General features: G+C 45.3%; 4 protein-coding genes across 5 annotated transcripts; 2 read left to right on the top strand and 2 right to left on the bottom strand.

Annotated features, from left to right (window-relative positions):
- The first annotated feature begins 36,800 nt into the window (after positions 1-36,800).
- Positions 36,801-40,450, top strand: LOC125538766 (serine/threonine protein phosphatase 2A 57 kDa regulatory subunit B' theta isoform-like). The gene is made up of 2 exons (XM_048702058.2): positions 36,801-38,662; positions 39,800-40,450. The coding sequence occupies exons 1-2, from the start codon at positions 37,487-37,489 to the stop codon at positions 40,133-40,135; spliced, it is 1,512 nt and encodes a 503-aa protein (XP_048558015.1). The 5' UTR covers positions 36,801-37,486; the 3' UTR covers positions 40,136-40,450.
- A 1,032-nt stretch (positions 40,451-41,482) lies between these two features.
- Positions 41,483-44,479, bottom strand: LOC125538769 (26S proteasome non-ATPase regulatory subunit 6). The gene is made up of 8 exons (XM_048702061.2): positions 44,203-44,479; positions 43,995-44,109; positions 43,081-43,171; positions 42,844-42,989; positions 42,531-42,750; positions 42,338-42,446; positions 42,042-42,210; positions 41,483-41,924 (listed from the first exon to the last, which is right to left on the bottom strand). The coding sequence occupies exons 1-8, from the start codon at positions 44,342-44,344 to the stop codon at positions 41,750-41,752; spliced, it is 1,167 nt and encodes a 388-aa protein (XP_048558018.2). The 5' UTR covers positions 44,345-44,479; the 3' UTR covers positions 41,483-41,749.
- Positions 44,480-44,598: 119 nt separating this feature from the next.
- Positions 44,599-50,965, top strand: ELO3 (radical SAM domain-containing protein / GCN5-related N-acetyltransferase (GNAT) family protein). Its single transcript, XM_048702057.2, has 9 exons — positions 44,599-45,148; positions 45,437-45,506; positions 45,620-45,792; positions 45,895-46,069; positions 46,220-46,386; positions 49,564-49,783; positions 49,874-49,978; positions 50,275-50,427; positions 50,704-50,965. The coding sequence occupies exons 1-9, from the start codon at positions 44,661-44,663 to the stop codon at positions 50,860-50,862; spliced, it is 1,710 nt and encodes a 569-aa protein (XP_048558014.2). The 5' UTR covers positions 44,599-44,660; the 3' UTR covers positions 50,863-50,965.
- Positions 50,966-51,290: 325 nt separating this feature from the next.
- APC2 (anaphase-promoting complex/cyclosome 2) lies at positions 51,291-59,612 on the bottom strand. Of its 2 annotated transcripts, XM_087544374.1 has the most exons (17): positions 59,298-59,425; positions 58,129-58,194; positions 57,800-57,889; positions 56,749-56,980; positions 56,181-56,458; positions 56,005-56,076; positions 55,196-55,437; positions 54,259-54,672; positions 53,955-54,156; positions 53,715-53,829; positions 53,548-53,630; positions 52,828-52,947; positions 52,649-52,737; positions 52,499-52,580; positions 51,879-52,070; positions 51,688-51,756; positions 51,291-51,549 (listed from the first exon to the last, which is right to left on the bottom strand). In XM_087544374.1, the coding sequence occupies exons 3-17, from the start codon at positions 57,860-57,862 to the stop codon at positions 51,430-51,432; spliced, it is 2,373 nt and encodes a 790-aa protein (XP_087400500.1). In that variant the 5' UTR covers positions 57,863-57,889; positions 58,129-58,194; positions 59,298-59,425; the 3' UTR covers positions 51,291-51,429. The 2 variants fall into 2 exon arrangements, with proteins under 2 accessions (XP_087400500.1, XP_048558013.1); XM_048702056.2 differs by lacking the exon at positions 58,129-58,194 and having other exon boundaries at positions 59,298-59,612.
- Between the last annotated feature and the right edge of the window lie 11,866 nt (positions 59,613-71,478).

Here is a 71,478-nt window from a genome sequence, read left to right as displayed (position 1 = left end):
GCAAGGAAAAAATCACTTTCACGGTTATTTAACTTGACCCCAACAGACCCCCATGAGTAAGTTGTTGGATCCAACTCTCCTCTATGAAAGGCTTGGAAAAGATCTAAGAGATAATTTTTCACCAAGTCCCAAAAATGCTGGTAAAATAAGAAGGGAATCCCATCAGGACCAGGAGCCCCATCAGGATAAGAGCTAAAAATGGCTTCCTTCACCTCTGTCTCTGAAAAAGGGGCTTCTAGCAGCTCATTTTCAGCAGGAGAGACTTTTTCAGAAGCAGAGAAAAAATTGTTTTGTAGAGAGAACCCAGAAGGGTTTTCTTTCTTAAACAGGTCTTTGTATAAGTCACTAGCCACTTTCAGCATCTCATATACCTCAGTAACAGGGCCATTAGGGCCATCAAGGGAGTGAATGAGGGTTTTCCTCCTCCTCTGGTTAGCTACTGCATGGAAGTAAGCAGTATTTCTATCACCCTCCGTAATGTTCCTATCTCTAGACCTTTGTTTGTCTTTGATTTCTTCTTGAAGCCAAATTTTCTTGAGCTCTCCATGGACAGAGTTTAATCTATTAGTCTCAGCCTCAGAGAGGTCAGTGGTTTCTACCTTAATATCTAGAGAATCAAACTCAAGGAGGAGAAGCCTTTTGTATCTTCTAAGATTAGCTTCCTCATTGGAGTTCCACCCTTTGGTAGTTCTTCTAAATCTCCTGATTTTGATCTACCAATTTTCTAGGGGGCAGCTGCTCCCAGTAGGCTCATTCCAGATTTTCCTGACTAGCTCAGTAAAATCTTCTCTAAGCAACCACCACTTTTCAAATTTAAAACTATTGCTCTTTGGAGTTTGGTTAAGACCAGAGTCCCAGAGCAAAGGAGTGTGATCACTACCACATCTGGGCAGAGCTCTACAACTAGAAAGGGGGGAAACTATCTAATTATGTGTCACAGAAAATTCTGTCAATGGTGGACATAATCCTGGAGCAGCACTTCCAACATATCCAGTAGAACTGTGGGTTTTCCTTCTGAAAGGGCAATTCTCAACTTTATGGGTAACCATTTTGCAGATAAAACAACTCTTGGGCTTGACACATTTATCCAAATGATGCCCTGGTTCCCCACAGTTGTAGCAGATCACCTCAGAGTATGCCATAAGGCCCGAAGCAGGGGCAGGAGCAGTTTTCTGGATGTCCTGTCTCTTCTTTTGTTGATTCTTGCCTTGAGATTTCCCACTGATCTGAGAGTCAGAACCACCAGCAGATTGATCTTGGGCAATTACAGGAGCCTGCCTAGATTGTGCCCCCATTTGGGGCGGAGGTGGGCGGTACCACTACCCAACCGGCGCTCCCCCCATTGTGATAGAGGAAATTCATCGGAGTTCCTGGTTCCTTCTCATCCTCCAGCCAGATGTTGTCTCTCAGGAAGCAGAAATAACCACCAGACAGCTCAATTGAAGCAGATTGCAAGCCTAATTTTAATCTTCTACAGGTTTGGGGGAGAGGTAAGGTAGGGGATCCACCTGCTCCGGCTTCGGTGGCATGCTGGTGGGTAGGAGTCCAGTCAAGCATTCCCATCTCACAGCACGGCGTGGATCTCCTGAATTCACTTCTCCTTTCACCCATCGAATGAACGCAATCGGCAGCTCACTGGGGTGGGGCATCCTGTGCTTCTCCGAGAAATCTCCTTCGAAGTAGATCCGCAGGGCTAGATTCAACAGCTCCCAATCCACATGATCCTTGCACATCCGAGCATACCTGCGCGAGTGAAAGAACAGATTCGGTCCCTCCTTGGCTTCCTCCCTCGCAGCTTCCTCCTCTGCTTCCCTCCATTCGCGTGTGCACTGGGTCCAGGAGAGAGCGTCGTCACGGATCCGCATCGCCCGCTCCCTCCATCTCCTCCCTCGAGTCTCCCGCAGCACCGCCGGCGTGACAGAGTCGAGCGGCTGGAGCATCCGCGGGAAGGCTTTGTAGACATGTGGGAGATGCATCTTGTACATCTACCTGTCTTCCAGCCATTCCCCCGTGGATATGGCCGGCGACTCCATGGGGTGCGCGAGCGGACTTGCTGAGGAGGGCAGGCACGCCCGGAGTCAGGAGGCGGGGGGTGGCGGCGAGATCTATGGTGGCGGCGAGGGTGGAGGTAGTGACGGGGGCGGCGGCGAGGGTGGAGGTGGTGGCGGGGGCGAAGGGGATCGCGAGAGCGGTCATCTATTTGCCAATTATGTGAACTAAACAGTCAACATATAAAATAATTTAAATATATACGATATAGTTAGAAGGGAAACATAAGTTGGACCTAGCGTTCCTATTCTTATATAAAAATAGAACAGACCTCTGCGTTTTCTTCAAAAAAATACATAAATTGGGCTGCCAAAAATAAAACCTCGGATGGGAGGTCCATAGGCCGGTCGATACATGACGGCCCTAAGAAAATACAAACATGCCTATGGACCTCCCATCCGAGGACGTGGGCTACGCATGTTAAAAATGAAAGCCTAGACGGGGCAGCCCAAAACCACGTCCAACACTTGCCAAAACTTCGTCCCTCGTTTTCTCTGTGTTTCGCACACTCAACATTGTGTGGGCATTTTGACTGTGCATCATATGAAGATGTGCTATGCATGAATGTTGATCAGCATGATGTTAACTGGCTGGTAGTTCCATTTTCGACCATGAATAAAACTTCCAACATGATGTTAACCATGTTTGAAAAGGCCGTGTTAATATAAATGCTCTGCCTCTGAAAGTTGCAGTTTCTTATCTGAAACTAAACTTGCAGTTTCTTATTTGAAACTGAAACTTGCAGTTTCTTCTCTGAGAATCACATTGTCTGCACTTTTATACTCCTATGAAACTACATTTTTAAGTGCTAAAAATAGATATCTAGAATTCATAAAATACTTCATATGCTCAATACTGTAAATCTGAAATTCAAAAGACATTCATATATGAAAGTACTCTCAAAATACACAACACAAAACACAATTCACAACCTGCAAATACTGACAACCCTAAGCTCCTCCTGACAATTCACAACATGCCCGACTATTGGGCTGGGGGGGCAGCCCCCTCCTATTCCTCGGCGGTAGACAGCCGCCCCGTGAGACGATGTGAACGGCGAGGGAGACGATGGCAGGGAAGCGTCATCGGGGCAACTGCTTTTCTCCTCTTGCAGTTGGGTTCAGTCGACGAAGACTCCACTGGCTCGCTCTGGCAGGACACCCTCACAAACGGAACCCTGTAGATGCTCGATCCTTCAATCTCTGGTGGATGCTCCATCTGGGATCGATACTCCCACCACCGCTCACTCACGATCGGATTCGGTGAATCTGTTTGCTCCATGGCCCAGAGGAGCAGCTCTATGTACTCCGGCGTGACTCCCTCCGGGGGTATCGCCGCCTTTTCTCTCTGTTGCGGATATTTGTCCATGGATGTCGCCGTCGCCACTAGTTGGTCCTTGTTGTCAAACCAAGACTGTATCTCCAACATCCTAGCTAGCTTCACAGGGTCGCCATCTGCGATCCTCATGTATCGGTTGTACTCCTCCATCGATCTACTTCTCCACAGCACCTTCACTCGCCGGCGGTGGTTTTTGAATGGAAGAGGAGAGGAGCAGCGCTGGTTTTGGATTAGAACGGGAGAGGAGCGACGCTGGTTTTGGACTGCAACAGGAGAGGAGGGGCGGTGGTTTTGAAATGGAAGAGGAGAGGAGTGGCGCTGCATTTAGATTGGAACAGGAGAAGAGCGGCGGTGGTTTAAGAGGAGAAGAGCGGAAGAGCGGCGCTGGTCTTGGAAGTATTTTTTTGTTGTTTCGCGTATTTTGGGTCAAAGTTTGACCACGTACTGTATTTGACAAGCAAAATGTGAATGCATGCCACCAAATTGATTTTGATTTTGATCCAGTCAGAGCACGCCGGCCCTCTCGTCCAATCCTAAATCGCTGCCGCACGCTCCTCTCCCTCTTCTCCATTGCAAAACCACCTCCTCTCCTCTCCATCATCTCCATTCCAAAACCACCGTCTCGCCTCTCCCTCTTCTCTATTGCAAGACCACCGTATCTCCTCCGTTTTCTAGACGCTTTGCTCCATGGCACGGGCGCAATCCATGGATACAAAATTAGTATACTATATACTATTTAAAAGTCGAGGGCGGGGCTTTTCCTGCGCGGCAGGCGGCGGGGCAGTTTCGCCTAGTCGGTTCGACAGAGACGCGAGAAGACGAGGGAGTAGGCTGCTACAAATGTAGGGCTGTGTGATTTGACAGCGAGTTACTGCTGGATAGGTGGGGCCCCGTGATTTGACTTGCCATTATCATTTTAACTACGGCGCTACGACCGGTGTGAGTCTCCCAGATTCCTGACCACCTCCATACATGTGCCTCTTCCAATGCTCCACCATGTAGTAGAGGCTGGCTCTTGCATGAGAGCCCACTTCTCCACTTTTTCCTTCCCTCTCTTTCCTCCACATATGCAAAAATGCCATGTAAAGCGCACTATTGTACTTACTTTTACTTGCTCCTACAGGTGCTTAAGCTTGCCACATAAGCATAAAGTCTGATATGGCAAGTTAATCAAGAAGAGAGAGACTAGTTTGGTGACCCAAGGAAGAAACGGTGCTAAGCGCGTGTACCTAGGTGAAAATACAATTTTGAGTCTATAGCTAATTAAATGAAGCAAACTTAGCAACACCATTTCATTGGAAGAGGTCACTCCTTGGCAAGTGCAATAAATACACGCGCTTAGCACTGTTTCTTCCTTGAGTACGAAGAAAGAGATAGAGAGGAGTAAAAAATACACTTATAGCCAACCTTGTTGTAGTATGAGTGACTAAGTGATGACTATGTATGACATGCCAACATCAGATAGCCTAACGCACCGTGTTAAATCTCCAAGGGCGCGACCGCGCGAGCGACGTGACGGTCGTGGTAGGCGCGACCATGATATGGGCTGCTGTTGGATCTGAGATCAAACGGTCGCATGCTAAGTTGCTGAAAATTTGCAGAATAACCCTCTAGGATAGGATATTCACCCATAGGTCTAGAATCACGCCATGCAACCGTTCGATCTCAGATCCAAGGGCTCTCGAAATCTCGTATCATGGGAGAATGGAAAGCCACTACCCTGCCGTTCGCACGCTGGCAGTTCGCTCCTACTCGTCCCCGCACGTCCTTCAATACTACGGCAGTTCACTCCTAGTCGTCCCGTCCATTCACATTACGGCAGTTCCACTAATCCTAACCCTCCTCCCAAATCCATGGCGTCCCAAATCTCCACGATCGGCGGTGAGTACAAGGTTAGAACCATCACCGGCGATGAGTTCGACGTCATCTACACCCGTTCTTCCGCAGCAGTGAAAGGATGCCTTTATCGCTTTAGACGCATGTTCGAAGACTCAGATGATGAGTGGGTCGCTGGGCTAGATGTTGAGTACACCACAGTCCTGGGACGAGAGAAGGATCTAAAGGACGAAGAGAGGAAGAAGCCCGCCATGATCTAGGTTTGCGTGCATGACTTATGCTTGGTCTACCACATATGCCATGCCGACGTTGAGTGCCAGGATTTTAAGGACTTCCTCGAGAGCAGCCTAGTCAAATTCGTTACTGTAGACTTTGGTAACGACAAAGACGTCCTGCATCGGATAGGCCTCGTTGTAGGCAACACCTTCGACCTCCAGAAGAACCGGCTGGTGTCCGCTCGTCAGCCTTCAGTGCTGACCCTGGCAGGAGCCATGGTTCATCCTTCGTACGGTAAACTGGAGAAACCTCCATACACGTTTCATCGTCATGCATGGCAGCGGAATGTACTAGATATAGACCACATCCACTACGCTGCAATGGATGGCTACCTTTGCTTCAATATCTACAAGGGTTGGATGAAGAGCAACAGCCAAGTGTGTGGTTCAAGCAAAGAAGTATCGGCCAAGAGGAAGAGGGACAAGGACGAAATCGAGGACGTGGACGAGGACTCCAAGTAAGGTGGCAGTGTCGTTGCTCATGGTGGTTCTAATGCAGTGTCTACCGGAATAGTTGCAAAGTTTAATTTCAGGTGTGCTTAATTTAATTTGAGGGGTGTGTTGTGTTGAGTCCCCAGCAGAACTATGTTATGTTTCTTCTCGTTACTTTAACTCTTCAGTACGTACATACTAGTATTTCTTACATTTCATCTTTTAGTTGGTATAGTACTACCACTCGTTTCTTCACATTATATACGTACAATATATATGGCCAACATCATATAGCCAGCAGTTTAGTTGTCAAAGAATTTCAGGGTGCTTAGTTTTGCCAAAGAATTCTAGGATGCTTAGAGGGTGCTTGGATCCAAGGGACTTATTTTAGTCTGACTAAAAATAGTCTCTTTAAGAGGCTAAAGTTCCAAGCACCCCTGACTAAAGAGGGGCTAAAACTAGTCTTGAGACTAAAAAATTTTAGTCAGGGGTACCCCTACTAAAATGTGGATTAGTCCTCTCTCTACTCATTTAACTCCTCTCCTTTAACACAGGCGAGTTCTAGATTAGAGGGTTTGGAGGATAATAAATGCTCATTAACTTGATTTTAGACTTTTTAGTATTTGGATCCAAGCATGGGTGAGGCTAGCATGTTTTAGTCCCACTACTTTTAGTCATGGGACTAAAACGTATCCAAGCACACTCTTAGTTTTATTTGAGGGGTGGGTTGTGCTGGACACCATTATTGTGACTAGCCTTTTTAATAGTACTATATGCATAATTTGGCGACGAGCGCTCTCTATATGTACCACCTTTTTTAATTTAAAGTTTTGCTCCATGGCGCAATCCATCGATACTACTGTTGTACAAAAGTATACATTTTTTAAAAGGCTAGAGGGCGGGGCAGTCTAGCTTGGTCGGTTTCACGAGAGGCGAGGGCCTTTGTGATTTGACGGCTCATTACTGCTGGAAGGCGGGGCCTTGTGATTTGACTGCTCGTATAAATGCGCGGACGACCTGATCGAGGAGAGGCAAAGAATCATGCGGTATACTCAAGTTTTCCACTGGAGTAGTACTGCGACGGAGGACCACGAAACACGGCAACCCAGTGCCATATGGCAATAAAAAATGATATAATTTGCTAGTCATCTCATTGTTAGCATTGTTCTATTCATTCCCTCAGAAAAAACATTGTTCTATTCATGCCTCGCAGAGAACGTGACACGTGCGGTGAAACACCCGAAGCAAAAGATGAAACACAGGAGCAAAATAAGAAGGAAGATTATCACCCCAAATGATCTAATTCGCCGCGGAGTCGTAACTGCTTCTTCATCGCCTCCACGACCTCCATCTCCTTGCGCGTCTCCTCCGCCATCTTCATCATTGTGTCCATGACGCGGCATTTCTCGACGCGAGCCTTCATCATCTGTTCCACGGCCATATTACGTACCTTGACAGCAGCCGGGTGCTCGATGCGGAGCTTCACCAACTCTTCCTTCTGTTCCATGGCGAGGGCCTGCAGCATCTTCATCGAGGAACTACTATTCTCATGCAGCTTCTTCTAGCCAGCGTTCTTCTCCTTCAACAGGTCGATCTCGTGGCAGAGCTTCGCATTGTCCTCCCGAAGTCGCAGGATTTCGCCGGTCGCCTTCTTCTCCGAGGCAATGCTCTTCTTCAGCAGCATCACCAAGCCGGCGGTCAACTCCCCCTGCTGATTGAGCTCAGCGGGCATGTCATTGAGGCTCTCCTTCGGCAACTCCATCATGCCTTGGATGAACTCCTTCTGCTTATTGAGCTGATCGGGCATGCCGTCGAGGGATAACGACTCCAGCTCCGCCGGCTCGGCATGTTCGCCTCCGCGGCTAGGGCGCTCCTGGGAGCCATCGCCTGCCCGTGAGAGATCTTTCGAGGTCTCTGCGTGGCGGCGAGCCCTCTCTTTTTTTCGCAGCCTTGGTTGCCGCTCCCTTGTTATGAGTAGTTCTCGACCTAGAGCTCTGCTCACCAGCCATGGCAACGATGGACGAAGAAGAAGCACTTATGAGGAGGAAAGGTAGAGTGATTTTCGATTAGGTAGTTCCCCTTTTTATAACCTAAGTACTAGCACTACTACTAATACCTGCATAGTGGGAACACGTTCAGGTTTGGTACGTACTACTATTAGGTGTGAGCAGGCTTTCGAATGTGATGGGAACAAGGTAAAGATTAATTGATGGCTTTGGTTTCGAGGCCCGAAACGGCTCCCGATGAGTTTACCGGAACATAAATTTCAAGTACTACTACACTGCACAAATGCATAAATATTATGTTACTATCAAAAATTGGCACAAAATACTAAGGACACTAATGGAAGTACTACTAGCAACCCACGATTTAACTACTCGCATGCGCGCAGTGGAGTAATAATGTCTTTCTTTCGCTCTCACGTCCACTCAATTTGCATGCGCTGTATTAATTGACCATCAATGAAGTGAATGACTTTACACGCGTCAAATTATCACATGGGGTGGATCTTGGTACAAAATTGCATCCGCCCGTGTACCCGTGTGTGCGTGCGAGGAATGAGTGTGTGCATGGCGTGCGTGCACATCTTCGCTTCATGCATGTACCGCCAGTATGGCTCGGGGAGGACGAGTACATTCTTCTGGAACCAGCAGCACGTCACTGTGATCAATCCACGCAAGGAGGTCGCGACACCGCCTATACATGTGCCACGTGGCTTCATGAACTGTAAGAGAGACACTGTGTAGCGTGCCATTGGTATTCTAATTTACATGTTTTGCACATACTCGAAGTACTAGTAAGGTACACGTGCATTGCACGCATCAGATTTTGCAACCAAATTATGAATAAATACCACACTATAGCATGTAAGCTCTGAGTCATATATGCCTGATGTAGCCCTTCATTTAATTCTTATAGTTCATCTCATTCAAAAACAATTAGTTTTTATAAAAAAACTAAGAACGCGGGAATAGGAAAAACATGGGATTATAGTGCAATGTCGTCTTGAATCCTACAGGATTGTACGAGTGTTTGATTGTGCATAGAAAAAACGCAGAATTCTTTCAAAGAGGTTTGAGTGGATGGGATGTTTCCTATGAAATCTAGTGCAAATGAATCATATGGAAAAATTCCTATGGTTTACAATCCTACGAATCAAACAACCAAGATAGGAAAAATTCCTAATGATTAGAATCCTCCAAAATTCTTTTGAGAATCCTTTGAATCAAAGAAGCCCTTAATCTATTTTATGATTCATGGAATTGTGCATTGTAAAGCATAAAGTAAAAACAAATAATGGCAATTCAACTAGAAAAAAGTTTGGGGCAGTTATGATACAGAAGATTCTAGAACAAAAGAGAACCACTGTTGTTTTGAGGTTTGTGCATTATGCTTAAGTTCAACCATGGAGTCTGCTAGATTGTACATGTGGCAAAATCTGGTGGGGGGCTAGAAGATGGTGCGAGGGGCCGAGTGGAGGGAGACTATGAAGGAATGCACAAGTGCGAGATCGATATTTAGAGAGAGAGGGCGAACACGTGCGCTGATGCGCGCAGTGGCGGAGCCATGAAAAATAAATGAGCTAGGGGGCCAAGCATTGCTAATCCTTTACGAGGAGGGTCAATTCATGAACTTAAACCATTTTTAGCAGCAATTGTCTAATGATCACATTCATATTAGCCTTGATATATAGTGATGTTAGGGGGGAGGGGGCAGAGGCCTTATTGCCCCTGTCTTCGCCATTGTGCACGCGTTTGAGAGATGAAGCGGAAGGCATGGATGATGAGAGGGGGACGTTGGATACATAATTAATGTGGGTGTATTAGCTATATATGTTAATCCTATATAGAGAGGTATAGATTGATCGATGTGGACGTGGGAAAGAGGGTGAGACCTCACTAGATATATCGATTGATCGGTTTGTGTGGAAAACTATGAAAGACCTAGCTATATACACACATACATAGAGGAACATCGATCGTTGCGCATGCACGCATGAGAGATAAAGAATGTCCGATATGATGGAGAGGGGGATGTGTGTTGGTGTGTGCCTTCATGGGAGACTGACCTGAAGAAAAAGATTGCATGCGTGCGATGGATAATGCCGACTGGTAGTGTGTGTGCATGCATGCATGAGAGAAGGTTAGTGGTACAATTATAAAGAGAAGACTACTGTGTGGGTGTAAAAGAATAGCTGAATAGGTGAGGTCACAATCAATGTAAAGTTGAATTCAAATATTTGAATAAGAGATCCTGATGTTTGAAACCCATGCATGCATGAATATAACGGAGATCTACGCGGTGTGGTTTGGAAACGAGCATGTTGTAATGTATACACATTGAACAAGGTCAGACTGATTTGAATTTGAGATACCGATGGCAGACATCATTTGGCCACGTCGCATCCGTGCATGGACACACTATTCTAATTGGAGATGATGGGCGGCTTTTGCATCACATATCTATATCTATACCCCTATATATATTATATTTTATATATTTTTTATATTGTGTGCGGGTAACTTTAACTTTGAAAGATGGTCATTGAATGAGGCGAATCCGATGGTCCAAAGATGGCAAATTTGAGCACTACTGGCCGTTGGATATCATCTAGATTCCACCAGATTTCGCCACATGTATAATCTAGAAGACTCCATGGTTGAACTTAAGCATAATGCACAAACATCAAAACACAAGCACTTCTTATTTGTTCTAGAATCTTCCGTATCAGAATTGCCCAAATGTTTTTCTACATGATTTGCCATTATTTGATTTTACTTTATGTCTTACGACGCACAATTCCATGAATCTTAAAATAGATTAGCTTTCTTATAAAAACTAGATGATTTTGAATGAAATGAACTATAAGAATTAAACGAACATCTACATCATGCATATATGACTCAAATCTTGCGTGCTATAATGTGGTATTTATTCATAATTTGGTTGCCAAATCTCATGCGTGCAATGCACGTGTACCTTACTCTAGTCTAAATGGTGTTTGTGTGTGTGTTGTGCGTGTTGAGGTGCAAATTGTCTTTTTTGGGGTACACGTTAAGCTTATTCTTCCAAAATTTCAAGCCGCGCCTTGTTATGCTGAAAATTCAAGCTAGCGTCTCTGTCTATCGTGCTGGGAAACTCCCGCCTCTTCAACCCGCACCTTCTTAGCCCGAAATATTTAAGATATATCTTTGTCTCATTGTGCTCCGACAACTCCCTCCATCTCAACCCGCGCCTTGCTATTCCGAAATTACAACGCGCGCGAAAACTCCCACCTCCTGTGAAATCCCGACACTGAAATGCCCGTGGTACCCCTGAACCGAAAGAACCGCCTCAAATCGGTGGGGGTACTTTCGTAACTTACCCCACATTTCGGACAAGCGCGTCTCTAAGTCATGGTTCCCCACTACCATCCCATCCGCCCACCCATTCGTACACCGAGGCCGCGAAAACCCGCGACGAAACCCCACACCCTGCTCCGTCCGCCACCCAGCCGAAGCCTCTTCCCCGACGACGTCGTCCATAGCAACACCTCTACGTCCCTCATCCACCGTACCGAATGAGGATCCGTCGTCGATCTCATCGTCCCGCCAGTTCAGCCACACCGTCCTCCACCTCCAAGGAGCTGCCCCGACGTTCCCCTCGTCTTTCGTGCCACCTCCATTCCCACACCGCCATCTTCACCTGCACCACCGGAAGAGCATCATCATCACCGTTTCCTCGGATGAAGTTGCGGCCTAATCGGCACCACCAAAGAGGTTGTACACTAATCGCCGCATTTTCTTCTTGATTCGATCTCACGGTGCTGCTGGCGCTCGGTCCCGAACTGACACGGCGCGGCTCCATCCACGGCGGCGTTGCCGGCCACTTCCTCCACGGTGTCGCTCCCTCGGCGGCAACGTCCACATCAGTAGGACCTACTGCTGCTTTAGCTCTCGCTCGCGCTGCTGCTCTGCTCTTGCTCTCGGTCCCCTGCCTGGTCTGCTCTTGCTATTGCTCTTGCTCGCGCTGCTGCTCTCGCTCTTGCTCTTGCTTGCGATGCTACTCCGATTTAGCTACACTTCACTCCGATGCCGCCGGGGTGAAGGAAGAACCAGCCGCAGCGGGGAGGGGGGCTCGCCGGAGAGGTACCCCACTATCTATCTTAGGGTTCAGGATGGGGGCGGTGGTCGCCGGCGGTGGCGGGGCGGTGGCGTGGGGATCACAGGAGAAAAAGCTCGGCACGGGGGGGGGGGGCTAGAGGGATGGTCGGGGCGGCGACGGACCGGCAGTGGGGAGTGTTTTCGGGCCGGGCCGGGCGGCGGGGGGCTGCTGTTTGGCCGGCTCAGGGCGTGGAGGTTGAAGATGAACCGCATGCCCTTGATTTCGTATCCAATGGCTGCAAAATCGACTGACCAGAGATGAAAAAGTCAGTCGACCGACGTGTAGCCTCACCTTGCTAGTGCGTTCAGATTCGACAGCAAAATTCAGTTTTGACAGTTAAGTTCAGTTTTGACAGTTAAGTTCAGTTTTGACAGTTAAATTCAGTTTCGACAGTTAAGTTCAGAGATGAGCGGTTGATGTATTTTACATCTAGCACTTTATGTTTATGTATTTTACGTCATGTATTGGAGATGCTATTAGAATTCCACTCAGGTTAACGTTGTTCGTTGTCTCTCTTGTCCTGCTTCAGCCTCGGCGTCGTACAACTCACCAGAGCTGCTCCAACAATGAAACCCTCCATCACAGCGGAGCAGTACCTCGGGCTCCATCTCCAGACGCCTAAGATCTTCTTCCCCTCCTCCGATAGCCAAGTCAGCCAGAGCATCCTCACCGGCCAACCCAATCACGCTGAGATCGACATGGCTTCGCCAAAGAGGTTGTACACTTGTTGCATCTCTTTTTTACTCTACATGTTATATATATTGTCCACTGAGCACTCGTAGTAATGGGAAATACGATTATTTTATCCTACTATATGACAAGCAGTGAGGTACCAGGAAACTTAGCTATCCGTGATGGACTCTCTTGAACGCCATCATTATTTATCTCTGCGCGTTTGAGCTGTGCATTTGTCGATGGGCCTGGGAGTTGAGCTAGTATGGCAGTGGCCTGGGTCCAAAGTAATAGAAGTAGCACAAAAACATTTTTTTAGTCTAGGACTTTCCTTGCTCAAGCCTGCCTACTAGAATTGCCAGCGCTTGAAAGGAAAAGTGAATGAAAAACATCGGAATTGGAAAGTTTCCTATGGTACTACTTTTCATGAATTTGGTGCAAAGGAATGGAGCAAAGGAAAACTATAGGATTTGTTCCTTTAGTGTCTCCTTGAAAGAAAAACCGTAGGAATTCTAATTTCCACTTCTCCTCCTTTTCATATTCCTATTCATCAAGCACAAGACTAAGAGATAGTAGCATAATAGCATTATAACCGTACATTTTCTTGTGGTTTGACTTAATCTCACCATGCTTTTTTGCATCCTGTGATCTTCCAATTGTTGTGAATCAAACACCCAGATTGGCAGAAATCATGTGTTTTTAAATTCTCTGTTTTGCACGTGCATTCATATCCTATTCCTGTCTATTTCCTATCCCTGCATTGTTAGAATCCTCAAATTCAAACAAGCCCTTACTCAATTACTTCTGTTACAGATATGTGTCAAAGAAAACCTTGTGTGGTTTGTCCTGCTCCTGCGGCGTTGTGTTCCACCCCATCTCAGCTGCTCCAACGACGGAAGGGTTCACCACAGCAGGGATCCGCTCTCCAGACTGTCTTTCGCCGCCTCAGATCTTCTTCCCCGCTGCCGGCAGCCACGGCAACTGCATTACCATCATCAACTGAGCAGATGACCTTGAGGACTACACGGGTCCGCAAGAGAGGTCGCACTCTTCCGTGTCTACTTACATTATGCGTCGCTTAATATGATGACATGCTACATTATCGTCGTGTTCACCTATTAGACTCCGAGTCAAGTCCAAACTAATGCTGAAACTTGAGTTTTTAAATGGTTGTGGGGTACATATTGGGGCAGCAATCAGTACTATATGTCTACTATCTGGTTAATCTCCGGTGTCTACTATGAGTTTCATGTTGGGTGCAAACAAACATTAAAGGAGCCATTATCTGTATTTTTTAACTAAAGCTATTATCTGCCTGCTATCATTGGTTTTGGGTCTATCCACAGTTTGCTACCATCACTCTGGATTTGTGCATACACTCCTTACATAATCTCACTATGTTTTATTCCTATGCATGCCAGTTATTGTACACAATGGAACTGATCATGTAGAGCAAAAGAGATGAGCCTTGCGTGGCAATAAAATTTCATGCAAACGTCGTTCCATGGTGGGCGCAAAGGCAGCCCCCCCTCCACCCATTTCGGATCGTAATCAAGAGGAAGATAACTGTTATGAGGGGGATTCAGAAGGAGAAGACCACTCCTATTTACCCCATGAGGTCTTTGCTCTAACTTGGCATGCTAATGTTGGTAATATCATGCATATGGTGCCTTGCATTGCTTACTGTATACATTAAAGATGTCATCTGCTTAGTTTAGACATGCTTTGTGTCAATGCCATCTGTTTAGTTTCTTTATCGTATATGTGAATCATGCAATGTCATCTTGTCTAGCCAGGCATCATATATGTGAATTTTGCAATGCCACCCTGGTTAGCCAGTCATCTTATATGTGAATTATATCATGCCATTATTTTTTTATTACGTGTTAAATTTGTCAACAATTTTAGTACATTCAATTACTCGTCATGTGCATCAGCCATTTGGCACGGTCATGGAAAAATCTGGAGTGGAAACAAGGCCTTCAGAGCAAACAATGATATCTGACGAAGCGCATGTCTTGCTGGTTACTGATAGCTCCTCAGAGGAGGATTCAAAGACAGATGACCAGTCATATTTCCCCCCCGAGGTGCATGCCCTAACTTGGCAGGGTTATGTTGCTCATATCGTGCGTATGGTATCTTGCATTGCTATGTCATTTGCTTAGTTTAGACATGCTTTGTGTGAATGCCACCTGTTTAGTGTCTAATTACCATATATGTGAATTATGCAATGCCATCTTGTTGCAAGACATTATATATGTGAATTATGCAATGTTATCTTGTTGCAAGGCATTATGTATGTGAATTATGCAATGACATGCTGTTTAGGAAAGCGTCATATATGTGAATTATATCATGCCGTCCTTTTTTGTATTTCTCATTGCTTTTGTCGACAATGTTTGTATATTCAACTGCTCTTCCTATGCATCAGCCATTTGAATTGGTGATGGAGAAATCTGGAGTGAAAACAAGGTCTTCAGAGCAGACAATGCTACCTGCTGAAGCAGATATCTTGCTGGTTACAGATAGCTCTTCAGAGGAGGATTCAGAGGTAGATGACTAGTCCTATTATCCCCCTGAGGTGTATGCTCAAACTTGACAGGGTTATATTACTCATATAATGCATATGTTGTATTGCAATGCTTAGTTTTTACATCATATACACAATATTGAATGCCATCTCCTTAGTTGACACATCATATATGCGATTGCCCTCTGCTCACTTCTTAGTATATAAATCATATATTTGAATTATGTCATGCCATGATGTTTACATAGACAACATGTATCTGAATTATGGCATGCTAACCCATTTTCTAAAGACATAATATAGTTATATCATCTCATCCTGTTTACATAGTCATCATATTTAAATTATGTCATTCTATCCGTGAATTATATCATGCTATCATGTTTCCATCGACGACATGTTTGTGATTTATGGCATGCCAACCACTTTAATAGACACATCGTATAGTTATATCATGTCATCATGTTTACATAGTCATCATATTTTGAAGTATGTCATTCTATCCTGTTTAGTTAGCCATCATACATGTGAAATCGTGTCATGCTATCCTGTTTAATTAGTCATCATATATGTGAAATTATGTCCTGCTATTCTGTTTGCTTAGACAACATAAATGTGAATTATTTCATGCCCTGTTTTCTTCCCTACTATTCATTGCACCTGTCTATCTTATAATGTCTGTACATTCAATTACTTTTCTTGTTTATCAGCCATTTCAATTGGAGGGAGTGATGGCAGTATCTGTGGGAGTAAAAACACGGTCTTCAGAAAAGATCGTGCTACCTATTGATGCAGATAGAACCACGATTGTACTTGCCCAAGAACCAGCCCCACCACACATAACCCACACTCATGCAGATTGTGCCCCTACCCAGTTGGACAGAGAACCAGCTACACCCCTTCTAACCCCAACCCCAGCAGATAGACACCCAGTTCCCGTTGACACAGCACCGTCTCCACCACAGAGCACCCAAACATGAGCAGTTAGTAAGGCAACTGCAGTGCCCAAATCACGAGGACCACCACTCCCAACCCGAAGTCAACGCTTAAAGCAAAAGAAGAATTGTTCTCAGGTCAGGTTCCGTAGCTATGATTCATACTACTTTGCTCTTGCATCACTGTATTTACTGATACCAACTAATTTCAAATTTGAAGGATGCAATTGAAACTCCAATGGCGCAACAGGTATGTTTTAAACCTGTTTCTTCAACGTGTTTGGCTGTTTGCTGTTGTAACTTGCTCTATGTTGATTTTAGTTTCAATTGAATAAACAGTTATGTTCTCATGCCATGCACATTACAAGTGTTGTTATTGCTGTGTAGTTTCCCACACTTATATTCTGTCTATGCTGCTTTGTCTTAAATAGATATGATTCGAACTGTATCTTGATTTGGCAACATAAACTAGAATGATATAGACCATACAGTGACCATACTACATAGATATATGTTTGTTTCATGATGTTATCCTGTCCACCTTACTACTGAACTGGTTTACCAAAATGAGTTTCATATACTACATTATAAACCTGAGATGTGTTTGTTTGTTTCTCTTTTAGAACGCGGATAAAATATTGGAGAAGAGTACCCTGTTATGCAATGGTAAAGGAAGTAATGCAGATAAGGTTCAAGATAGTGAGACATCCCTGTTGGTCTCCAAGAAAGCTGATAAAAACTATATTGAAGACACTAAGACAACCCCAAAGTCCTGTCTTGATGTAGTGTTCGAGTTACTGGATACCACTGCTGGCACCAGCTCTTCGAACTCATTGCCTGAATCAGTTCGGCTTCTTGAGTCTCAACTTCAAGTTGAAAGACATCGATCAGATGTTATGCGACGGGAAGCCGAAGGACTGAGGAAGTCCCTGCAGAATTCAGATGCATACTTTCTGGTGCAACAGCAAGCGCTGGAGGACTTAAGCGCCAAACAAGAGAAACTTAATAAGCTTGCTAAGCATCTTGCCAGCATTATGGGTACCCAGGATATTGTTTCTTGAGCTCTTCTGAAGTGGTTTCAGTTCTGGACTTGTTTTGCTGCGGCGTTTATATGCTGCTGTGTTTCCTATATTTGCACTGGTGGCGAACTTTGATACCCAGTGGATGTAATATGTGTAATAGCCGTGATAGCCTAGTGTAAGTTGTTTGCTTATTTATTTCCTTGTTGTCTTGTTTATTTGTTTGCTTGTAGTCAGTGCAGTTCTTTTTCTGCGGTTTGCTAGTGGCTGCAATAACCTATTTTTTAAAACTAGGCCACAATAATCATGGGTTAATATTTACTGTAGTGACACTAGGCCTCCTACTGGCCGTAGAAATAGTGGGCCTTCTACGGGCCGTAGAAACAGTGGGCCTTCTACGGGCCGTAGAAACAATGGGCCTTCTATGGGCTGTATCATCAATGGGCCTTCTACGGGCCGTATCATCAATGGGCCTTATACGGGCCGTATGATCGATTGGCCAAACATGGGCCAAACAGACCGCATTCTGGCCGTAAACGGGCTAGAGTTGGAATCGTCCATTCATGGGCCGACCATAATGGTCCATCGTTAATAGGTCGTATTTGATGACGCTATGAAAACGGTCCAACGTATTAATGGACCACAAACGGGCCGACTGTAACCACTGGCTGAATTTGGCCCACAAGCAGAAAATGATAGTAACGGGCCGTAAGTAAACGAATGCTGGAAATGAGCCCAAGAATAAATGGGCTCTGAGAAGGCCGAAAGATAACATGGGCTGGAAACGGCCCAACGGAATAACGGGCCGTTAATGGGTATAAAGTGATACACTATTCATTACGGGCCAGTTTCACCACGGGCCGTTAATGGGTGTAAAGTGATACACTATTCATTACGGGCCAGTTTCAGCATGGGTCTCTAATGGGCCAAGAGTTACAAAGGGCCTCATATGGGCCGAAAGACGTCATGGGCTATACATAGGCCAGAAGTGAAAACGGGCTGGAATCTATTGGACGGCCCAGATGACGCTACTGGGCCTAATTTGGATAGGGCGTAACGGGCCTTGGGTTAGCGGGCTGTAAATGGGCTATATGCGAACATGCCGTTAACAGGCTTTCCATGGGCCGGCCCGCTAGCTTTTGACCAAGTCAAATGGGCCGGCCTTTTCACAGGAATGGGCCACTGTTGGGCCGTGCCACGTGTCAACATATCATAGGCGCCTTCTGTCCAGTGAGTGGATGACATTGTTGGAAATATGCCCTAGAGGAAATAATAAATTAGTTATTATTATATTTCCTTGTTCATGATAATCATTTATTATCCATGCTAGAATTGTATTGATAGGAAACTCAGATACATGTGTGGATACATAGACAACACCATGTCCCTAGTAAGCCTCTAGTTGACTAGCTCGTTGATCAATAGATGGTTACGGTTTCCTGACCATGGACATTGGATGTCATTGATAACGGGATCACATCATTATGAGAATGATGTGATGGACAAAGACCCAATCCTAAGCCTAGCACAAGATCATGTAGTTCGTATGCTAAAGCTTTTCTAATGTCAAGTATCATTTCCTTAGACCATGAGATTGTGCAACTCCCGGATACCGTAGGAGTGCTTTGGGTGTGCCAAACGTCACAACGTAACTGGGTGGCTATAAAGGTACACTACAGGTATCTCCGAAAGTGTCTGTTGGGTTGGCACGAATCGAGACTGGGATTTGTCACTCCGTGTGACGGAGAGGTATCTCTGGGCACACTCGGTAGGACATCATCATAATGTGCACAATGTGATCAAGGAGTTGATTACGGGATGATGTGTTACGAAACGAGTAAAGAGACTTGCCGGTAACGAGATTGAACAAGGTATCGGGATACCGACGATCGAATCTCGGGCAAGTATCGTACCGCTAGACAAAGGGAATTGTATACGGGATTGATTAAGTCCTTGACATCGTGGTTCATCCGATGAGATCATCGTGGAACATGTGGGAGCCAACATGGGTATCCAGATCCCGCTGTTGGTTATTGACCGGAGAGTCATCTCGGTCATGTCTGCATGTCTCCCGAACCCGTAGGGTCTACACACTTAAGGTTCGGTGATGCTAGGGTTATAGAGATATTAGTATGCGGTAACCCGAAAGTTGTTCGGAGTCCCGGATGAGATCCTGGACGTCACGAGGAGTTCCGGAATGGTCCGGAGGTAAAGATATATATATGGGAAGTCTTGTTTTGGTCGCCGGAAAAGTTTCGCGCATTATCGGTATTGTACCGGGAGTGCCGAAAGGGGTCCGGGGGTCCACCAAGGGGGTCCACCTGCCCCGGGGGGGCACATGGGCTGTAGGGGTGTGCGCCTTGGCCTATATGGGCCAAGGGCACCAGCCCCAAGAGGCCCATGCGCCAAGAGATAAGGGAAAGAAAGAGTCCTAAAGGGGGAAGGCACCTCCTAGGTGCCTTGGGGAGGATGGACTCCTCCCTGGCCGCACCCTTCCTTGGAGGAAGGGCCAAGGCTGCGCCCCCCCCCCCCTCTCCCTTGGCCCTATATATAGTGGGGGGAAGGGAGGGCAGCCGCACCTAAGCCCTGGCGCCTCCCTCTCCCTCCCATGACACATCTCCCTCCTCCCGCAGCGCTTGGCGAAGCCCTGTTGGAATCCCGCTACTTCCACCACCACGCCGTCGTGCTGCTGGATCTCCATCAACCTCTCCTTCCCCCTTGCTGGATCAAGAAGGAGGAGACATCGCTGCTCCGTACGTGTGTTGAACACGGAGGTGTCGTCCGTTCGGCGCTAGGATCATCGGTGATTTGGATCACGACGAGTACGACTCCATCAACCCCGTTCTCTTGAACGCTTCCGCGCGCGATCTACAAGGGTATGTAGATCCATTCCTCCCTCGTTGCTAGATGACTCCATAGATAGATCTTGGTGACACGTAGGAAATTTTTGAATTTGTGCTACGTTCCCCAACAGTGGCATCATGAGCTAGGTCTATGCGTAGTTTCTATGCACGAGTAGAACACAAAGTAGTTGTGGGCGTTGATTTTGTTCAATATGCTTACTGTTACTAGTCCAATCTTGATTCGGCAGCATTGTGGGATGATGCGGCCCGGACCGACCTTACAGGTACTCTTACGTGAGACTGGTTCCACCGACTGACATGCACTAGTTGCATAAGGTGGCTAGCGGGTGTCTGTCTCTCCCACTTTAGTCAGATCGGATTCGATGAAAAGGATCCTTATGAAGGGTAAATAGCAATTGGCATATCACGTTGTGGTTTTTGCGTAGGTAAGAAACGTTCTTGCTAGAAACCCATAGCAGCCACGTAAAACATGCAAACAACAATTAGAGGACGTCTAACTTGTTTTTGCAGGGTATGCTATGTGATGTGATATGGCCAAAGGATGTGATGAATGATATATGTGATGTATGAGATGATCATGTTCTTGTAATAGGAATCACGACTTGCATGTCGATGAGTATGACAACCGGCAGGAGCCATAGGAGTTGTCTTAATTTATTTATGACCTGCGTATCAACATAAACGTCATGTAATTACTTTACTTTATTGCTAACCATTAGCCATAGTAGTAGAAGTAATAGTTGGCGAGACAACTTCATGAAGACACGATGATGGAGATCATGATGATGGAGATCATGGTGTCATGCCGGTGACGATGATGATCATGGAGCCCCGAAGATGGAGATCAAAAGGAGCAATATGATATTGGCCATATCATGTCACTATTTGATTGCATGTGATGTTTATCATGTTTATACATCTTATTTGCTTAGAACGACGGTAGTAAATAAGATGATCCCTCATTAAATTTCAAGAAAGTGTTCCCCCTAACTGTGCTCCGTTGCGAAAGTTCGTCGTTTCGAAGCACCATGTGATGATCGGGTGTGATAGATTCTTACATTCGAATACAACGGGTGTTGACGAGCCTAGCATGTACAGACATGGCCTCAGAACACATGCGAAACACTTAGGTTGACTTGACGAGCCTAGCATGTACAGACATGGCCTCGGAACACAAGAGACCGAAAGGTCGAGCATGAGTCGTATGGTAGATACGATCAACATGAAGATGTTCACCGATGATGACTAGTCAGTCTCACGTGATGATCGGACACGGCCTAGTTGACTCGGATCATGTAATCACTTAGATGACTAGAGGGATGTCTATCTGAGTGGGAGTTCATAAGATGAACTTAATTATCCTGAACATAGTCAAAAGGTCTTCGCAAATTATGTCGTGGCTCACGTTTCTGTTCTACTGTTTAGATATGTTCCTAGAGAAAATTTAGTTGAAAGTTGATAGTAGCAATTATGCGGACTAGGTCCGTAAACTGAGGATTGTCCTCATTGCTTCATAGAAGGCTTATGTCCTTAATGCACCGCTCAGTGTGCTGAACCTCGAACGTCGTCTGTGGATGTTGCGAACATCTGACATACACGTTTTGATGACTACATGATAGTTCAGTGTGTAATGCTAAATGGTTTAGGATTGAGGCACCAAAGACGTTTTTGAAACATCGCAGAACATACGAGATGTTCCAAGGACTGAAATTGGGATTTCAGGCTCGTGCCCACGTCAAGAGGTATAAGACCTCCGACGATTTTCTTAGCCTGCAAACTAAGGGAGAAAAGCTCAATTATTGAGCTTGTGCTCAGATTGTCCGAGTACAACAATCATTTCAATCGAGTGGGAGTTGATCTTCCAAATGAGATAGTGATGTTTCTCCGAAGTCATTACCACCAAGCTGCTAGATCTTCGTGATGAACTATAATATATCAGGGACATATATGATGATCCTTGAGATATTCGCGATGTTTGACACCACAAAAGTAGAAATCAAGAAGGAGCATCAATTGTTGATGGTTTGTGAAACCACTAGTTTCAAGGAGGGCAAGGGCAAAAGGGATGCTTCATGAAACGGCAAATCAGCTGCTGCTCTAGTGAAGAAACCCAAGGTTGAATCCAAACCCGAGACTAAGTGCTTCTGTAATAAGGGGAACAACCACTGGAGCAGAATTACCCTAGATACTTGGTAGATGAGAAGGCTGTCGATAGAAGTATATTGGATATACATTGTGTTGATGTGTACTTTACTAGTACTCCTAGTAGCACCAGGGTATTAGATACCGGTTCGGTTGCTAAGTGTTAGTAACTCGAAATAAAAGCTACGGAATAAACGGAGACTAGCTAAAGGTGAGATGACGATATGTGTTGGAAGTATTTCCAAGGTTGATCAAATATCGTATGCTCCCTCTACCATCGAGATTTGTGTTTGCGTTGAGCATAGACATGATTGGATTATGTCTATCGCAATACGGTTATTCATTTAAAGAGAATAATGGTTACTCTGTTTATTTGAATAATACCTTCAATGGTCTTACACCTGAAATGAATGGTTTATTGAATCTCGATTGTAGTGATACACATGTTCATGCCAAAAGATAGTAATGATAGTACCACCTACTTGTGGCACTGCCACGTAAGTCATATCGGTATAAAACACATGAAGAAGCTCCATGTTGATGGATCTTTGGGCTCACTTGTTTTGAAAGGTTTGAGACATGCGAACCATGTCTATTGGTGTATATGCATGAAGAAACTCCATGCAAATGGACCGTTTGGACTCACTTGATTTTGAATCACTTGAGACATGCAAATCATACCACATGGGCAAGATGACTGAAAGCCTCGTTTTCAGTAAAATGGAACTAGAAAGCAACTTGTTGGAAGTAATACATTTTGATGTGTGCAATCCAATGAGTGCTGAGGCATGTAGTGGATATCGTTATGTTATTACTTCACAGATGATTTGAGTAGATGTTGAGTATATTTACTTGATGAATCACGAGTCTGAATTATTGAAAGGTTCAAGTAATTTCAGGGTGAAGTTGAAAGATCGTCGTGACAAGAGGATAAAATATCTATGATATGATCATAGAGATGAATATCTAAATTACGAGTTTGGCACAGAATTAAGACATTGTGGAAATTGTTTCACAACTAATACAGCCTGGAACACCATAGTGTGATGGTGTGTCCGAACATCATAACTGCACCCTATTGGATATGATGCATACCATGATGTCTCTTATCGAATTACCACGATAGTTTATGGGTTAGGCATTAAAGACAACCACATTCACTTTAAATAGGGCACCACATAATTCCGATGAGATGACACCATATGAACTATGGTTTAGAGAAACCTAACCTGTCATTTCTTAGAAGTTTGGGGCTGCGACGCTTATGTGAAAAAGTTTCAGGCTGATAAGCTCGAACCCAAAGCGGATAAATGCATCTTCATAGGACACCCAAAACAGTTGGGTATACCTCCTGTCTCAGATCCGAAAGCAATAAGGGATTGTTTCTAGAATCGGGTCCTTTCTCGAGGAAAAGTTTCTCTCGAAAGAATTGAGTGGGAGGATGGTGGAGACTTGATGAGGTTATTGAACCGTCTCTTCAACTAGTGTGTGGCAGGGCACAGGAGTTGTTCCTGTGGCACCTACACCATTTGAAGTGGAAGCTTATGATAATGATCATGAAACTTCAGATCAAGTCACTACCAAACCTCGTGGGATGACAAGGATGCGTACTACTTCAGAGTGGTACATAATCCTGTCTTGGAAGTCATGTTGCTAGACAACAATGAACCTACGAGCTATGGAGAAGCGATGGTGGGCCTGGATTCCAAAATGGCTCGAGGCCATAAAATCCGAGATAGGATCCATGTATGAAAACAAAGTGTAGACTTTGGAAGAACTACTTGATGGTCGTAAGGCTGTTAGGTACATATGGATTTTGAAAGGAAGACGGACAATGATGGTAAGTATCACCATTAAGAAAGCTCGACTTGTCGTTAAGATGTTTTCCGACAAGTTCAAGGAGTTGACTACGATGAGACTTTCTCACTCGTAGCAATGCTAAGAGTCTATTGGAATTATATTAGCGATTACTGCATTATTTATGAAATCTTGCAGATAGGATGTCAAAACATTGTTTCCTCGATGATTTTCTTGAGGAAAGGTTGTATGTGACACAACCGGAAGGTTTTGTCAATCCTGAAAGATGCTAATAAGTATGCAAAGCTCCAGCAATCCTTCTAAGGACTAGAGTAAGCATCTCGGAGTTGGAATGTACGCTTTGATGAGATGATCACAAATTTTGGGTTTATACAAAGTTTATGAGAAACTTGTATTTTCCAAGAAGTGAGTGGGAGCACTATAGAATTTCTGATGAGTATATGTTGTTGACATATTATGGATCAGAAATGATGTAGAATTTCTGGAAAGCATATAGGGTTATTTGGAAAGTGTTTTTCAATGGAAAGCCTGGATTAAGCTACTTGAACATTGAGCATCAAGATCTATAAAGATAGATCAAAACGCTTAATGGTACTTTCAAATGAGCACATACCTTGACATGATCTTGAAGGGGTTCAAGATGGATCAGTCAAAGAAGGAGTACTTGCCTGAGTTGTAAGGTATGAAGTCAAGACTTAAAGCTCGACCACGGCAGAAGAAAGAGAAAGGACGAATGTCGTCCCCTATGCTTTTGTCATAGGCTCTATACGGTATGCCATGCTGAGTACCGCACCTGATGTGTGCCTTGCCACATATCTGGCAAGAGGGTACAAAGGTAATCTAGGAGTAGATCACCAGATAGCGGTCTAAATTATCCTTAGAGGAATGAGGATATGTTTCTCAGTTATGGAGGTGATAAAGAGTTCGACGTAAAGAGTTACGTCGATGCAAGCTTAACACCTATCCGGATAGCTCTGAGTAGAGATACCGGATACGTATAATGGAGCAACAATTTAGAATAGCTCCAAGTAGAACAGTTATTTGAAATGGCTCCAAATATAGCGTAGTACCTGCATCTACAAGATGACATAGAGATTTGCGAAGTACATACGGATCTGAAAGATTCAGACCCGTTGACTATAACATCTCTCACAAGCATAACATGTTCAAACCCAGAACTCATCGAGTGTTAATCACATGGTAATGTGAACTAGATTATTGACTCTAGTAAACTCTTTGGGTGTTAGTCACATGGGGATGTGACCTTGAGTGTTAATCACATATCGATGTGAACTGGATTATTGACTCTAGTGCAAGTGGGAGACTCTTGGAAATATGCCCTAGAGGCAATAATAAATTAGTTATTATTATATTTCCTTGTTCATGATAATCGTTTATTATCCATGCTAGAATTGTATTGATAGGAAACTCAGATACATGTGTGGATACATAGACAACACCATGTCCCTAGTAAGCCTCTAGTTGACTAGCTCGTTGATCAATAGATGGTTACGGTTTCCTGACCATGGACATTGGATGTCATTGATAACGGGATCACATCATTAGGAGAATGATGTGATGGACAAAGACCCAATCCTAAGCCTAGCACAAGATCATGTAGTTCGTATGCTAAAGCTTTTCTAATGTCAAGTATCATTTCCTTAGACCATGAGATTGTGCAACTCCCGGATACCGTAGGAGTGCTTTGGGTGTGCCAAACGTCACAACGTAACTGGGTGGCTATAAAGGTACACTACAGGTATCTCCGAAAGTGTCTGTTGGGTTGGCACGAATCGAGACTGGGATTTGTCACTCCGTGTGACGGAGAGGTATCTCTGGGCCCACTCGGTAGGACATCATCATAATGTGCACAATGTGATCAAGGAGTTTATCACGGGATGATGTGTTACGAAAAGAGTAAAGAGACTTGCCGGTAACGAGATTGAACAAGGTATCGGGATACCGACGATCGAATCTCGGGCAAGTATCGTACCGCTAGACAAAGGGAATTGTATACGGGATTGATTAAGTCCTTGACATCGTGGTTCATCCGATGAGATCATCATGGAACATGTGGGAGTCAACATGGGTATCCAGATCCCGCTGTTGGTTATTGACCGGAGAGTCATCTCGGTCATGTCTGCATGTCTCCCGAACCCGTAGGGTCTACACACTTAAGGTTCGGTGACGCTAGGGTTATAGAGATATTAGTATGCGGTAACCCGAAAGTTGTTCGGAGTCCCGGATGAGATCCCGGACGTCACGAGGAGTTCCGGAATGGTCCGGAGGTAAAGATTTATAAATGGGAAGTCTTGTTTTGGTCGCCGGAAAAGTTTTGCGCATTATCGGTATTGTACCGGGAGTGCCGAAAGGGGTCCGGGGGTCCACCAAGGGGGTCCACCTGCCCCGGGGGGCCACATGGGCTGTAGGGGTGTGCGCCTTGGCCTATATGGGCCAAGGGCACCAGCCCCAAGAGGCCCATGCGCCAAGAGATAAGGGAAAGAAAGAGTCCTAAAGGGGAAGGCACCTCCTAGGTGCCTTGGGGAGGATGGACTCCTCCCTGGCCGCACCCTTCCTTGGAGGAAGGGCCAAGGCTGCGCCCCCCCCCTCTCCCTTGGCCCTATATATAGTGGGGGGAAGGGAGGGCAGCCGCACCTAAGCCCTGGCGCCTCCCTCTCCCTCCCATGACACATCTCCCTCCTCCCACAGCGTTTGGCGAAGCCCTGTTGGAATCCCGCTACTTCCACCACCACGCCGTCGTGCTGCTGGATCTCCATCAACCTCTCCTTCCCCCTTGCTGGATCAAGAAGGAGGAGACGTTGCTGCTCCGTACGTGTGTTGAACGCGGAGGTGCCGTCCGTTCGGCGCTAGGATCATCGGTGATTTGGATCATGACGAGTACGACTCCATCAACCCCGTTCTCTTGAACGCTTCCGCGCGCGATCTACAAGGGTATGTAGATCCACTCCTCCCTCGTTGCTAGATGACTCCATAGATAGATCTTGGTGACACGTAGGAAATTTTTGAATTTATGCTACGTTCCCCAACAGACATCTGTCCCAACGATGAGCCGACACGTGTTTCCTCTAGCCAATGATGATTTTACACATGGAAAATCCCCATTGGTCGGGGCTGTTAACGGGTTATTGGATCCAAAACCCGACCCGATAGCTTAACGACGTTCCGTTACGGTGGATGCCACGTGTCGGTCACCCTTGACGAAAGCACTTCTGTGACGCGCGATTTATTGTCATGGAAGTGGACACTTCCGTGATGATAATTTTGGTAATGTCATGGAACACTTCTACGACAGCACAGGTATGACTATCTTGATTCTGTCATAAATTTGTCATGGATGTACATGCATGACAAAAAAAGCGACCTACTATGACAAACACGTATCATCACGGAAGTGTATTTTTTTTAGTGCGGGTTATGGCCATGGGGCGGATTACGATTCCGCGCACTGCTTGATACGGCCGGTTCATCGATATGCCTGTTGTAGCTCCGGCTCGGGTGGGGAGTAGAATGAATCCTTTCGCGTCTATATGAATAAGCCTGCTGCTGAGTCAAGGCCGTCTGAAGGAGCTCCCTAGCTCGTCGTGTTTCAACTGCTACTGGGGACTCGCCATCAATCGGGAGAGCCGCCAATCGTGAAGCGGCGGCAACGATGTTATCCAACGGGTTAGAGTAATGACCCGGAGGCGTTGAGACGTGTCGTGATGGGACATCGTTCTGACGAGGCTGAGGGGCGGATCCATCGCGCGCGGCTGATCCGATGCCTCGGTCCCAGGCGCCTCCGCCCGGTTTACCACTGGCTGGTTGCTGGTGCCTGCTCCTGGCGTGTTAAAGAGATTTCTCGCCTCAAAAACCAGCGGAAGGTGCGACCGGTATCTTCTCCTCATGACATCATCTGATGCACTCTGATCCAGCATAAGCCGGTAAGCCTGAGCCTCTAACTCGGCCCGCTCTGTAGTCATCCTGGTGTTCTTTGCCGCCAGGTCCACTTTAGCCTGAGTTATCTGATCCTTCACATTTGCAACTTCCGCGTTATGCCGATCCTGATCTGTCGGGTTAACCACAGCCGTCAGCAATGTTGCCAACGTGTCAAATAAATCGGACAAAACTTGAGACGGCGGCGGTGCAGACCCTCCTACCCCGGCTGGTGTTGCCGCTACTGAACCGAAGATCATCGCTGCTGCGGTAGAAGAGTGCTGCGCTGATTGTGTACCGGCCATGAAGACCGCGACCCGACTCGGCAGATCAAGGGGGTCCGAAATACTGTTGCCATCAGAACCACCACTAATCGGCCGTCCTGCAGCTGATACAGTGACTCGGTCTCTCCGGTTGAAGACTCGTCATCAGAGTAGACAACGGTTTCGCCACTAGATGCCGATCTATCCTCATATTCCGCTCCATGGATGACACCTATGAAGGCGCACTTTACGGCGGGCTGAACCTGGGCAGATCTTGCACGCTGAGCTGTCTCGATGATGTCGGTGCAGATGTCCGGCTCAGGACCCGGTTCGCCGATCTTGCCGATGAAGACGTGAATTCCGCCAAAGGGGACCCGGTATCCGTACTCAATTGAGCCGGCCCCGGGGCTCCATCCTGCATCGTCGATGTAGAGCTTGCCGCGACGACTCTTAGTCATCCGGCCCACATCATATCCCTTGAGTCCTTCGAAGCTGCCCTTCAAGAACTCGAAACCATCGTGCGATAGCCCCACGGTGGGCGCCAACTGTTGTGGTTTTGTCACAGCAGATGTCCTCATGAAAGGACTTAGTCGTGGAGCCATCGCTATGGGTTAGCTTAAAGGGGTTAAAGCGGACAAAGGACGCAAGAGTTATACTGGTTCGGCCCCTTACGGTGAAGGTAAAAGCCTAATCCAGTTGTGATGGAATTGCTAGGGTTTCGATGACCAGGGAGCGAATCCGCTTTGCCTGGCTCTCGAGTTGTTGTCTGTTCTCCCTAAACCGCCGCCAGGTCATCCCTTTATATACACAGGTTGACGCCCGACGGTTTACAGAATCCCAAGGCCGGTTCATAAACGTGCCCGGCTCGGTTTCTACCTTTCCTTGCCTTACAACATAAGTTACATATCATATGGCGGTTTACATCTACGGGCCCTAATCGTCTTTGGGCCCTGGGCCTTCATGTTAGATCTCCTCCGTAAAGCGCCATCCCTTTTATCTTCATGGGCTTCTAACATGACTAACTCCTTGTGAACATAACCCGACCCCTCATGGCCGGTTTATACTTAATAGTAATATCCCCAACAGGTATGCTCCACTATTTTTGTGATATGCCATGACTGACATACCCCAGGCTTCAGTCTAGCGAGAACTCTTCCGCGGCAACCTTTCGCGGTGTGGATGCATATGACCTTCAACTCTGTTTTATCAGACTGCTTCACTCTATGCTAGCGGTGGATGCCTATTGCATAGCTACTCATTTCCTGGTAAGCAGACTTCTTGTCTGGGAAAACTTGCCCAACCTCCAGGCTCCCTGCTCCTAGGCCAGAAGCAGAGTGAAATTCATTGGTGATGCTCATATCCTGTAAAAACCCAGGTTGCAGTGCCGCCGCGACCGCCCTCTGAGGAGGAACATCTTCTTCTTCGCTTGACTCCGAAGACGCAAAAGAATGATCATCATCATCTAGTGCCTCTGGCAATCCCTCCACGTGTTCGCTCATGTCAACGGCCGCAAACCAATATCATGTGTCATACACAGGCTGGCCGCCCATCGGTTCCGATGGGCCGACGCTAGGGGCTGATGTGATGGCCAACTCGACCTCACCACCCCTGCTACTGCATCCGGCAACATCAGTGACTGAAATGAACTCCAGATACACCATCGGCTGACCATACATTGAGTTATTGGGATTGCTTGCAAACCTCATGTACGACCCCCACGACCGATCACCTGTGACAGGACGCAAACCCCAACGGGCAACTGTCCCATCATTTCCTTCGTCAACGAGGAAGGCCTCCATTGTCATTTTTTTCCTGCATCCCTGGGCCAAACACCGCTCAGATGCACCTTCTAACTGTTGCGTAACCCACGTTGACCATGTCTCTCACTACAACTGTAGTCGACTGGCACAAGGACACATCCACCCCGAAAGGACCGTCGCGTAAGACGTTCCCATAGTACACTACTAAATTTTCCATAGTACCTAACCACCATACATGTTTACATTTCAAATAATTAGTAACTGAACATTTAGTAACGATGACAACATTTACATATCATACGACTAAAATAATAACTGTATTTTTGTTACAAATATTCGGTTTGTTTCTAGAATCATTTGCTTAGACTTTAAGGGTTGTTTGGTTAACGGGTATTTAAAGATCTATTTTTTCTCAAACTCGTCTACGAGAGTAAAAATGACTATTAGTAAAAACTAATTTTCTTATAACAAGTTATGACAAAACCGATGGTAATTACTCGTTATCCAAACAACCACTAAACATAATAGTACGATAATAACATTTTAATATCATATGAGTAAAACATTTAATTTCTTCCGGCTTTATATAATTTTTTCATATCATACAATAGCAATCATTTATTTACAAATAATAATATTTGCAGCGACATGCACATTATTCACAACAGTACATCAATATAAAAAATATTAACAAAATTACAGTGTCATTTTATACCTTAGCTCCAATATGGATGTGCTTGCGAATGCAATTAAGAGTCCAAATAGTTCGAATAAATTTCCGTCACCAGTACTATATGAACGGAGTCAACCTATTATCACATAAACATCAATATTACACACGGATTTTTCTTTCTACTATCAAAAGTATGAAAATAGCACTTGCATGTATGTGGTCATCACCTCAAAAGGGACAACGAAGATGGAAACACAATTTCTTCAATCATGTCATCTCCTCATTGTTTGCTACTAAGATGAATTATTTTACCTAATTACATACATCATCAAGTATATTAGCACATAATCTTAACATATAAAATTTAGATTATTGCGACATAACAAAGTAGACCTACGGCTTCCTAACTATAGACTTATTAATAAACATACCACATGAAATAACATACCACATGCAATGAACAATTATAGTACAAGTTTTTTCTTAACTACCGTTTTAAGATTTCTCGCATGTCAATACTAATGGACGCACCTAACATAGATACAACATCTTCAACCTACTTTTCTAAAAAATATTATAAATGTTGTATCTGTCGTCTGAAATTATTTCTAACCTCTAAGCACTAACATCGCATAGCTAATGACAAGCTAAAAGACTAACTAATTGCCATCGTGCATGCACAAAAAAAATTCCATGTATTACAAAGCTCATACCTTGATCTTCAACTTCGTAGTTCACTTCACTTAGCAAATCCTACTCCTCAAGCTCTAAATGACTCCAAATGACTCCTCCAGGTGCTAAAATTATGCCTAAAACAACAGAGAATACACACTTAGGAACTAATCAAACAGAACGAAAACATCATGCATGCGAACGAAACCAACAAAAGTGGATAGATCTTACCTTAATCATGCCCGAAACATCATGCAGTGGCGGCGTGGCCCACACGCTGGGCCCGCGAGCAGCACGGCATGTCGGCCCGCGAGCGACAGCGGCAATAGTGGCCGCCTCACACGGTGGCGGCATGGCCCACCTGGCCTCGCCCGTTATGTCGCGGCTGCTGCGCTGTACATAACCCGTTACAACCCGCGCTGCCGCCTCCTGTTGTGGCGGCGGGGCCTGCCGCCTCGTGGCGTGGCGGCAGGTGCCACGTGTCGCCTGCCGCGCCTGCCGCCACTAGTGAGGGGGTCCTTTTTGACAATGTTTTTTACATGTGGTCTTTTTTGGCAATTCTGTTGGCCAAGGTGCTAACAAAGTGTGCAAGCTCCAGCGATCCATTTATGGACTGGTGCAAGCCTCTCGGAGTTGGAATATACGCTTTGATAGTATGATCAAAGCATATGGTTTTATACAGACTTTTGGAAAAGTCTGTATTTACAAGAAAGTGAGTGGGAGCTTTGTGGCATTTCTAATATTATATGTGGATTACACATTGTTCATTGGAAATAATACAGAATTTCTGGATAGCATAACAGGATACTTGAATAAGAATTTTTCAATGAAAGACCTCGGTGAAGCTACTTATATTTTGGGCATCAAGATCTATAGAGATAGATCAAGACGCTTAATCGGACTTTCACAAAGCACATACCTTGATAAAGTTTTGTAGAAGTTCAAAATGGATCAGTCAAAGAAAGGGTTCTTGTCTGTGTTACAAGGTGTGAAGTTGAGTCAGACTCAATGCCCGACCACTGCAGAAGATAGAGAGAAAATGAAAGTCATTCCCTATGCCTCAGCCATAGGTTCTATCATGTATGCAATGTTGTGTACCATACCTGATGTGTGCCTTGCTATAAGTTTAGCAGGGAGGTACCAAACTAATCCAGGAGTGGATCACTGGACAGCAGTCAAGAACATCCTGAAATACCTAAAAAGGACTAAGGATATGTTTCTCGTTTATGGAGGTGACAAAGAGCTTGTCCTAAATGGTTACGTCGATGCAAGCTTTGACACCGATCCGGGTGACTCTAAGTCACAAACCGGATACATATTTATATTGAATGGTGGAGCTGTCAGTTGGTGCAGTTCCAAGCAGAGCGTCATGGCGGATCTACATGTGAAGCGGAGTAGATAGCTGCTTTGGAAGCAGCAAATGAAGGAGTCTGGATGAAGGAGTTCATATCCGATCTAGGTGTAATACCTAGTGCATCGGGTTCAATGAAAATCTTTTGTGACAATACTGGAGCAATTGCCTTGGCGAAGGAATCCAGATTTCACGAGAGAACCAAACACATCAAGAGACGCTTCAATTCCATCCGCGATCAAGTCAAGGAGGGACACATAGATATTTGCAAGATACATACGGATCTGAATGTTGCATACCCGTTGACTAAGCCTCTCTCACGAGCAAAACATGATCAACACCAAGACTCCATGGGTGTTAGAATAATTACTATGTGATCTAGATTATTGACTCTAGTGCAAGTGGAGACTGAAGGAAATATGCCATAGAGGCAATAATAATGTTGTTATTTATATTTCCTTATATCATAATAAATGTTTATTATTCATGCTAGAATTGCATTAACCGGAAACTTTGTACATGTGTGAATACATAGACAAACAGAGTGTCCCTAGTATGCCTCTACTTGACTAGCTCATTCATAAAAAATAATTGAGTTTCCTGACCATAGACATGTGTTGTCATTTGATCAACGGGATCACATCATTAGAGAATGATGTGATGGACAAGACCCATCCGTTAGCTTAGCATAATGATTGTTAGTTTTATTGCTATTGCTTTCTTCATGACTTATACATATTCCTCTGACTATGAGATTATGCAACTCCCGAATACCAGAGGAACACTATGTGCTATCAAACGTCACGACGTATCTGGGTGATTACAAAGATGCTCTACAGGTGTCTCTGATGGTGTTTGTTGAGTTGGCATAGATCGAGATTAGGATTTGTCACTCCGAGTATCAGAGAGGTATCTCTGGGCCCTCTCGGTAATGCATATCACTATAAGCCTTACAAGCAATGTGACTAATGAGTTAGTTGCGGGATGATGCATTACGGAATGAGTAAAGAGACTTGCCGATAACAGGATTGAACTAGGTATGAAGATACCAACGATCGAATCTCGGGCAAGTAACATACCGATGACAAAGGGAATAATGTATGTTGTTATGCGGTTTGAGCGATAAAGATCTTCGTAGAATATGTAGGAGCTAGTATGAGCATCCAGGTTCCGCTATTGGTTATTGACCGGAGATGTGTCTCGGTCATGTCTACATAGTTCTCGAACCCGTAGGGTCCGCACGCTTAACGTTCAATGACGATTTGTATTATGAGTTATGTGTTTTGGTGACCGAAGTTTGCTCGGAGTCTCGGATGAGATCACGGACATGATGAGGAGTCTCAAAATGGTCGAGCGGTAAAGATTGATATATTGGACGAAGGTATTCAGACGCCGGAAAGGTTTCGGGACATTTCTGATAATTATCGGGGAACCGAGGGGTTACCGAAACCCCGGGGAAGTTATGGGCCTTAATGGGCCGTAAGGGAGTAGGAAAGGGCAGCCCGCAGGGTGGCGCACCCCCCCCAAGGGAGTCCGAATTGGACTAGGGGGAGGGGCGCGACCCCCTCTTTCCTTTCCCTCTCCCTTTCCTTCCCTCCTTTCCCCCTTTGGAATAGGACTTGGCGCGCCCCCTCATGGTCGCCGGCCTCCTCCCTTTCCTCCTTTATATATGGGGGCGGGAGGCACATCAATTGTCCCTTAGCCGTGTGCGGTGTCCCCCTCCACAGTTTACCACCTCGGTCATATTTGTCGTAGTGCTTAGGCGAAGCCCTGCGCGGATCACATCACCAACACCGTCGCCACACCGTCGTACTGACGGAACTCTCTCTCGATCCTCTACTGGATCAAGAGTTCGAGGGACGTCATCGTGCTGAACGTGTGCTGAACACGGAGGTGTCGTACGTTCGGTACTTGGATCGGTTAGATCGTGAAGATGTTCGACTACATCAACCGCGTTAACATAATGCTTCCACTTTCGGTCTACGAGGGTACGTGGACACACTCTCCCCTCTCGTTGCTATGCATCTCCTAGATAGGTCTTGCGTGATCGTAGGATTTTTTTGAAATACTACGTTCCCCAACACACGTCACTTGATACCCGTCCCTTTGATTGTTACCTAAGGGCATCTCAAAGCGGAACCATAAACCTCCTGCAACAGTTCGGGCCGTGCTCTTCGGATGATGGAAGTCATCCAATGCCGACCTGTATCGGTTCGTGGAATAGTCCGGGCACGATTTCTCCCGCAAACCGGAGACAAACATGGGGAGGTTTGTGAGAGTCTGGACCGACCTCAAGACCGATTCTGACCGTCCTGGCCCACCAAAAACCCTCCTTCCTTGCACACGTGCGTTCCCGCCCGGCGCCAGCTGCCTGCATTAATGCCGCTCCGCATTGAAGGCGGCTCAGGGCCGACGCGACCTCTCACTGCCTCTGTCATTGAAGGGGCGAGCCAGCCGAGGGCGACGCCCGCTGCACGTCCGGTTGAACACGTCTCCTTGCCGCATTCATACGTCTCCATTAAACCCGCATGGAAGCCGAGAAACCTACTCCAACCACACGTTCGTTCATGAGGGGGGCGACATTAAACGCAACACCGAGTGAGCTCCTCCCGCCCGCCCTCTATTTAAATGAGGCTAGACACCGGGCAAGAAGCTCACCTCTCCGCCGCTCCCCCATCTCCTCCTTCACCACTCTTCTGATGGCTTTAGAAGAGCAATTCTCCGGCATACAAGTCGGTTGGGTGGCCCGCCGAGCCCGCCGGATACGAGCAAGGCCGCTCACTGCTCCACCTTATGCGCCTTACCCGACAGAAGCAAGTTGCCGCCCTAAGCTGTCGCGTGGTTCAGCAACTCGCTGCCGCTCTAGGCCAACTCAATGAGGAGTGGCGAGTTGCTCCACACTGGCATGGCAAGGAGGACGGTGGCACGGGCATCGCCGCATATAGTGCCTGCGACCGTGCCATCCGTCATCGACGCGCGCAGAGAAAGAAGTTGGCTGTGCGGATGTGGACGAGGAGGCGGCCGCACGTCCGAGCCCGCCGCCATCATCGAGGAGAAGTAGAACATGGAAGGCCGCCGCCGCTTGGGTCCCAGGAAGACCACGCGCTCCTTTATTTGAGACCATCCTGGGCACTCGCCTGAAGTCCACGGAAGCACCCTTCCCCTCCGGCTGAAGCACCCTCTTTGCCGCTCTGATGAGCGGCGCAAACGGACACTGGGGAGGTACGGGGGAAGAATATGCCTCTGGGGTTCCTGACAGTCCGGTTAGCAGCCTGCCGCACATAGTTTTACCTTTTTAGTTGAAAATATGCAAAAAAAAATATAACCGTTTTCGTTCGGTTTGTATGAAAGCCGTCATGTTTATATGAATTTCATCTTGTTTGCACGAATTTCATCCGATTTATTGAAAAGAGTTTGAAATGTATGCAACGTTGGATGTTGGCCTCTCGTATCCATGTCCGTTGACGGGTCCCTCTGTTTATGAACGGATGCGAAAGAAAATTTATAGGTTTGTTGAAGATGCCCTAAACAAACCTATTCGTTCTCGGGGACTGGGTTGGTTTGTGCTGAAACGATGACAGAAGTAGCCTCCGGTCCTGTGCAGGAAGATGCGCACAGGCAGTACGGACACACGCAGGAGACGAGCCATCCTTGCCTTTGCCTTTACCTTTGAATCGGTGCCGGGTAGTACCAGTGACGTGGCCTCCTCCGGCTACCCCCGGGATGATTTCTTTCCCTTTCCTTGAGATCATCTCGATCTGATTTCTTTATCCAAATTCAGTGGACTTTTGTAGCTCGTGCTCGGTGCAATGCTACTATTTGGTATACTAGTACATATCTTTTCCTCCCCTGATTTTTTTGTATTTTCCCCAAATACTAACAGAGCACAAATAAACTAAAACATCGTGGACTCAAAACCACGATTAAATTAGCCCTTAATAAACGAAAAAAATCATCTAAAAAAGTAAAAAAAAAAATAAAGGCGTTCTACTCTTGCGCCAGACCCACGAAGGCTCCCACTTCCCGGCGAGGGCAAAATCAGGCAAGAACAAGGCAATTAATTGCACTCACCCAGCTGCCAGCCAGTTGGGGTAAAATACTCTGCCCCCAGTCTCCCTTGGCTGGCTCGCTGTCTGGATTTGCTTGCCCTTTGTTGCTCTCCGACTCCCACGCTCTCCGCCCGGCACAAACTTCTACTCCTCCTACTCCTCCGTCTCCGTCCCCCTTCTTCTTCCCCCTTTTGCCGCTTTTGGGGACCTCGACCCCTCTCAAATCCAGAGGAAGGCCGGGGGAAAGCAAGCACAAGCACAGCTCCCCCTCCGGCTCCAGCCACCCCAACAAAAGGTTCCCTCTCCCCCTTCCCTTCCCCCTCAATCTCGCCACTCCCGTCCTCCGCCGCCGGTTCTTGGATCCTGGATTTGGCGGCCGGTGGAGCCGAAAGATTCCATATTTATTTATTCCGCAAGGTGGAGGGAGGGTGTGGCGATGGGGGCGTCGCCTGATCTGCCGGCGTCCGCCTGGTGGAGCGCCTCCTGGACGAGGCCTGATCCGTATTGGTCCCAGTGATCTGGCCGCGCCGGCGGCTCGGGTCCGTGGTGCCAGGGTTTGTCTGCTGCCCGGCGGCTGCTTGGAGATCTTTCTTGCGCTGTTGCCTGTTGGGGGGTGAGTTCAGGAGCTGTGAGGATTTGCCTAGATCCCTCTCTGTTCCTGCTGCTGATTTGCTGTGCTGGGATACTGCTAGGGTTTTGTCGTGCTCATAGGTTGTCTGTGGTAGGAGAAGATGATTAAACAGATCCTTGGCAGGCTGCCCAAGAAGACAGGGAAGGCCGGCGATGGCCGGGATGCTGCCACGGCCAACGGCAACGAGCCGTCCAACTCTTACAGCGTTGCAAGGAGTGTGGAGCCTGGTGGGAATAAGAGAGCAGGAAATGGGGAGCACCTGCCACCAGCTGGCTCCGCTTCTACTCCGGTGATGAATGGGGCTGTGGTGTATCACTCCAACGAGCCGCTGCCGGCGTTCAAGGACGTGCCGGTCTCGGAGAAGCAGAATCTGTTTGTCAGAAAGGCCACCCTGTGCTGTGCTGTGTACGACTTCGCCGATCCGACCAAGAACCTGAAGGAGAAGGAGATGAAGCGGCAGACGCTTATGGAGCTTGTTGATTATGTCACTTCTGCAAATGGCAAGTTCTCGGAGGTCATCATGTTGGAGATCAGCAAGATGGTTGCAATTAACTTGTTCCGGAGCTCGAATCCCACTCCTCGTGAGAACAAGGCCATCGAAGGAGTTGATATGGAGGAAGAAGAGCCTCTCATGGATCCAGCATGGTCACACCTGCAGATCGTTTATGAGGTTTTCTTGAGATTTGTAGCGTCGCAAGAGACAGACGCAAAGCTGGCCAAGAGATACATAGACCATTCCTTCATTCTCAAGCTACTAGATCTTTTTGACTCTGAAGACCCCAGGGAAAGGGACTATCTCAAGACAATACTCCATCGAATATATGGTAAATTCATGGTGCATCGCCCATTCATCAGGAAAGCAATTAACAACATCTTCTACAGATTTATATTTGAAACGGAAAAGCATAATGGTATTGCAGAGCTGCTGGAGATCTTGGGCAGTATAATTAATGGTTTTGCCCTGCCACTTAAAGAGGAGCACAAATTGTTCCTTCTCCGTGCACTGATCCCACTTCATAAGCCAAAGTGTGTGGCAATGTACCATCAGCAGCTATCGTATTGCATCACACAGTTTGTTGAGAAGGATTGCAAACTTGCTGACACTGTTATTAGGGGCTTGCTGAAGTATTGGCCTATAACCAACAGCTCAAAGGAGGTGATGTTCTTGGGTGAGCTAGAAGAGGTTTTAGAGGCAACACAGCTTGCAGAGTTCCAAAGATGCATGGTTCCGCTCTTCCGTCAGATTGCCAGTAGCATGAACAGCTCGCACTTCCAGGTTAAATCTCACCAGACGTATACTTAAGTTTGCATCATTTCTACTTCACTGATCTTTATTGGTTCTGGTCATAGTCCATATATGCCCTTCACTGCCTTAAGTTTATGATTCTGTTGACTTGTCGTTCATCTGTATATCAACATTGATGTCTTCAATAGATTTATTTTATAGTTTTCTTCCCTGGTTATGAAAAAGATTTACATGGGCAACCTTTGCATGCCTTGGATGTTTACTACGCTCTCTGTGCATCACAAGGGTGTTTCTTTGGCTAAACTATGCAAATGGGACTTTGGTTGTTTTGAAAATATGCTAATCTGTAATTCTGTATTGTAAAAGAAATATAGACAATATGTTTCCTTGATCCACTTCTGAGCATTTGTTTATTGGTACCAGGAAGAGAACACTTTGCTAGAGGCTATCAACTTCTTATCACTAATTTATTCATTTTCTTCTTGACATAACTGCAACTTTTGTTATCTTGCATGAAACCTTTCCAGAAAATGATCTGATGCATCCATGATAATCATACTAATCAACCTGCGTCAGTTCAATTTACATGCTGCTTGAAAAATATCTTTTACTATTTCATTAAATTTCCTTTTTCTGCTCTTTTGAGTTGGAACTTATCATGTGGTGTCTTCTGAAAGTACCATTTTAATGGAAAACACCATGTTCATCAGTTTTGGATAGTTAAAACCTATATGTATTTGATGACAGTCAATCCTTGCTGGAGTCATGTCTGAAACAGGTCTTGCACATTTTCTAGGATACAGGTGTTACACAGTTTTTACAGTTTGGATTTATGATTTCCTTTCCATCTGCTATCATGCTCTTAATGAATTATTCTGTGGTGTGCCACAGGGTTCTCATGATCTAAATAGCCTGTACCTTTAATTACTGTCCTCCTCTAAAACATAGAGAGGTTTTCATAGTTCATGTTAGTTAGTTTGTTTTTTTGCCTAGCTGTGTGGTTACTGCAGCAGTTTGTATCTTACTGAATGTTTCTGTAGCTACACCCATAGGTTGGGGATCTATAAACTAAACTTGTTTGTTAAACTGTAGAGCATGAAACGGTGTAAAGAATATTCAGCAAAAACATATAGCTTAACTTCCACATTTCTTCTTATCTGTTTCTAGGTGGCAGAGCGAGCACTGTTTCTATGGAACAACGACCACATTGAGAACTTAATCAAGCAGAATTACAAGGTGATACTACCCATCATCTTTCCCGCGCTCGAGAGAAACGCCCGGGGTCACTGGAACCAAGCTGTCCGGAGCCTGACGCTGAATGTGCGCAAGATCTTCACCGATCATGATTCCGCGTTTTTCGGAGAGTGCATGCAGAAGTTCGACGACGACGAGCTCAAGCAGGAGGAGTCCAGTTCGAAGCGGGAAGCGCTGTGGAAGCGCCTGGAGGAAATGGGCGGCGAGAGCAGCCCCTCGGGTATACCCAACGGCAAATCCAGTCAATAGAATATACCCATAGCGACCGCGATCGCGCGATCCTTTGAACGATGCGCGACTGATTCTCTGGAACTTGGGCTGTGGTTGTAGTGTTGGATTTTTCTTTTTTCTTCTTGGTTGGTGAGTTGACTTCCCCTGGGTAGGGTGTATTTGGTTTCGTGAGGACTGCATGATCAAAAGGTATGCATACATGAGAGTTTCTGTGATATTTGGCATGTGTCGTGGCATGGGTCAGGATTATCGTATAGACCAATAAACAGCGTCAGGTTTTGTTGAGGATATGCTCTTGGGTGGTTTACTTAAATGACAATGATCATTTTGTTATTGCCCTTGTATGAGCTAGCATTGTGTTTTGTTTGGCTTACAACCAAATAGATTGTTGGAACACTAATGTTATACTCCCTCAGTCCCTCTGTTCTTAAATATAAGTCTTTGTGGAGATTTCATAATGGACTACATACGGAGTAAAATTTATAAATGAGTGAATCTACATTCTAAAATGCATCTATATACATCCGTATGCGGTCCATAGTGAAATGTCAGCAAAGACTTGTATTTAGGAACAGAGGCTATATTTAGGAAGGACCTCCGTTCCAAAGACTTGTATTTAGGAACAGAGGCTATATTTAGGAAGGACCTCCGTTCCTAAATATAAGTCCTTTTAGAGATTTCTTTATAGACTACATACGGAGCAAAATGAACTTATACTCTGAAAGGCCTATATACATTCGAATGTCTCTATAGTGAAATCTCTAAAAAATTAGGAATGGAGGGAGTAGAAGTCCTCAGGCACGTTCGATCCCGCCCTCTCCATGTGAACTATGAGCTGATGGCAGTCGTTGATGTAGCATGGCATTTTTTTCCAACTACTACATGCAAATCCTGGTAATTCTTACCATTTTCCTTTTTTTAGGCTGGCAATTCTCGATGTTTGCATCATGACAAATCCTTTAAAACGCATGACAATTATTCTCATGCAGCAAGGCATTTTTCTGAGATTTTTTACACAACATGGGGCAATTTTTATGTAGAACGTGACAATTTTTTTATTCAGCTGCATGATAAGTTCATCAGTTTCACTTGGCAATTCTGAAGCGTTCACTGAAATGTTTTTTTCTGAGCGAATGAAAACATTCGTCTGTTCCTATACCTCCTTCAGGGAACGTCGGATATATATTGGAATGGGTTGTGAGAGGGAATCATGAAAGAGGAATGCCAAATAGAAACCTTCGTGCAATCTTGCGTTCCTCACTTTTTGCTGGTGCAGTAAAGTTGTGCATTTTTTTTAGAAAAAGTTAGCACAAAGTATTTGTTGCCAATTATGCTCGTTTTCTAAGAAAGGTAAAACGCTGGTCATAAAATTGTAATAAAAAATGGACGAATTCATCGTGGAAACAACCATCTACAAACAATGGTCTGCAATTCCCTCGACCCATATAGTTAGATTACAAGTCAAATCCTCAGATTGAAAAGAAAAAACCTACCCCTCTTTCCCTTTGACCGATTTGAAACGCAAAATGCAATACTGCCAGTACTCCGCAGGAGCCAAAGCAAAGTCTTGTAAGGGAAGCTTGAGTAAGGTAGGGTTGTCCAAGGAGCTGCTCCAAACCTCACAAAGAAAGCCTACAGGTCAATGACTCGCGACAGCTTCTGTATGCGATTCAGCAGGAAGTCTCCTTGCTTGATGGTCGACTGGTAGAAGGCATTACGTGCATCAGGTCGGTTCGTCTCCAGGACACCAGCAACCTTATCAATCTTGCAGTGAAGTTTCCCAGCAGCAATAAAGCGCGACAATTCCCTGTGTTGGGAGAAAAAAGGTTAGCCACATCAATTATATCATACAGACATACACAGTATCAGCACCAGGAGATGATGCATGACATGCAAGAGTAATAACATCAACAAAAATTCTTACTGGTCTATGAAATCAACTGTCACACCAAATGAGGCAGCCATTGCTTCCATCGTCACACTCTTGTATGACTCAAGGAACTGTGAATAGACAACAGTGCGCACTTCACGCATTAAGTAGCGGAAATGTGGTTGCAAGTATCGGTCTAACTTGATCTGCTCCGTCAGGCCAGCTGAAAACAAACATGAACCAGATATGACAAACCCAAAGAGCTAACCCCACCAGAACAGCCAAACAAGCATTACTGCTCATCAGAATAAACACAAGAATATGACAGGATAAAGTGATCCTTCACTTACAGAATGCCACAAAAAATGACTTGTACTGGCAATCGTAGAGGGAATTGAGAAACTCCGAGAGGTGAGGTACTTTGCCAATTACAGCCAGGATCTCAGGTGCGTCTACAACCTGTCAACATTATTGTTAAAATAGGTATTCTATCCACATTCAAGTTAAACAAGCACACTTGAAGGAGAAAAGATGAATACGTACCTTTTGTTTCAGTGATACGCGGTCCAATGTGATAACACTTGTAAGGACCGTGTAAAAGATGAAGGTATCATAGGGGAACAACTCATAAGTTGTGAAAGTTGAAACGGAATCCAAAAATAAGCTAGTAGCCTTCTTGAAATTTCTAGTGGCCATGCAGTACAAGCCTTCGTACACTTTCAATCTGTTCTTCCTCTCCCAATCACCACCCTCTTCAAACAAGCTTCGATCAGGAAAGGAGGTTGCTCAGTATTACACATCATAATGCAAAACAAGTACAGTAGCAAATAGCTAAACTACAAGACTTCATACTTACATTTTGGCCTTGTCAACGGACTTGGAGATGAGATCAAAGTCCATATGGAAAAGGCCAATCTGTAAAGTGTAGAAAACAAGATCCATCTTCTGCCCCACAGCTACAGTTTTGCCTTCAGTAACTTTAAGCTGCTCCAGCGCTTTTTCCTGAAATTTTGGATATTTAGGTCAGAAGAAAATATCTAAAACATATAACGAAAACCTAACACGGTGGAAGACATTAGATATGTAGACATGCCTTCTCGCCAACCCTTATGAAGTACAAGGATTTGGCTAGATGGGCTTCACGCACTTCACTCTCACCCAAATTCTCTTCAGCATCCGCGATCCTTTATGCATAGATAGTTGAATGATATTAAGCAGTAGAAGCCAAGAACAAAACCAACATAATGCAGATTCAGATGAAACAGAAGGTGGGAAAAAGAAGCGATACGCTTCACAAGTTCAGAGTCTAGATAACAAGAGTGCACATTTTCAATCTTTGCAGAAAAAATTCTGACTGCTTAAACTGCAGACCTTTCTGGAGACCAGTAATTTGTTTGTGCACACATCAATTCTCTATTTACTATCAGCTGCTGTTCCACTACTGATCTAGATGGTTGTCCATCAGTAACCTTAAACCAGTACATTTTAGTATGCCCTTCATATCTCATGATATCAATCAGGGTCTGTCTAGGACACATCTAGATGTGACATAGCCTGATGTCCACTATGTTTGTGGTCTATTTTTTTTTTGTCCCAGCTTTTTTTTTGTTCCTTGTTGCTGCCTTATTTGTGGGAGCTTAGATGACATCCTTAGAAAATATTTAGATGTGAATTAGACAAACTGTATCAATAATATAGGAAAAAGAAATTTGGTAGTACTAATAGTTTTTAAGACATCCAAATTTGGCAATATTGGAAGGGCGAATACTAGTTAGTACTAGTTATTATAATGCTGAGAAACAACAGGAGCATCAAGAACAAATGAAGAATTGCACAATCACAGTCTAGAGCTCGTAACACTGTGGGTTTCTAAGGGCTAAATTATCAGATAATCTATATGGAGTGGTCAAACTATGTTAGATGTATCGACGGCAGGAGTATTTGAAACCCTAGAAAGTAGCCTGAAATTCGAGCATGAAAAAGGGTAGGCCGGAGAGATCCACTCACTTCTCGTCGAACTTCTTGGTCTCCTCCTCGATCCGGCCGCGCATCTCCGCGAGCAGCGCCGCGTCCATCTCCAGCACGCCTTCGGCCGCCAGCGACTCGTACAGCGCCGCCATGTCTGGAAAAAACAAGCGCATCGGATCGAATCAGACCACCCTAAACCGACCCACGGGTGAGGAAGCAGATTCGAGGAGGAGGCGGGGTTTGGTACCATCGGATTTCACTGCGGCGAGGACGTCATCGCGGAGGCCGACCTTGGCGAGGTCGTCCACGTCTGGCTGCGAGAGGAGGAACAGCTTGTGCGCCAGCACCAGCTGCGGCTGCTGCTTCCCTTCCTCGCCGCCTCCGTCCATCTCGCCGCCGCACGCTCGCCTCGCCTCGCCTCGCCGCGCTTTGCTTCTGCCGCAAGAGATGGGGGGAGAGAGCAGAGCAGAGCAGAGGAGAAAGGATTTTCCCGTGAGCAGAAGGATTTAATTACTGGCCTATACTAGTTTACATTCTGGTTCGACGTGTATTAATCGGCACCGTCCGTTCGCGATCTGACGGCTGTGCTGGGCGGAGAAGGGTCGAACCGGCCGGTAGAGAAGGCAAAGGCCAGACACCGACCGAGCCCAACTCCAGTTTCGTCCCTCCGAGGCCAAAAAAAAACCTTCGCCGAAACCCTTCCCGATGGCCGCCGCCGTAGCCGCGGCCGCGGCCGACCAGCCGCGCCGCCGGAAGCCGACGCCGGGGCGCGGGGGCGTGGTGCTGCCCGCGGGGCTCTCCGAGGAGGAGGCGAGGGTGCGGGCCATCGCGGAGATCGTGTCGGAGATGGGCGAGCTCTCGCGCCGCGGGGAGGACGTGGACCTCAACGCGCTCAAGTCGGCCGCGTGCCGCCGCTACGGGCTCGCCCGCGCGCCCAAGCTGGTGGAGATGATCGCCGCCGTGCCGGAGGCGGACCGCGCGGCGCTGCTGCCCCGCCTGCGCGCCAAGCCCGTGCGCACGGCCTCGGGCATCGCGGTGGTCGCCGTGATGTCCAAGCCGCACCGGTGCCCCCACATCGCCACCACGGGGAACATCTGCGTCTACTGCCCGGGAGGCCCCGACTCCGACTTCGAGTACAGCACCCAGTCCTACACTGGATACGAGCCCACCAGCATGCGCGCTATCCGGGCAAGGTGATTTACTACTACTAATGCTGTTAACACATTGTTAGAAATACAAAATGCATGCTTCAGTTTGCATTGCAATTGAATCCTTCCTATGTGACTGAAAATTGTGTCTCATTGGACTGTTAATTAGTGCAAACAAGGTTTCACTAGTGATCTATTTGATCTCTGCGCATAAAAATCTAATAGCCACAGGTTGTGTTGAGCGATGTATCTATACAAGTACTCTTATCATTTTGACTGCTTTCTAGAGATGCTTTTGAAAATGTATTTACCGATCTGGAGTTGCAATTGTAGGTACAATCCATATGTGCAGGCCAGAAGCAGGATAGATCAGCTCAAAAGGCTCGGTCATAGTGCGGATAAGGTTTGTCCCTAGCCCAAGAAACTATTTCATCTTGCTTTGAGTGATTTCATGCTCAATCTACTTATACTTGATGCATTCTAAGTGCAAGGTAATTCAAATATACTCTTTTGCAGGTCGAGTTCATTTTGATGGGTGGGACTTTCATGTCTTTACCAGCTGATTATCGTGATTATTTCATCAGAAATCTCCATGATGCTTTATCGGGGCATACTTCTGCTAATGTTGAGGAGGCGGTTTGTTATTCAGAACATAGTGCTGTCAAATGTATTGGTATGACAATTGAGACGTAAGGGTCGTTCAACATATATCCATTCTTCTTGGTTGCATTTGAAAAAATCCCCTGTTATTTTTCCCATGAAACAACATCTAATTAGTCTTTTTATTCCAGGAGACCTGATTATTGCCTGGGGCCTCATTTGCGGCAGATGCTATCTTATGGATGTACCCGCTTAGAAATTGGTGTTCAGAGTACATATGAGGATGTTGCACGTGACACAAACAGAGGCCACACTGTAGCTGCTGTTGCTGATTGTTTTTCATTAGCAAAAGATGCTGGTTTTAAGGTTATTGCTCACCGGCCTGCTAATTCCTCTTGTTCAATTCATTTCCTTGTTGCTTGAACAGTAGGTTGGTAGCATCAGAATGAGGTGTCTTCTAGCTTGGATTATGACTTGCGCAGTTGTCCTAATAAATGATGATTTACCTGTTGATAGGTGGTTGCGCACATGATGCCAGATTTACCTAATGTTGGAGTTGAGAGAGATATGGAAAGTTTCAGAGAATTTTTTGAAAATCCAGCATTCCGAGCAGATGGTCTAAAGATCTATCCAACTCTTGTGATTCGTGGAACTGGTCTTTATGAGCTATGGAAAACTGGAAGGTACTATATTTATCCAGTGCTTGATATTTTATTTCCTGCTTGATCTTATGATCAGTCTTTCGGTTCTAAAGTTTGAGAGTGAGAATTGAGAACTGGGACACTTCCTTCAGCACTCACGTGTTGCATGCCCTCTCCTCGTCGCTGTCCGATCATTGTCCCCTTCTTCTTGCGGATGATAGTGGGCCCCGTAGGCCTCGAACCTTCAAATTTGAGAATTTTTGGACGTCCATGCCGGGATTTAATGAGGTGGTGCTTAACGCTTGGAATGAAGATTGCCATCATTTAGAACCTTATCAGAGGCTCTTTCACAAGCTCAAGAAGACAGGGCTAAGACTCACTGAATGGAGTAGGAAATTATTCTCCAGGTCCAAGTTGCACCTCCATGCCGCTCTGCTTGTGATCCTTCGGCTGGACACTGCTCAGGAGGGGCGTGCGCTCTCCATCCCCGAGCAAGATCTGCGGACCAAGCTCAAACGGAGGGTCGTGAGTTTGGCGGTATTAGAGAGAGCAAGGAAGAAGCAATGTGCGAGAATTTCCAATCTGAGAGAGGGTGACGCCAACACCAAATTCTTCCACCGGAGGGTGAACGCGAGACGTAGAAAGAATCACATTCACAGGATACAACACAACAATGGTTGGGTTACAGACCATCAACAAAAAGAGAACTTGATCTATGAGCACTTTTCCAATGTTCTTGGAAAAGGGATCAGGAGGTCCATGGACTTTAATTGGGATGAGCTGGGCCTCGAGGACCAGGACCACGAGTTGGGCGAGCTTGACTCCACCATCACCGAAGCGGAAGTTAAAGTTGCGATTGATCAAATGCCATGTGGCAAGGCACCGGGGCCGGACGGCTTCACTGGCATCTTCTTCAAGCACTGTTGGCCCATCATCAAAGTGGACTTGATGAATGTCATCCACTGTTTCGACACCCTCCACACGGCCAACCTCAAGTGGCTTAACTCGGCGAACGTGGTACTTCTCCCCAAGAAGGAGGGAGCAGAAGGGATCTCTGACTATAGACCTATAAGCCTTATCCACGCCGTTCCTAAGATCATCGCTAAGGTGCTTGCCAACCGCCTAGCCCCTCACATGCACTCGCTCATCTCCAATGCGCAAAGTGCTTTCATCAAAAGGAGAAGTATTCACGACAACTTCATGTATGTGAGGGGTCTTGCTCGCAAGCTGCACAAAAGTAAAATGCCTTCACTCCTCTTCAAGCTCGACATCCGGAAGGCATTTGACTCGGTCCGACGGGAGTACATCATTGATCTTTTGCAGAGAAGAGGGTTCCCACCCAAGTTTTGCAACTGGATCACCGCCTTGCTTCATACGTCCTCCTCAAGGATATTGCTCAACGGAGTGGTCGGTCCTCCGATCTTGCATGCATGCGGCCTTCGACAGGGGGACCCTATCTCACCGTTACTATTTCTCATCGCGATTGACCCGCTGCAGAAAATCCTCAACCTTGCAACCACCCATGGTCTCTTCCATAAGATTCGAGGACGGAGGGCAATATTCCGCACTTCCCTCTACGCCGATGATGCGGCGGTTTTCATGGCCCCTATCAAGGAAGATATTGAGAATCTCTCAAAGGTGCTCACCTGCTTTGGCAACGTGTCGGGCCTATGCACCAACTTTCAGAAGAGCTCGGTTGTCCCAATTCGTTGTGTGGCTATTGATCTAGATGTGATTCTTGCTAGCCTGCCGGCCACCAAGGTTGCCTTCCCCATCAAATATTTGGGTCTACCACTTTCGGTTTGGCAGCTTCGGAAAGGAGACTTCCAATTCCTTGAAGATAAGGCGGCGACACGGCTTGTGCCGTGGGATGGGCTGAACATTACGACCATGGGGCGATGTGCTCTTGTCAAGTCAGTCCTCACTTCGCAGCTGACCTACCACATCATCTCCCTCAACCCTCCTGCCAGCACACTTCATAACTATAACAAGATCCAGAGGGCTTTCCTTTGGGCGGGCACAGACAAGGCCACCGGGGCCAAGTGTAAAGTGAATTGGCGCAATGTTTGCCGCCCAACCGACCTTGGGGGCCTTGGTGTCATCGACCTCACCAAGTTTGCGCGGGTGCTACGACTTAGATGGCTATGGTTCGAATGGAAGGACCCAACTAAGATGTGGGTTGGCCTTGACAACCCTTGCGACAAGATGGACCGGGCTCTCTTCTACGCGTCTTCACACATCATCATTGGCAATGGGGCCCGTGCACCTTTCTGGGATTTACCTTGGATCAATGGGGTGGCGCCCTTGGACTTGGCACCGCTCATTTTTGATATCTCCTCGAGAAAAAAGTGGAAGGTCCGAGAGGCCATGCATGGCGATGCTTGGCTTGAAAAAATTAGGTTACCCATGGACTGGACAATGGAGCACATTACACAAATTGTGACTCTTTGGGCTCGCTCTCGGTATATTCACCTTGTGGACGGAATCGAAGATGACATTATATGGAAGCATACGACAAGTGGTCACTACTCCGTGACCTCGGCATATAAGGCTCAATTCCTTGGCGCCACGCGATCACCCATGGGGCAGACGATCTGGAAGGTCTGGGCGCCCCCAAAAGTCAATTTTTTTGCATGGCTTGCAACTCAAAACCGACTTTGGACGGCGGATAGGCTCCAGAAGCGAGCTTGGCCAAATTGCGGTTTATGTCCTCTTTGCAAGCAGACTAATGAAACGGTGGATCACCTCTTCTTCAAGTGTCGTTTCACTAGGAGACTTTGGGGCATGATCAAGGACTGGCTTGGGCTTGACGGCATGGACACTTCTTGCTGGAATGAAGAGCGCTCCATCAAGGATTGGTGGATCAACATGTCCGAGAAAAACGTGGCAAATCGGAAGGCAATGGCAACCCTCACCATGCTGTCTTGCTGGACTATTTGGTGTGAGCGAAATGCTAGGGTGTTCCAACAAAAATCGACGCTACCATCCATCATCTTTGGTAGCTTCAAGAATGAGGCTAGGCTTTGGATCGCCGCCGGCGCGAAACACTTGGGAAACATCATGCCGCGAGAGTAGAATCTATGTATCTTATCTTGCTTTTCTGTTGTAAAAGCAACTCTAAACTTCTTCTTAATTAATGGATGAGGCAAATCTTTTGCCTCCGTTTCGAAAAAAAAAGAATTGAGAACTTATATACTGGTGACATTTGTTGTGTTGCAGGTATAGAAACTACCCACCAGAGCTGCTAGTGGATATTGTAGCAAGGATTTTGTCGATGGTACCACCATGGACACGAGTCTATCGGGTCCAGAGAGATATCCCTATGCCACTTGTTACTTCCGGTGTCGAGAAAGGTAACCTGCGTGAGCTTGCTTTGGCTCGAATGGAAGACTTGGGCTTGAAATGCAGAGATGTCAGAACACGTGAGGCTGGAATTCAGGTAAATATGGGGCTCTGTGAAGTCACTGCCATGTGCTTCTAATTGATTAAGGATGTATCCTCATCTTTCTTGTTGTGCTTCTCCACACAGGATATCCATCACAAGATCAGGCCTGATGAAGTAGAGCTTGTCAGGCGTGATTATGCCGCAAATGACGGCTGGGAGACCTTTCTCTCGTATGAGGATACACGACAGGTACTCAATATCTCGGATGGGATGTGAAAATATGATATGGTTTATGCTGCGTTCCTAAATAGGCATGGATTTTTCCAATGTAATCATGGTCAATTCCCTTTTACATGGGTTGGATTTTTTTAAACTTGTTATCCACGTAGTTATTGCCTTGTTGGTTTCACTTGTACCAAGAAAGTTTTAATCTGTTCTGCTTGTATAGTGTGCTCCTGAGATTGCTACTGTTGCATAGAGTTTATCACCAGGCCCCTTATCCTTTTGATCTTGTGACTCACACTTTCCTTTTCTAAATTCTACAGGATATCCTTATTGGCCTGTTGCGCTTGCGTAAATGTGGCCGCAATGTTACAGGCCCTGAACTCGTAGGGAGGTGTTCAATTGTCCGTGAACTTCATGTCTATGGAACAGCAGTTCCTGTGCATGGTCGTGATGCGGAGAAACTTCAACACCAGGTTAATCTCTTACTCGAACAACCATGTGTGGTAGTTGTCCTCAAATGATCATACTCGGAATACATGGCTGTGCTCAAAATAGTAAAAAAAACAGGACCCACAGGTGTAGTATACAGTGATTGAATGAATACTTGCTAAGCATGGTCACGCTTAGGCTTTTATCAGTGTGTAATTGTTGGAGAGCCCTTCGCAGTTAATTATTCAGGTGTTTACGATGGCTGTGCTACTAGATTGTTTCAGCTGGCTAACATTTGTTCCATCCATCACCATTTTCAGGGGTATGGGACACTCCTGATGGAAGAAGCAGAGAGAATTGCTCGTAAGGAGCATCGATCAAAAAAACTGGCCGTCATCTCAGGAGTTGGAACCCGCCACTACTACCGCAAGCTGGGCTATGAACTTGAGGGGCCTTACATGGTCAAATGTCTAGCATAGTGTATTTCAGCATCAAACGGCACTTGTATTGCAACTAGAAAATTCAAATATGATCATGATGTTAAGTGTAATGTATTTGTAACCTTAGTTATTTTGAAAATTTTGTGTTTGCCCTCTTCAGAATAGAGTTATAGCAGCGTATTACACCTTTTAGCAGAATGGTGTAATCCATGCAACGTATCCTTTGCCGAATACACAGGACGATTTAGTTATTTGAGAGAGGGGGGTGGACGGATGGCCCCTATTTTGCTCCACATTTCCCTTACCCGCATCGTGTGTATGCACCAAACTGCTGTCCAGTTTGTTGAGAAGCTATCGAAGTAGTGAATGATCACTAGTGCGAAGATTATTACAGGAGTAGCCCCATGTCACACTCCGTAGCAGCTATTTTATCGGACAGTGAGTATCATTGGTTTTTCAGGCGCGGGTATCGTGGAGTTTATAGTTTCTGGCACAAGAATAATTGAATATATTTGATTGGAGTGATTTTGCCAGAAAGGAATACATACTGGATTGACTGCCTGTCATCCTTAATCTAACAGCATAATGTGACACCCTACGTAACAGTTACTTTTTTAGCAAGTACAATCCATCTCTCATTTCAAGCTTTTCATCTGATACTAGACCCGAAAGAAAACTCTGCAATTGCTGCAGTGATTTATCATACGATGGCTCAGCACAGAACATCTGGAACAAATAATATTAGAAGAAACCAATGAGTAGAAACTATGTTAATCAAATATAATATTAGAAGAAACCGATGAGTAGAAAATATGTTAATAGTAGAAACAGGAAGTGGACGAGATTTTAAAATTTTGTGTCTACCTTCAAAGTGTTATGTATTTTGTCCAGTGTCATATTGCCGAAATTGGTTAACATTCCTATGATGAATTTCTGCAGTGCATAATGACGAGTAAAATGATGGTAAGATCACAGAGAACAAAGAAATGGGGAGTGGATAAACAGGTATGTTGAGCATTAGAGAAAAAGAAATATGAAGTTGCAAGGAGTCAAACCTCATAGACTGTCATTTCTTTCTTAAGCTGTTCCTCAACGGATGCAACAGAACTTTCACCTTCGTCCTCATTCATTTGAAACGCTTCGCAGCTTTCGTTCACGATGCTGTTTTTGTTGACATCAGACATGCTATCAACAATTGTGAAGATGTGATCATCGGCATCTGGTCCCACCGATTCAGTCAGGACCCCCTATAACATAGTGTGAAATGCTTAGATGTGCTTATGAAGCAGGACATAGTTGAGAACTTTGCTAGGGAACCATTTGTACAGAAATGTAGTACCAGGTCATGTTTAGAGTATCATATACTCCATATATGTTTCTACTCCAATCAAAAAAAGACTACGATTTGTGCAGAACACTGATCCAAAGACTATCAACAATCTAGTCCATCTTACAGAGGCGCAAACATTAAAAAATCATACTTAAAAAGATTCAGAGTACCATTTCATTGTTAGTAATGTCAGGAATAACAGTGTTAACAGTTTTTTAGCATAAAGCAATCTTAACACTGATATTGACGATCGTGGATGAGTAAAGGAGTTCAAAAGGTAGTAACAGCGTATACTACACATAAACAATAAAAGTATTTTGACTTCATAATACATTTGTGACACACCTTGCTTGTCCAGAAACCTATTCTTCTGTTGAGAGAGTCTACAGGTATGCCGATTTCGGTAGCAAGTGCCTTTGAAGTCCAGCTGAAAATATTTGATGACTTTAGTCAGATGGGAACACAAGAGATATGCAGGAAGACAATTGATATTACCTTGGTTTCTCTTGAAACCGCATTATGATTGCAGCCTGCACAGGTACTACAGTAAACTGCATACTTCTGTCCTCAAATTGCAGTTCCAACTGGAAATGAAAAGAGAGCTCGTAAGAGATATTTCTTCAGTCTTCATGGTTACCCACATATACCCGTCAACTTCAAATTTGATATCAAACCTTGACCGTTCCAAGATTTTTCTTCCACAATAGCTTCCGTGGAGTTTTTATCTGATGGAATCTTTGTGCAAAATCAGACAGCAGTTTATCAACTGAAGCAGGAACTGCGAGATCTTCTGTCTACATTTGCGGCAGATATAGAGGTTTAGTGAATCAAGAGGGTGATCAAACAGCAAAAGCTCACGGTTCAACCCTTCAGTAAGCAAACCATAATTCTTACTAAGCATATTATTAAAATCAACTAGCACATAACATCAGATTAACTACAAATAACCACATGCATTGGTGAGGAATTCATCTTCAATTCTGTGTGCCCTCGCACCCAAAAGGAGGGAAGTTTTTATGTTGGAAATAACAGATATTTAAAAAAAGTGGTGACAGAAACTGAATCTTAGGAATTGTTGTATGTACGAGACAACCAAGATTTGAAGATGGCAGACACTGACAGAAAGTTAGTACGAAGATTTGATGACATAAACAGTTCTGAAACAAATTACTTTTTTTACAACAAAACAAATTACTTGTTAGTGTTGGTGCATATATCTTTGTACAGCAGGATAGCACGTCAATCAATACAGACACCAATTTACGCTCCTGGCTCAACTGTCTCACAATCGATATAGCATGTTATTAATTGAAATGCATGAGTCATTAGCAATCCACGGCATGAAAAGGGAGGGGGTACCACCATGATTTAGATAAAAAGCTTACTGGCAATACCTGAATCGGTGGCCAAAAGTTGGAAGAAATTATTGTAGCATCAAGAACATCATGAGAAATTTCTGCCTCCTCTTGCCCAGCAACTACCATAGAAAAAATAAGGGTTCAAATGCAGGTGCAGTGATAGTTGATGGTTTCTGAAGCAACATGCAGTATTTGAATGGTACCAGTTCCAGGTGCATTTAATAATGATGTTTTAATATTTGAGTTGGTTCTCTTCGAGTCAATCAAGTCATTGAGCATAATCTCACACTTCTGCATGCTGCTCTCACCGAAATGAATCTGCCAAAACAACATAATCATGAGAAATTAAAGGTTACAACGAAGGCATGATGCATCACATGCAGTCCAATCAAATGTTTTTAGAACATTACTAAGTATGGTTTAATACAAAAGTCAGTCTTAACCTTAAGGAGCTCCAGCGTGCGGATATCAGAATCTATATCAAAATCAGATTTGCTTAGCAGCTTTTCAGCCAGCATTACACGATATTCGTTGACCAATTGGTCCTTTGAGCCAATTATACTGACCATCAGTCCAAGTATATCAATTTTCCTCCTACTCCTGCTGCCTTTCAATGGATCTGCTTCAACAGGATCAGGCTCCCAGCTGTAGAAGTTGGAACCACGGTTCTTGATCTTAGAAAAGCAGATTTTCTTAAGGGATTAAGGAATAACAGGCGTTATGGCGAATGTAATGAATAAATCATACCTTTCAGAATTCAACCAAGCTTGCTTCTCATCAATGTTTGTATGATCATCATAGTCAGCATTTTCCTGGTTTTCAGCATCCCTGTTCAATTCTTCAAGAAGATTATCACCAGCATTTCCCCCACTTGTGTTTCCTCCAAATCCATCAGTTAGCATTGTCACTATGCATTTAATAGTGTCTTTTCTACCTCTCAGATAATCCCTAATTGGTTCACCAACTGCTTCCAAGAATACACCAGTGGGGTCAATCGACCGCAACGCCTTGATTGTGGAAACATACTGGTGCAATATGTCATTAGTTGAGGCACCAGCAGTAAGCAAGCGATATCTCAGTGATGAGATAAATGAGTCAACGAGCTTAGAGTGTTGACCCGTGTACTCTAAACACTGCTTTAGGTCTTCAATAGCGGGAGAACTACATTCATGCCCCAAAAAGTATCCAGATGTTAAATATTGCACAAGTTAAGAACGCACGCAAAGTAACAAGAGAATGAGGTCAATGTGCCATGAGACATGAAAGTAATTCATAAAATAGAATCAGATATTTGATATGACCGTGTCAACATACTTTATTAACACCTAAGCATGCAAACGAGGAGAGAGGAAGAAGAGCATGACACATGAAAGGAAATTAAGATCCTTAGTTCAAGGTGGCTAAAACAGATCATCAAATACACATCAGTGAAGCGATAACTAGATGACCTACATCATGATATATAAGTTTTAACTATATTGCACTTCGGCTAAATGAGGATAGGCTGCAAGGATACAGGGACAGTGGCAATGATTGGTATTAAGACATTATAGAAGTTGGATAGATCAAATAACCAAAAACTACATTTTCAGAAGTGAGAAAAGTATTCAAGCATATATATCAATATTTAGATCTCAGTGTTATTTAAATGTTTAACATCATGACATAGAGAAAAATGGCATACCTCTCAGGGTAATCTACTATAATTTCAAAAAGTTTGCCAATTCTTAGGTCCTGCAAGGTTTCATAAGCAAAATATTCAAGGCGCATGTGCCACCTCAGAAGTGCTTCAGAAGGAACACCGATCCCTGGGAAGGAAGAAGGGCGTGAGGCTAAGGGCGATTTCAGACCAGATAATCCACTGTCATAGTCAACAGAGTCCCCCAGATATGTCAAAAGAGCATGCAAAAACTGAAGAGGAACAACCTGACAAGACCAAAAGTTAGTCAGCACAAGCTCCAGAAGTAAGCATCATCTAGGGGAGAGGTATATAAATTGAAAACGGAATAGCTTGACAAGACCCCAAAAGTTTCCTTAACATTGTTACGTGTAAAAGCTGAAGAGGTATGTGGCATGCCAGCGTCAGCATGTATGGACACTATATAACCATAAGCTAGATTCAATAAGCCCATAATAGTTATAACAATATAACAAAATCTCTATCTGCTAACCTGACATGCTAAAGAATTGGTCTAAAAATAGATATCAAAGAACTGCAGTAACATTAGCAAAGATGTTCTGAAGTACAACCTGGACCATGACAGGTGCACTGCAGTGACAGCTCTATTACATAAACAATGCATTCCTGTTCCAGTCTGAAGATTGAGCATAACAGACTGAGCATACAAAGAATAATTTAACCTCAGCAAGCTCAATTACTTAAGTTGGCTGAGCATAATACAAAGGCATGTGATACAAAAAGAAGAAAGGACATGGTAAATATTCGTGCTTATAAATGGATAAACTTAACAAAATGGTGATATGAACAGGTACTTGAATCCACTTCTTGACACTCCCAAGGACAGGGATTCTGTAATCATCACCAGCTAGTTCATAAACTTTAGACTGCAGATGAGAAAAATTAAGACAAGGTTACTGCCAGAAATTCAATGGCATCTCTGCCAGAATAAGAGATGGAGTAGGTGCTAGGCACAGAAGGGCGTATGGACCTTTAAAAGCCAGATTATTGCAGAGGAATAAGAATCTTCGGTCATAGATGTAAAACCAAGACATCTAAAATCACGAACAACTTTTCCAATGTTCTTAACCAAAGTGCAACTTTCTGAAATAACTGTTTCTTGACTATCAATGTCCATTTTAGAATCCCAAGCAGAAACATTGCTCCGTCCAAAAAGTGCATGACTAGCAAGTTGGTCGTTCTCATCAGATGCATCCACCATGGTATTTAGTTCTTCCAGTTTCTTCTTGAAATAGACATTTAGAATCTCTGTAAAATGTCAAGCATGAGCGAACATGACTTTTCCTGATCAAAAGCACAGCGGTAAACCAGGCAATGCCATCACAGGAACTGAAGGTGCCAATAACTAGTGCCTCAACACAGAACAGAAAATATAACACTCTCTGTGTTTTGTTGATTTTCATTATTGCAAAGCCTAACTCAAAATCCATGCCCTAAGGTTCATTAATGGAATTGTATCCAAAAGAACACCGATTCGTGTCAAACACAAGAAAAAAAAACTTATCTTCTCATAAAACGGAGAAGGAAAGGTTGCTAACCAGGAAAGCTCAAGGGCAGGGTTGTCAGAAGTACAGAAGATACCATTAATTGGTACCTAGGCATTAAGCTGGAACTACACTCAACTGCTTTGAGCTTTCTGTTTTGTGCCTTTTCCTCGTATGATTGTAAAGCATGAGCTAGAACTAGGACACATTTTTCCTGGTAACTCTTTTCCAAGCATATGTCCTCTAGTGCTGCACTCAAGACATCCTCAGGCCAACTTTCCTGAACCTGGAATGCATGATTTCAGAGATTATGTTACTTAAAAATCCTAAAGAAATAAAACAAGGTGTTAAGTGATCATGTCTAAAATATCTTTAACTGGATGAAAGAAGGTGTCTCAAATTGAACCTACTGAATACTGATGTTAGTTCTATTGAGATTAACACATCAACATTTGGTACATTATCCATGTCCATGCTACAGTAAGGTAATCTGATGGCGCATATCACTTTAAAACAACACATGCAAATTCACCCGCAAAAAAAAAATATTCAAGGTCAAGCTGGGTTATATCAATATCAGTTTATCCTATTCCGTATTTTGTAACCATTTTATCATTTTTTTGACTGGTACCTACTCCCTCGGGTCCAAATTATTTGAAATTCTAGCTTTGTCCTAAGTCAAACTTCTTTAAGTTTGGCCATGTTTAGATAAATAAATATCAAAATCTACAATACTGAATTAGTTTCCTTAGATTCATCATAAAATATATTTGCTGTTGTATATATTAGCACATTTTTCTATATATTTGGTCAGATATAGAGAAGTTTGACTTAGGAGTTAGGGCAAAGCTAGAACATCAAATAATTTGGGACGAAGGTAGTAGTAAATATATTCACTTCTCAGCATATCCTCTTTAGTATTTGCTTTGCACAAATGAGCTTCAAGTATAATTTATCTATTTTCCTTGTTGAGTCAACATACTTATCATTATGCATCCTGATTGTGTAAGCAAATTATGAAACAGATAGACTCCAAATCTGAAGAAAAATGAAAATTGTAAACAAAGGCCTTGAACAAACAATAATTAGGTTTTCCACAACTTACACAGAATCTAATTCTTTCTACTGCAGAAGAACTGCTATAAGGATGAAATTTCTGCCAGAACATCTTGACCGCATTGTTTCTAAATGCTTCCTGCACAGGGGCGGGTTAACAAGTGAAGTTAAATTAAATATCCATACTAACAGAAACAATGTACTAGAGCAAATTGAGAAATTCAGCAAAGAGGCTAGCATCAAGTCATCAACTAATATTAGACTGGGTGTCTGCTACTCATTACTAACTCAACTACAGAGGTAACTAGACCAATATCTGCCTAATCAGTATGGCAAAAATACTCTTATTCTACAGGGACAATCGAGTATACAACCTACCTTACCCCTGTATTTTAGCTACCTCTTCCTCTTAACTGCATTATGGACATATAGAAGATTGGTTGACTACCTCATAGACAGATGACAGAAATGAAGTCAGAAGCAGTGAGTCTTAATAAATACTACTGGAAGCAAGTGTTAGTCTCAGTAATTCATCGTGCCATAGTGCATAATATGAGATAGCTCAAGCTTCAAGGTTTATGGCCTCACTGGCTATAGCTTATTAGGATATACAAGCTCGTTTATCTACATTTGCCAACTAATGGAACAAGAAACTGAAAACTTCAGAAAGCTAAAGAAAATACGTAAATCAAATCAGCCACTGCAGCTACTCCAATTGTACACACTATTACACTGCTGGTTTTTGCATTTGGTGGTATAACCCCACAAGAAACTCCTCTGATGCCACAGGGAGGGTTCCCAGAAAATGGAAATGGCACCAACAGTTTTCAAAGTCACCTCAGATTAGCAATATACAGCTAAGAAACTTTTCAGGTTGCTTGAGTTATGACACTAAAAATTAACAGAGTTGAGCATTTGAGGGAACGGAGATGACTAATTTGTTAATGTTCAAGCATGATTCGAATTCAACCAGGACCACATGTACAACTTGAACAAATCCCTGACTCGCTACATGTACAGTTTTATATCTTGATTCAAGAAGCATAGCTCCTGATTCCATCAATGGAATCACGAGCGACAAGGTTAAACATGAAGCTGGCCCAGCTCGTGAAACTTCACATTGCTAAAACAGCCTATCTTAACCAGTGACACATTTGCAGTAACGATTCCGGTCATAACTGTCAACTAGATGCTGAAGAGCGGGCCTAAGACGCTAAGAGCAGCAACCACCGTTCTTATACCAAGAGAAGAACGGGAGGCAGGCAAGCTAGTTCATCCAGAAATCCCGCATCCCAACGCTGATTGCACTCCGGAATTTCACACGGGCATTTACACAAACACACGCGGGGGTGGGGGGGGAGGCTTTGATCCCAACCCCGTACTCCCACGGTGCACCCTCTGCGATTCGGCACAGGCATTCTCGCAAACACCCAGCACGCGACGCAATGTGTATCCTAAGTTCCCAGCCCGTCCGACTCGGAAGTAGCAGCACAGAGCAGTATGAAGTGCGGGTGTGAGGGAGGGAGAGAGGAACGGGAGTCGCAGACCTCGAGGTTGTGGAGGAAGTAGTCGCGGACGAGCGTGGCGAGGCCGCGGGCGCAGAGGTCCGCCACGACGGGGGCGAGGCGCGGGCCGACGGAGAGGTCGCCGGCGCCGCCGACGAGCTCGCCGGAGAGAGCGCAGAAGCGGGCCCACGAGCCGAGGGCGCCGTCGGAGTCGTCCAGCTGCATCGCCTGGCGGCCGCGGCCGCAGCCGAGAGCGGAGCGCGGGGGGGACCGGGGAACGGGAAGGAGGCGAAGCGCGAAAGCTCCAAAGTCCAAAGTGGGGAAAGGGGGCACGCCGTGGGCAGGAGAAGAGCAGGAAAAAATCGCGAGGTGGGCTTGGCTGGTTTGGTCGTGGCTTGACTTCTCTCGGTGTGTGCGTGCGGTCGGACCCCGTGGCCATTCGACTCGAACAACGACGGCGCGATGCTGGCTTGTGGCTTGGGCTCGCGGTTACCGTGCCAACATGCATGCCGCGCCACGGCACGACCCACACGAATCCATCGGCTGACCATGAAATGCATCCGGCCGAGCTTCCGGACTGGAACGAGAATTAAGGTTGTACTATGCAATATTTAATTTTTTGCGAGATACTAGAGCCGCGACAATTAATTTAGATGGAAGGAGTAACATTTTTCAGGCTGCCGAGGTCACTCTGATCAAAATCTATCTCATCACTTCTACTGCTCCAGATGACGGAGCTATTCCAAGCCTCGACTTCGATTATCAGAGGAAACTAAAGGGAAACATTCTTTTTGGCTCGAAGTCTGGACGGAGCCGGATGCCCTCCGCCGCCTCGCCCCTGAGCTCTACAAAATGGAAGCGGAGGATGGTCTTCATGGAGCTTCGTGATGAGACATGGGTCAGGAGGCTTGCACAAATGAGCAGCGTCGAACAACTTTGGCAATTCATTCACCTCTGGGACGCTTGCTGATATCGTTTTAGAACCTGATTGAGATGGCACCGTCACTTGGAAGTGGGATGGCTAATGGTGTATATTCGACGCCCTCGGCTTATACGGTGCAATTCCTCGGCTCTCACCAGAAGTTCGACGCGACCATGCTTTGCAAGGTCCGCGCGGAGCCAAAGTGCAAAATGTTCGTCTAACTTGTGTTGTGTGGATGCATCATCACCGTGCATATGCTTGCGGCTCAGGGTTGTCCGCTTGACCCGATATGTCACCTTTGCCTTAGTGCACTGAAAGCAACAGTGCACATGTGCAAGGACCACCCCTTTCTCCATTGTGGTGGCTACCTGCATTCAGGTTTGGACCGAGGAGAATTTCACGGGTGGCGGGATGGGCCCCACCAAAAGCCTTGTGGCCTAGTGGAGCAGAATGCTTGCCGAGGCCCCAATGCATGCATGGTACTACCAGAGTGGGGGTCTCTTTTACACGTTGTGAAACATTTGGAAGAAGCCGAACCGGTGCATCTTCAACGGAACTCGCATGACCTACATCTAGGTGGCCATGTTGGCCCTGCGGGATATTAGACTGAGGGAGATGGCCTAAGGGACCCCCAATCGAGCGAGAGTATTGGGTATTTTGTTGGCCTCGGATTTTTAGCTATTGGGTTTCCAACTCATTGCCGAAATGAGTCACTCTATCATAGTTATATTTCGTTCGTCTAAATGAAAAGGTAGTGCCCCCGTCGGTTCCTTGAAGAAAATGAATCCTCTTAAACTTCAAACATAAAAATGTAGCTATTCGGGGACCTGTTCAGGAGTGCTCCCCAGCCGGCAACTCCCTAACTCCCCAGCCGCCAGCCCATCGCTAGCTTCCACTAAGAAAAAACCGGAGTTCATGGTTTGTTTCAGTGAGTCGGCTTTGGCTTCCTATGATAGCTTAACTTCTCCAGCAATGACCCATGTAAAAGACGATTGTTAGGGCTGTCAGGCCAGGGCGTTAGAGGAGGAGGTTGTCCCGATCCCGACATAGCTCAATCAGGGGTTGTTGAGGACATGGTCGACCTAATGTCGGCGGAGTCTGAACAAGGGTGATAGAGGTAGAGGCACAGTTTGGTTGGTGAGAGAGAGGAGGACGGGGATGAGGGAGGCGTGCTGACAAGCTCCATCGTGCTGGCGCCATGACACAACGCGGGCTCCTCCCAGTGGCACTATGGTTAGCCGAAGAACGGGCATGTATGTCTATGGGTTGTTCTTTTGAGCAAACCGGTATGCTCGCCAGTTAGTAGTGGCAATATCGTGTAAAGTTCATCAACTATATCCTTCGACTTCTCATAACATGAAAATAGCAGCTTCCCCGACTCATTCGTATTTGTATTGCAAAACACCTCTAACTTCTTGTTCTCAACTCCAAGAGTTAGGATGTTCGATCCAGCTCTGGCCGCGGAGTTGGCAGGAGCTGAAGCACTCCCAAAAAGGCCCTTAGTTTTCAAAGATACGATATCAAAGAACAAAGAATCTGAGTGTTTTTATCTAAATGTATTTCTTGGGTATATAGGGTGCGAATGGTCGTGCATGCATCTTACGCAACAACCGATCACACATTATATAATGCATTGTTGTAACCAAGATGCACCGCAACCCTGGAGAAGAGGAAGCGGCGATAAGAGAGTTACCAACGTTAGAGAGTAAAAACTACACCCTCCAGCTGAGAGATGGTGTTAGTAGGAGTAAGGGGAGAAGGAGGCCAATGGTGCAACAATCATTAAATACCTACCAACAATCTCAGGAAAATTTATATACCCACCAACAATGAGGGTAGAGAAAAAAAGAGAATGAAGAAAGGGGAAGTGTGGCGAGTAGTGTTGATAAGGTGATACTGAAGAAGGGTTGTTGCCTCTTCCCAAAAGATAGGACGAAGATCGCACCATTCAGATGAAACTTGTGGTTGAAATCGTTCAGATGAAACTTGTAGCACCGCGGGACCGGTCCTATGCAGATCTAGCAACCTCCGCTAGCCTCTGCATCATATCGATCCTAAGTTGTCGCCTTCACACAACGTATACATAGAACATGCACGCCATGTGGATGGAACGGTCGATATCACAACACAAATCAAAGAGAAATCTGTAACAAGAACATATATCCTATATATATACCTAGAAAATTGATCCCCACTACCTCTAATTCTCTCAACATGCAGCCCTCAACCTCATCAAGTGCACTACATAAGCATCCACTAGCACTATTTATTCAGCTCATGCAAACCACATGCATACTCTTTGTTCACACATAATGCAAGTACGGAAAAATGTCTACATTAAAAGCAGATTTAGATCGATATTTCGTTCATAATTCATTTGGAATTAATCTTTAATTCCCATTGCAGTGTGCGGGGAAATCACCTAGTATACAACAAATCTTGAGAGTCAAATTTAATGAATTAATACAACAAGGGTCTTTTGAACAAGATATCACTCATACAAAAGAAGCAAAATACCTTAGACAGGTAAATGATACAAATTACCTTAAGAAGACTTCAAATAAAAGCAAAGGGCGTCCACATCCTTGCCTAGGCCACTACATGTGGGATAACTAGCTAACATCATTCATCAATAAACATGTTCCCGAAATGCTACTACTTGATTTGCAACAATTCCAAGGCAAAGGAAAACAAATAAAGCAAGGAGTACGTGACATGCTCTGCAAGACTTGCATCTGATCTACACTACATATGCATCATTCTCGAATAAGTGGATATATCTAGGGTTGAGCGACAACAAGCACTAAGCATTCTATAGTGACACACTACAACTCTCATCCATAAGAGACAAGGAAATAGAGCACATGAGGGAAAACATTGTATAAGAACCATCTATGCCTGCCATCAAACATAACACCAGCTTGCATTAAGGGTGGGCAAGTTTTAGAGACCGTGGTTGGAGTTCCGCTATGATCAGCTCCAAGTCATCCATAACCGCAGACACAACTATTCGAATATATTTAACCATGCAAGGGGGTGTACTTGTTGGGGATATAACTACTAGGTATGACCCGCCCAGGAGGGGCCGGGTCATGCCACTGGCGGCTTAAGATGAAGAGGCCCAAGAAGATATGAATATGGCGGTTCATAAAGCAAGCTTGTTGAAGGCCCAAGACCTGGGGACGACTTAAGGCCCACGGGTGTGAGCCGCCATATCTTTAACTTGTATTGTAAGGCAAGTTTAATTAGATACCGAGCCGGACACATCTTGTATGAGCCGGCCGGGACTCTGTAAGCCGCCGGGCATCAATCTGTGTATATAAAGGGGTGACCCGGCGGCGGGTTAACCCAAGTAACAATCAATCGAGAATTAGGTCAAGCGTATTCGCTCCCTGGTAATCGAAACCCAAGCAATACAACCTAAAACAGGAGTAGGCTTTACCTCGTTGAGAGGGGCCTAACCTGGGTAAACTCCCTGTGTCATTTGTCCCGTTTAACCCCTTCAAACTAACCTAGTTGCGATGGCTCCACACCTAAGTCCTTTTGCTAGGGCATCTGCCGTGTTAAGTCCACGATAGTTGGCGCCCACCGTGGGGCCAGTGCACGGTGGTTTCGAGTTCTTGAAGAGCAACTTCGTAGGGATTAAGGGATACGCCATGGGCCGGATGACCAAGAGTCATCGCGGCAAGCTCTACATCGACGACGTTGGCTAGGACCCCGAGGCCGGCTCAATTGAGTACGGGTACCGGGTCCCCTTCGGCGGAATCCATGTCTTCATCGGCAAGATCGGCGAGTCGGAGCCTGAGCAGTACACCTGCATCGACATCGTCGAGACAGCTTAGAATTCCAGCTACCGGCATTCTCCCTCTTCATGTAAACCTTGTAAAATAAGGGAGAATAGCCATAAGTAACGTGATATAATGTGTAATAACAACCCATAATGCATTAAATATCAACATAAAAGCATGATGCAAAATGGACGTACCAATGCTATATGGCGGGTTGTGGTTTATCATATAAGTCGCCCGTATGGTCGTAGTGTGACTGATCTGAAAGTGAATTTCGCTAAGTAATGGACAGATAGATTCCACAGATTGATGCTACGATTTTGGATCTGCCAAAGTTCAGAAAATAAAATAAATTCTAGATCTAAAGTGAAGGCAGTGGAAGAACTCATGTGTTCGGATGGATCTTACACAGAAAAAGTATCTACTGTGATTGGAAAAGGGATGCTAAGCTACTACCGCGCGTCTTCAATATCATGTTCAGATTCAACTACGCGATCTAAAGAAGGAAAAGAAGAATAGAGAAGAACTCCGACGAACTGGGCAAACCCTAATGGAGATCTGCTATGTGGGAGGAGGAGTACTTACTGATGTTGTTGGACAGCAGAGGTGCGCCGCAGTTCTTTGGTTTGTTCAAGTTGATGCAGCGACCGGAGTTGAGGCAGTTGACGAAGACCGACAGCGGCGGAGCTCGGGCGCGCAGGGGCGTTGCGAGGAGGAAGACGGAGACGAGGGGGCAACGGTGAAAAAATGAAAAGGGCCCTTGTCCCTATTTATAAGGAGATGGATAAATGGTATGTGCGGGAATCGAGGAGGCCAAAAGAACGATTAGGTGGCTATACGGACGCCTCAATTTTCGTGAGGTTCATTAAAAAAATCTCCGTTGAGAGGTTCTGGGCCTTGTGCATAATTAATGCGAGATGATGTCATGGCGGGTTAACACGATGCTGAGATGTGACGTCATGGCAGGTTACAATGAATAAGTACAGAGTTCACGATGAAGATTCAGCTAAGTCAAGAAATGAAGATTGATGTGAACAAGTTCAAATCAACGTGGGGCCTAATATTGGGGATATAACTACTGGGTATGACCCGCCCAGGAGGGGCCGGGTCATGCCACTAGCGGCTTAAGATGAAGAGGCCCAAGAAGATATGAAGATGGCGGTTCATAAAGAAAGTTTGTTGAAGGCCCAAGACCCGGGGACGACTTAAGGCCCACGGGTGTGAGCCGCCATATCTTTAACTTGTATTGTAAGGCAAGTTTAATTAGATACCGAGCTGGACACGTCTTGTATGAGCCGGCCGGACTCTGTAAGCCGTCGGGCATCAACCTGTGTATATAAAGGGGTGACCCGGCAGCGGGTTAACTCAAGTAACAATCAATCGAGAACTAGGTCAAGCGTATTCGCTCCCTGATAATCAAAACCCAAGCAATACAACCTAAAGCAGGAGTAGGCTTTACCTCGTTGAGAGGGGCCAAACCTGGGTAAACTCCCTGTGTCCTTTGTCTCATTTAACCCCTTCAAGCTAACCTAGTTGCGATGGCTCCACACCTAAGTCCTTTTGCTAGGGCATCTGCCATGTTAAGTCCATGACAATACCAATGTACCCTTTGCATGTTTTGCCTATCTCTTGTCATAGGCCAGTTATTGACACATTAGATGAATGCACGGACAGAGGCAGATGAACATGATGTCGGGGAACGTAGCAGAATTTTAAAATTTTCTACGCATCACCAAGATCAATCTATGGAGTCATCTAGCAACGAGGGAAAGGGGAGTGCATCTACATACCCTTGTAGATCATGAGCGGAAGCGTTCAAGAGAACGGGGTTGATGGAGTCGTACTTGTCGTGATCCAAATCACCGATGACCAAGTGCCGAACGGACGACACCTCCGCGTTCAACACACGTAAGGTTGGGAAGACGTCTCCTCCTTCTTGATCCAGCAAGGGGAAGGAGAGGTTGATGGAAATCCAGCAGCACGACGACGTGGTGGTGGAAGCAGCGGGATCTCGACAGGGCTTCGCCAAGCACCAACAAGAGGGAGAGGTGTCACGGAGGGAGAGGGAGGCGCCAGGGACTTGGGTGCGGCTGCCCTCCCTCCCCCCCCCCCACTATATATAGGGCCCCTAGGGGGGCGCCGGCCCTAGGAGATCCAATCTCCAAGGGGGGCGGCGGCCAATGGGGGGGACTTGCCCCCAAGTCAGGTGGGGCGCCCCCACCCCTAGGGTTTCCAACCCTAGGCGTAGGGGGAGGCCCATGGGGGGCGCACCAACCCACCAGGGGCTGGTTCCCCTCCCACTTCAGCCCATGGGCCCCTCCGGGATAGGTGGCCCCACCCGGTGGACCCTCGGGACCCTTCCGGTGGTCCCGGTACAATACCGATTACCCCCGAAACTTTCCCGATGGCCGAAACTGGACTTCCTATATATAAATCTTCACCTCCGGACCATTCCGGAACTCCTCGTGACGTCCGGGATCTCATCCGGGACTCCGAACAACTTTCGGGTTACCGCATACTAATATCTCTACAACCCTAGCATCACCGAACCTTAAGTGTGTAGACCCTATGGGTTCGGGAGACATGCAGACATGACCGAGACGACTCTCCGGTCAATAACCAACAGCGGGATCTAGATACCCATGTTGGATCCCACATGCTCCACGATGATCTCATCGGATGAACCACGATGTCGAGGATTCAATCAATCCCGTATTCAATTCCCTTTGTCAATCGGTATGATACTTGCCCGAGATTCGATCATCGGTATCCCGATACCTCGTTCAATCTCGTTACCGGCAAGTATCTTTACTCGTTCCGTAACACATCATCCCGTGATAAACTCCTTGGTCACATTGTGCACATTATGATGATGTCCTACCGAGTGGGCCCAGAGATACCTCTCCGTTACACGGAGTGACAAATCCCAGTCTCGATTCGTGCCAACCCAACAGACACTTTCGGAGATACCCGTAGTGCACTTTATAGCCACCCAGTTACGTTGTGATGTTTGGTACACCCAAAGCACTCATACGGTATCTGGGAGTTGCACAATCTCATGGTCTAAGGAAATGATACTTGACATTAGAAAAGCTTTAGCATACGAACTACACGATCTTGTGCTAGGCTTAGGATTGGGTCTTGTCCATCACATCATTCTCCTAATGATGTGATCCCGTTATCAACGACATCCAATGTCCATGGTTAGGAAACCGTAACCATCTATTGATCAACGAGCTAGTCAACTAGAGGCTTACTAGGGACATGGTGTTGTCTATGTATCCACACATGTATCTGAGTTTCCTATCAATAAAATTCTAGCATGGATAATAAACGATTATCATGAACAAGGAAATATAATAATAACTAATTTATTATTGCCTCTAGGGCATATTTCCAACAGTCTCCCACTTGCACTAGAGTCAATAATCCAGTTCACATTGCTATGTGATTAACACTCAAGGTCACATCCCCATGTGACTAACACCCAAAGAGTTTACTAGAGTCAATAATCTAGTTCACATTACCATGTGATTAACACTCAATGAGTTCTGGGTTTGATCATGTTATGCTTGTGAGAGATGTTATAGTCAACGGGTATGAACCTTTCAGATCCGTGTGTGCTTTACAAATCTCTATGTCATCTTGTAGATGCAGCTACCACGCTCTTTTGGAGCTATTCCAAATAACTGTTCTACTATACAAATCCGGTTTACTACTCAGAATCATCCAGATTAGTATCAAAGATTGCACCGGTGTAACCCTTTACGACGAACTCTTTTACCACCTCCATAATCGAGAAAATTCCTTAGTCCACTAGTTACTAAGGATAACCTTGACCGTTGTCCTGTGATCCATTCCTAGATCACACTTGTACCCCTTGACTGACTCAAGGCTTAGCACGCTTCATGTGCGGTACACAACATTGCATACTTTAGAGCCTACATCTAAAGCATAGGGGACGACCTTCGTCCTTTCTCTCTATTCTGCCGTGGTCAGGTCTTGAGTTTTACTCAATACTCATACCTTATAACACAACCAAGAACTCCTTCTTTTCCAATCTATTTTTGAACTCCTTCAAAAAAAATTGTCATGGTATGTGTTCGTTTGAAAGTACTATTAAGCGATTTTGATCTATCCTTATAGATCTTGATGCTCAATGTTCAAGTAGCTTAATCCAGATTTTCCATTGAAAACACTTTTCAAATAACCCTGTATGCTTTCCAGAAATTCTACATCATTTCTGATCAACAATATGTTAACAACATATACTCATCAAAAATTCTATAGTGCTCCCACTCACTTCTTTGGAAATACAAGTTTCTCATAAACTTTGTATAAACCCAAAATCTTTGATCATCTCATCAAAGCGTACATTCCAACTCCGAGATGCTTACGCCAGTCCTTAGAAGGATTGCTGGAGCTTTGCATACTTGTCAGCATCTTTCAGGATTGACAACACCTTCTGGTTGTATCACATACAACCTTTCCTCAAGAAAAACGTCGAGGAAACAATGTTTTGACATCCTTTCTGCAAGATTTCATAAATAATGCAGTAACTGCTAACATAATTCCAACAGACTCTTAGCATCGCTACGAGTGAGAAAGTCTCATCATAGTCAACTCCTTGAACTTGTCGGGAAATGACAAGTCAAGCTTTCTTAATGGTGACACTTACCATCATTGTATAATCCATCTGCACCTAACAGCCTTACGACCATCAAGTAGTTCTTTCAAAGTCTATACTTTGTTTTATACATGGATCCTCTCTCGGATTTTATGGCCTCGAGCCATTCGTCGGAATTCGGGCCCACCATCGCTTCTCCATAGCTCGTAGGTTCATTGTTGTCTAGCAACATGACTTCTAAGACAGGATTACGTACCACTCTGAAGTAGTACACATCCTTGTCGACCTATGAGGTTTGGTAGTGACTTGATCCGAAGTTTTATGATCACTATCATAAGCTTCCATTTCAATTTGTGTAGGTGCCACAGGAACAACTTCCTGTGCCCTGCTACACACCAGTTGAAGTGACGGTTCAATAACCTCATCAAGTCTCCACCATCCTCCCACTCAATTCTTTCGAGAGAAACTTTTCCTCGAGAAAGGACCCGTTTCTTGAAACAATCACTTTTGCTTCCGGATCTGAAATAGGAGGTATACCCAACTATTTTTGGGTATTCTATGAAGATGCATTTATCCGCTTTGGGTTCGAGCTTATCAGCCTGAAACTTTTTCACATAAGCATCGCAGCCCCAAACTTTTAAGAAACGACAGCTTAGGTTTCTCTAAACCTATAGTTCATACGGTGTCATCTCAACGAAATTGTGTGGTGCCCTATTTAAAGTGAATGCGGTTGTCTCTAATGCCTAACCCATAAACGATAGTGGTAATTCGATAAGAGACATCATGGTATGCACCATATCCAATAGGGTGCAGTTATGATGTTCGTACACGCCATCACACTATGGTGGTCCAGGCGGTATTAGTTGTGAAACAATTTCCACAATGTCTTAATTGTGTGCCAAACTCGTAACTCAGATATTCATCTCTATGATCATATCATAGACATTTTATCATCTTGTCACGACGATCTTCAACTTCACTCTGCAATTACTTGAACCTTTCAATAATTCAGACTTGTGTTTCATCAAGTAAATATACTCAACACCTACTCAAATCATCTGTGAAGCAAGAACATAACGATATCCACTGCGTGCCTCAGCACTCATTGGACTGCACACATCAAAATGTAATACTTCCAACAAGTCGCTTTCTTGTTCCATCTTACTGAAAACGAGGCCTTTCAGTCATCTTGCCCATGTGGTATGATTTGCATGTCTCAAGTGATCCAAAATCAAGTGAGTCCAAACGATCCATCTGCATGGAGTTTCTTCATGCATATCTACCAATAGACATGGTTCGCATGTCTCAATCTTTTCAAAAACGAGTGAGTCCAAAGATCCATCAACATGGAGCTTCTTCATGCGTTTTTATACCAATATGACTCAAATGGCAGTGCCACAAGTATGTGGTACTATTGAAGGAAATATGCCCTAGAGGCAATAATAAAGTTATTATTTATTTCCTTATTTCATGATAAATGTTTATTATTCATGCTAGAATTGTATTAACCGGAAACATAATACATGTGTGAATACATAGACAAACAGAGTGTCACTAGTATGCCTCTACTTGACTAGCTCGTTAATCAAAGATGGTTATGTTTCCTAACCATAGACAAAGGAGTTGTTATTTGATTAACGGGGTCACATCATTAGTTGAATGATCTGATTGACATGACCCATTCCATTAGCTTAGCACCCGATCGTTTAGTATGTTGCTATTGCTTTCTTCATGACTTATACATGTTCCTATGACTATGAGATTATGCAACTCCCGTTTGCCGGAGGAACACTTTGGGTGCTACCAAACGTCACAACGTAACTGGGTGATTATAAAGAAGCATTACAGGTGTCTCCAAAGGTAGATGTTGGGTTGGCGTATTTCGAGATTAGGATTTGTCACTCCGATTGTCGGAGAGGTATCTCTGGGCCCTCTCGGTAATGCACATCACATAAGCCTTGCAAGCATTGCAACTAATGAGTTAGTTGCGAGATGATGTATTACAGAACGAGTAAAGAGACTTGCCGGTAACGAGATTGAACTAGGTATTGGATACCGACGATCGAATCTCGGGCAAGTAACATACCGATGACAAAGGGAACAATGTATGTTGTTATGCGGTCTGACCGATAAAGATCTTCATAGAATATGTAGGAGCCAATATGGGCATCCAGGTCCCGCTATTGGTTATGGACCGGAGACGTGTCTCGGTCATGTCTACATTGTTCTCGAACCCGTAGGGTCCGCATGCTTAAGGTTACAATGACAGTTATATTATGAGTTTATGCATTTTGATGAACCGAAGGTTGTTCGGAGTCCCGGATGTGATCACAGACATGACGAGGAGTCTCGAAATGGTCGAGACGTAAAGATTGATATATTGGAAGCCTATGTTTGGATATCGGAAGTGTTCCGGGTGAAATCGGGATTTTACCGGAGTACCGGGAGGTTACCGGAACCCCCCGGGAACAATATGGGCCTAGATGGGCTTTAGTGGAAAGGAGAAAGGGGCAGCCCAAGGTGGCCGCGCGCCTCCCCCCTCCCCCTAGTCCTATTAGGACTAGGAGAGGTGGCCGGCCCCCCTTCTCTCTCTTTCCCCCTCGGGGAATCCTAGTCCAACTAGGATGGGGGGGGGGAGTCCTACTCCCGGAAGGAGAAGGACTCCTCCTGCGCCCTCCTCCTGGCCGGCGCCCCCTCCCCCTTGGCTCCTTTATATACTGAGGTAGAGGCACCCCAGAAACACACAAGTTGATCCACGTGATCTATTCCTTAGCCGTGTGCGGTGCCCCCAGCCACCATATTCCTCGATAATACTGTAGCGGAGTTTAGGCGAAGCCCTGCTGCTGTAGTGCATCAAGATCGTCACCACGCCGTCGTACTGACGGA

The sequence above is a fragment of the Triticum urartu genome, chromosome 2A (genome assembly GCF_056163025.1).
Source record: "Triticum urartu cultivar PI428250 chromosome 2A, HENAU_Tu73, whole genome shotgun sequence".
NCBI classification, from domain to species: domain Eukaryota; kingdom Viridiplantae; phylum Streptophyta; class Magnoliopsida; order Poales; family Poaceae; genus Triticum; species Triticum urartu.
This window is presented reverse-complemented; position numbering and strand designations above follow the sequence as displayed.

Coding starts and splice junctions, on each gene's coding strand:
- LOC125538766 (XM_048702058.2), top strand. CDS start 37,487: ATGATTAAACAGATCCTTGGCAGGCTGCCCAAGAAGACAGGGAAGGCC. Junction 38,663..39,799: donor TGAACAGCTCGCACTTCCAG/GTTAAATCTCAC, acceptor ATCTGTTTCTAG/GTGGCAGAGCGAGCACTGTT.
- LOC125538769 (XM_048702061.2), bottom strand. CDS start 44,344: ATGGACGGAGGCGGCGAGGAAGGGAAGCAGCAGCCGCAGCTGGTGCTG. Junction 42,990..43,080: donor TCATAAGGGTTGGCGAGAAG/GCATGTCTACAT, acceptor CCAAAATTTCAG/GAAAAAGCGCTGGAGCAGCT. Junction 42,211..42,337: donor GTCATTTTTTGTGGCATTCT/GTAAGTGAAGGA, acceptor GTTTGTTTTCAG/CTGGCCTGACGGAGCAGATC.
- ELO3 (XM_048702057.2), top strand. CDS start 44,661: ATGGCCGCCGCCGTAGCCGCGGCCGCGGCCGACCAGCCGCGCCGCCGG. Junction 46,387..49,563: donor GAGCTATGGAAAACTGGAAG/GTACTATATTTA, acceptor GTTGTGTTGCAG/GTATAGAAACTACCCACCAG. Junction 49,979..50,274: donor CGTATGAGGATACACGACAG/GTACTCAATATC, acceptor TAAATTCTACAG/GATATCCTTATTGGCCTGTT.
- APC2 (XM_048702056.2), bottom strand. CDS start 59,480: ATGCAGCTGGACGACTCCGACGGCGCCCTCGGCTCGTGGGCCCGCTTC. Junction 54,157..54,258: donor GCTTGGTTGAATTCTGAAAG/GTATGATTTATT, acceptor CAACTTCTACAG/CTGGGAGCCTGATCCTGTTG. Junction 52,948..53,547: donor ACTTTTGGCCACCGATTCAG/GTATTGCCAGTA, acceptor CCGCAAATGTAG/ACAGAAGATCTCGCAGTTCC.